Here is a 60,948-nt window from a genome sequence, read left to right on the forward strand (position 1 = left end):
CCCCTGGAGACATAAGCTCAAAAGATAACATAATACAGACAGACATTGCAAAACAACATCAAATTCTCAGGGCTCATTTTTATTATTTATTAAACATAATTTTAAAGTTACAGATTTCCATCCAGGTTTTAAAAGGTATCCTGGTTTTTCAAGATTAACAGTTGGCTCTGTGATGTACAGGATATGCACAATGGATGCAGAACCAGATTCTCCCCTCTCTTTGGCTACATGGAAGCAGAGGGAAGTGAAGACTGCACTTGTAGAGACAAGCCCTAAAACTTCAAGCTTGCAGTCCCCAGAGAAGTGTAAGATGCAGTCCTCATTTGGGTGGGACAGCACATTTTGAAAGTGATTGCATTAGGAACAGGGGAGCACTTGTGTGCAGAAAAAAATGTCCTACCCTCCTTAAGAACAAAAGGAGGAAATACCATCACTCCTTCCTTTGGATGTATTTTGTCAGCATCAGATGGAATTTTGTACAAGTGCATGAATATACCCACAGGCGCACATCCATAAACACGTACAGGCATTTAAGATTAAAGTTACTCCATACTCTGGACTAATCACAATATCACAATACCATTTGCTCCACTGATCAGGAAGATGGAGCAGAAGGGAAGAAGGATAAGGATGAAGAACAGAGATCCTAGCAAATAAATTGTCCAAAAGGGACAGCTTTTTGATACTTTATTCCGTCTTTTTCCTCACTAACTTGTGAGAAACATGAACCCTTCAGCCTCCTCTGTTTTGGAAGAAGTAAACAAGTGTTTTGTTTCTCACTTGCCTTAGCACTGCCGTTTAATGGCAGTCCAGAGGCTAATTACACTTCTTATCTCTGAAAAATGATTAATGCCTTTTGACTTTCTCACCAAAGAAAAAAATCTTAAGTCATTGGTCATCTCATGTTTTCGTACTGTGACTAGTATTCATAACATTTGCTAATCTGTTACATGGGCCAAAATGGCCGTATTCATCCCACTGACAGTGGTGATGTATTCAGAAGAGTGGGCACATTGCAGATGGGACACTGAATCATTTGTATCAATCCAAAACACAGATGGTGATATTGACCAGAAAACGCATTACTCACTTAGAGGTAACTTAGACTCTGATGCCAGAGTGCAGTAGCCAAGATTCCCTGCTCCTAACACAAGCCACACAGGAGCCCTCTTGTCTACCTTTTCTTTAGGTTCATGATGTCTTCATCTGGGCTATCAGTGATCTATCTGCAATAGGAAGGATGGAGTGTGACCCCATCTCAGGCTAGTGTTGAGACTGGGAAATGGGAGGGGGCTGGGTCTTCCTCAGGATGTGGAGGAAACTGAGTCAGATCTTCCACTTCCCAGACAAGTGCATTCCCCCCCAGGTCACCAGGACAACATGGCCACTGCCTTTCCGTCTTCCCTAAGTAGTTCATTGCTATTCCTTGCTTAAGCTGAAGTGCTCAGACCGCTTCTAGCAAATCAAGCCCTTCCGAAGATAAGCCCGGAACTGATTCATTTAGCGAAAAACATCATGTGTAGCAATGCCACGAGAGGCACCCATGTAAGCTTTTGAGTCTAAGCACCTACGCAGCCGCAGGCATTAATTGCCCAGGGAAATTTTGTTCCTTAAACTGAACTTGTAAAGAAACATAGGTGCCTGAATTGTAAGTCTGGTCAGTAATCTCTCTGATTTTGTCCATGTGCTGTGCAAAAGCATAAGCCTGAGCACACACTGAAGTCCAGCCTCAGACATGACTTTAAGGCAACCTTTGGAGAATGCTACAGGAGAATATGGGAAACTATGAGCAAAATGCATCTGCAATGTGAATATTAACACACAAACTTTTCTTTTCACTGATCAAATCTAGGGTAAGAGCTTCTGCCATGCTCCAGCTTGTTGTAAGTATCAATGCAGAGGCAATGCCTCCACCATTAATGCTAGTAGCTGGTTCACCTCTCACAGAAAGCTAAAAGTTTAGTATCTTTGCCAGCGGCATGGACAGTTGGATTGAGTGCATTCTCATCAAGTTTGCCAACAACACCAAACTGTTTGGTGCAGTTGACACACTGGAGGGAAGGGATGCCATCCAGAGGGACCTCGACGTGCTTGAGATGTAAGCACATGTGAATCTCATGAAGTTCAACAAGGCCAAGTGCCATGGTCCTGCACCTGGGTCAGGGCAATCCCAAGTACAGGCTGGGCAGAGAAAGGATTGAGAGCAGCCCTGAGAAGAAGCACTTGGAGTGTTGATTGATGAGAAGCTCAATATGACCCAACAGTGGGAGCTTGTACCCCAGAAAGCCAACTGTGTGCTGGGCTGCACCAAAAGGAGCGTGACCAGCAGGTCAAAGGAGGTGATCCTGCCCCTCTACTCTGCTCTTGTGAGACCCCGCTTGCAGTACTGCATTCAGCTCTGGGGCTCTCAACACAAGAGGGACATGGACCTACTTGAGTGAGTCCAGGGGAGGGCCATGAAAATGCTCAGAGGGCTGGAGCACCTCTCCTGTGAAGACAGGCTGAGAGAGCTGGGCTTGTTCAGCATGGAGAAGACTCGGGGGAGACCTTCTGATACCTAAAAGGGGCTGACATGAAATCAGGAGAGGGACTTTTTACAAGGGCATGTAGTGATAGATCGAGGTTGGAATGGCTTTAAACTGAAAGAGAGTAGATTTAGATCAGATTCAGGAAAAAATTCTTCACTAGGAGAGCAGTGAGACACTGGCACAGGCTGCTCAGAGAAGCTGTCACTGCTCCATCCCTGGAAATATTCAAAGCCAGGTTGGATGGGGCTTTGAGCGTCCTGATCTAGTGGAAGGTGTTCCTGCCCATGGCAGGGGAGTTGGAACTAGAAGATCTTTAAGATTCCTTCAAAACCAAGCCAAACCATTCTATGATTGTATGATTCTAGGAATATAAGTTCTCCTGGATATTTTTCAATATCATTAGATAATATTTTCTCATGGAAAACTGTTCTTCAGTCCATTATTAATCAGAACAAAGTAGACCATGAGCAAGTTTTCAATTTTCTTTAAAGAAGACCTGGAAATCAAATTGCTAGCAAATTTACAGTTCCATTGAAAATTAAATAGTTTCTTTTGTGACTGTTTAGCAAAAATGCTGCCGGGGATCCTTGTTATTTTTTAATGACTCAGGGCTTGCAGAACATTATATTCTTAACAAGAAGACAATTTAGTGTAGAGAACATTGTCTCATGGTGTTTTATCCTCTTCCGCAGGGTAATTAAACATATTTTACTGTCTTAGACATAGAAACCTTTCCCAGATAATGTACTAAAAGCAAAGGATTTTGCCTGTATACCACTGAAGTCAACAGTTTTGTCATTGGCTTCACCAAGAGAAAGACTGGAAACAGAATGAAAATGTTTAACAGTAATTCTGTGGAGGGTGTATATTTAGAAGCCATTTAATTTCCATGAGGTCTTTACTTCCTTATATCCTTGCCATGCACAGTGCTTTTTAGGTCCACCATCAGAAGAAATCTAGTGAACAGGTGCGAACTATATGCCATATGCCGAATTTTTAACTCTAAACCAGAATGCACTGTTCCCAAAGAGCAATAAAAATGTCTGCATCCCAAGGGCATTTTATGCTTGCATTTGGAAAATATTCCTCTCTTCACAGCTTCTACCCAGCCAAAAAAATAATGCGTGAGTATAGCCAACAACTTGGAGTAGAAAGGAGCTGTTTATTTCCTTGCTGTGGTCCAAGGTGTTTTCAGGATTGCTGAATGTAGTTTCCTGTTTTTTAGACAGTTCTTAAAAGTGGACCTTTGGGGAAGCGAATTATTCTGAGGGTTCCACTAACTTCAGAGTAATGTCATTGATCTCCCTAAATTAGTCTTGGTTTACACCACTGTGGCTCAGTTTCTTTTGTATTATATGAAACAACATGAAGTAACTTAATACATGTTCAATTAGGGACATATCAAGTACTGCGGATATCCAATAATGGGAACAACTTCTGTTTTATGAAGTCTTTGGAGTGATCACCGTAACTGCAGATGACATTTAAGACAGAATCTGGTGTCCAAACATATGCCTTCACCTATTGTTATCCCTATTTCATGATATGAAAGCAGCATTTATTGCCAGCCATGTCTGCCCCTTTTGCCTTATTGCTGCACAACTTTCAGTAGGCTATTGGCAGGTTCTTGGAAGCCAAGCAATTTATAGACTCATAGAATCATAGAATAGTTAGAGTTGGAAAGGACCTTAAGATTGTCTAGTTCCAACTCCCCTGCCATGGGCAGGGACACCTCACACTAAACCATGTCATCCAAGGCTTTGTCCAACCCAAATTTGAACATCACCAGGAATGGAACATTCACAACTTCCCTGGGCAACCCATTCCAGTGCCTCACCACCCTCTCAGTAAAGAATTTCTTCCTTATATCCAATCTAAACTTCCCCTGTTTAAGTTTGAACCCGTTACCCCTTGTCCTGTCACTACAGTCCCTGATGAAGAGTCTCTCCCCAGCATCCTTGTAGGCCCCCTTCAGATACAGGAAGGCTGCTCTGAGGTCTCCACGCAGCCTTCTCTTCTCCCGCCTGAACAGCCCCAACTTTCTCAGCCTGTCTGCATGCACGAGGTGCTCCAGTCCCCTGATCATCCTCGTGGCCTCCTCTGGACTTGTTCCAACAGTTCCATGTCCTTTTTATGTTGAGGACACCAGAACTGCACACCATACTCCAAGTGAGGTCTCACGAGAGCAGAGAGGCAGGATCATGGCTTTCTGGGCAGGCTCTTTATTGATAACCCACTAATTTATTGATAGTCTGTTAGGCGCTTCTACAGAGTATCATTCTCAAAATACATCTCAGCAAATTTAAGGAGTTCTGGTACTTTGCAGAGCACAAATCCCTGAGCTGAATCAGAGACAAATTTGAACGCGTCACCATATTGCAATGTTTTAAATAACGCTTTTCCTGCAGGTGAGTACACAGTTTGAAATAATCCTAAATTACTAAGTGATATTTATACACATAATTGATATTCTGTTCTCTTCAAATGTAACACAGAGTTATTACATCCTTTTCCATTTTGTTTATATGATCATTTTATTACCCCACAACACAGAAGTGCCTTTGGTCTGAGGTTTCTGCTGGTGGAGAAAAAAATAAAACTTGGTTTCCATACAAAAGCAGCTCACACACAGGACTAGGAACAGACATGACAGGTTTTTCAGGTTCTGTGCAATTCAGGGCTCAGTATAGCTCCAGCTGGGCATTAGGAAGCCTCTTCATGATATTTTTCCACACAGGTGCTTTATCTGTAGTACCACATACCTACTGTCAGGCTTGGTTAGTTACAAAGCCAGGATGAAATTCTTGCAGACTTGGCACTATAACAGGACTATAGCCCATCTTTCTCTGTCAACTTGTTCCTGAATTATATTTGGAATTCTTACGGCATCGATACTGCCCAAAGTTCACATAACTTCAGCCATAGCGTGGCCTAATCATTAACAATGACAGTTACAGTAAACACAGTCTAAATATAGTTCAGTAGATTAAATTAACCAAATTATGTTTAACAATGATCAGGTTTAAATCTCACCAGGCCCAGGGGAACCCCTGTTCTGTAAGCTTTACCAGTGAATTAGCTTGATTCCTGTATTTGGGTCAGTCACCCATGTCTTTATCTAAAAAACTATTCACAGAAATCTGTTTATTTGCTAGGTCAACATTTATCTTGGAATGTAAATATTTTAAGACCAACAGGGACTGCTAATAGGTTGTAGTATTTTTAAAAATACTAAAATCCAATGAAAGATGTTCTTGAAAAATGTTGGCTTCAGGATGTGTGAATTCATGCATAATTCAAGTTTTACATTTCCTGAAGGATTTCCTAGTGTTTACAGAATCATAGAATCATCTAGGCTGGAAAAGACTTTTAAGATCATCAAGTCAAATCATTCCCCCAGGACTGCCAAGTCCACCAAAGGCCTTGTCTACACAGTTTTTCCACTTCCAGGAATGGTGATTCCACTACTTCCCTGGGAAGCCTGTTCCAATGCCTGATCACCCTTTCAATGATCAACCCACCCCCAAGCACACACAGTCCTGAGGCCGGAGTCTCCCAGACCCAGCGCTCACCAGGACGGTTGCTTTCCTGCAGCCAGCTCATAGAATCATAGAATGGTTTGGTTTGGAAGGAACCTTAAAGGTTATCTAGTTCCAATCAGTCAGGTTATCAGATAACAAAGAACTACAGAGCAAAAACTCATCAAATGACAGTGGTTTTAACTATTTTTAATACTGCGTCGCTTCCTTCTGTTAATACTCAATATCCAGTGGACATCTGAGGACAGCGCTGTCCCTTCCACAGGCTTGCTTCTTCTGCTTCCTCAGCTAACTTGTGCAAGCTCAGCACCCACAACCCTGAGGACCTGAGACTGTCCTATTGACAGAACCAGTGACAGAGTGCAGAATGGACCTCGAAAATGCATGATCAAAAGATGGTGTTGGGTATTTTTCATGTTCATTACTTTTCTTAAGAAAAAGGCATAAACCTTACATGCATACACAGTTGTTCCATTGTTTTACTAATACTGTTTTATTATTACCAGCAGTGCTTAATATTCTGCAATATTAAGCAATATTCTTCAATAATGTTCTGTGATATTATTAGTATTCTCAATATCATTCTAATGATTTCTCGTCACACTATTATGGATCAATCCTGATGAAGTAGAAAGCAATTATGTTACTGAGGAAAAAGTAAAAAAATCAGAAAAAGTGGTTCATGAATTATATTAATACCATATTTGTATAAGGGAATGACTGTTTTATTTTTCTTATTTTACTAATCTGCGATTAAAACAAAAAAAATAGTCTGCACATCACATATTGTGAGGAAATGATAGGACTTCCTGTTCTCTCACATCTGGAACATTAGCAAGCTTAACCTCCAAAAAAATAGAGGCTAAATAATTTACCACACTGTTTATTTCAAAGACCTCCTTCCAGAATTAAAGGAAATCTATTTGCATGTTTCTAAAGGCATTGTTCCTTCAGTCTGTGATGTTCATCAGGTTTGCTGCTTTTGTTTTTGTAATCTAAATAAATATAGTTCAATGGTTTGGAACTCCATGGCTATCCCAGTGGATTCCTCTATATCTATTGTGTAAGGCAGAACTAGGGGAAGCAAAGGATGACTAATTTTACGAACATGAGATGATTGAAGCAAGTGGAAATCTCGACATTCTGATACAATCTGCCACATTTTAAGACTCTTATAAAGCATAATGATCCAAGAGTTCCTGAATCTCTGAGAGCTGACTTCGTATTTTCCATTTTCATTGATTATCTCTACAATTTTGACCCATTAGTTGGTTAGATATCGCTAGAAATTTGGTGGAACACCTCTCATTTACTTGTGGTAGATACATGCACACAGGCACCTACCAAACAACAGCTACTGGGTGTAAATTGACACCTAGCTTGCAATAATATGTTCATAAAATCATAGCCTAAGTGAGAAACAAGTGTTGAGGTAAAGTAAAAATCATTCAGAAACAGTGGTTGAAGAGTGAAAGCGAAGGGAAATGCAACATAGTGTGCTGACAGAAGGAGTTAAATGCAAATAGATTTAATTTTTCATATACTATATTTTTAAAATGATTTTAAGATTGAAAAGAATCTGCAAAGCAATTGCAGCTTAACTAAAGTAAGCTGTACCAAATAATGTCTAGTCCTTACTTGTCAATGGGTTTCACAGTAAAGCAAACATCTGAGAAGGTTTGTACCTTGAGCAGAGCTTTATAGGAATGAGATTTTCTATTTGGTGAAAAATTATACAAAATGTGTTTAAAACTAAGCATGGGATTTAAAAATTTCCTCTTATTTCTTGTCAATGAGCATGTTTTTGTATTTCCTACCAAAATGGCATTAAAATTGGTTTATACTTGCTGAATGTCGCCACTTTAGCAAAATACAGGAAAAGGTAATTGGGTTGATGCAAGATGGATGTGGCCCAAAGGCACCACCTGTTCTTCCACTGAAATCAAGGTGACTGGGCACGATCACACAGTGCATAATGCAGGAGTGAGCCCAAGACTATACAGGCAAAACCATGGAAGACAATGCATAACTGAAAACAGCTATACAACAGCTGGACATTTTTTTAAGCCTGTCCCTTACACTGCCTACAGTCGAGAGATAAATTGGTTGTATTTTAGCCAACTATAAGACACACATCTAAAATTACTAGCCAAATCACCTTCAGAAGAGCCTTTCCTTCTACTAATTGTAGAACTAGCTTAGGCTAAATGTCTAAATTATAGAATTTCCACTTTTAAGACAGTTAAACTTGGAAGAGAGAAATATTCAATTATTATATGTTTTATTATTGACTGAGATGGCCACAATCTTTTTGTGCACAATAGCTGTTGATGTTTATATGTGTAGCTGCTGCCACTGAGAAAACCTCAGAGTTTCATAATACCACTGAAGACCAAATTCTTCTGGGGATCTCTAGAAAATATCTACAGTTCATGGCCATCCCAACACTATCTCCTGAAAGCCATGTCCAGAAGACAACGTACATAGATATCTTGGGGAACTCTTTCTCACAATGTTGCTTAATGCAACATTTGTAATCATGAGATTTATTCCCAGTTAAAAGCGTAAAATGTAGTAGCATTTGGCCCCTTTGAACACCATGAATAGCTGACTTAAAATTTGGTCAAAGCCATCACCACAGAATAGACATTGTATTTCAGCTTATAGAGGAAAGGTTTGGAACACAAAGGGCAAAGTTTGAATTGTCCTTAAAGCTGCGTATAAGGCCAGTGCAAAGTGACTGAGGAGAAGGGTGGGACATTTCCATTTCCTTGAGTAAGCCCATGATTTAGTCACTGAACTTTGGACGCTGAGAAGCTATGAGACTTACGAGCACAAAAGTGGCAGCAGGAATAGTTAAGATGGGAAGTGATTAAGGCACGAACAATATAAGGCTGGAAAGTACTGCAACAGACCATTGGGAAATAGCAATTACAGTGTCAGCACTGAACTGCCAAATGCGTTTTCTACTGACTGAAGTGGGACCCAGGATTTCTCTGTTGTAAAGCACAGCATTGCTAAAAATGAAATATTTGTCTCAATTAGTAAATAAAATCTAAATAAAGTGGTGTTGCCTCTCACCTTCTCAATGGACACATTTGTGCTTTAGGTGGTCATGGACAGCAGCTCATCAGTGCTAGATGAGAACCAGCAGACCAGGTTCCTCAAGGTAATTTTCTTAGTACATGGTGAAGTGTTGCCCAAATGGTGAATACAAAACAAGACAGTGCGCCTTCAGCAACATGTTCCAAGAAGAAGAAACATACTGAAAATTCAGTGGCAAATCAACACAATATTTTTCATAAAAAAGGAATCACTCAAGGGGACCTTTCTCAAGACCGAAGTTTGTGCAATCTGAAACTTGGAAAGACATTTTGACCAGACTGAGCAATCTGCTGACCTTTCAGAGACATGCTCTTGGTAAATTCATGTGTACCAAAGGTACTGGAGCTGATTTACTATGAAGCAAGGCAATGACTGTTCAAGGAACGCCTCAGTTTCATGAAGAATGCAAATTTGCAATTTTTACAGGACCCTGAAAAAGCTACACAGCAATCTCATATTGTACAATCCTAAAGTTCTTTCTTATAATGCCGTTAAAAACATGCCATAGGCACAAATTAGCATCACAGATGCTAAAATACTGCCAGCATTCAGTCACCAAAATTGTTCTAGGCAAAATGTTAAGTTCAACATATGCTTAGAGGGAATGCTGGGGATGGAGGTGTCTCCATGTCATGGGTCTCCAGTAGCATCAAAAGTTGTTTCATGGAGACAGACGCATGCTCTATAATAAAGGCATTTGGAGAAAACTTTCTTTTCCCCTGTAAATGGAATTTATGTTGTATTTTCTTACTGAAAGATTATCTTTAAGCCATTGTTCACACTCTGGCATTCACCATTTCAGTATTTTCTTTAATGTTTTCATCTCAATAAAAATATTCTCAGTTCTCAGATGTAGCTACATGCATTCACAGAGAATTTACCACCACTTGAAAATGCTTTCCTGTTATTCAGTTGTCTCTAAATAAAAACTTTGCGGGTAAAAGCAGGTATCTTTAGAACCGATATCATGGCCATATCTCTTACAGTAAGTCCAAATAGTTCCATCATTGGATATTTCATGAAGCCATGTACTTTTTCTTCTGACTTCTCACGTCACCTTATTACATCAAATTGATGGGAAGCAGTCCCTGTGTTCACTTCAGTGCAAGATCTGTGATTCAATTCAACCCTGATGTTGCAGCCTATGCAGGATTGAAATGTTTTTACTGCCTGCAGCAGCACTGCCTCCCATGTAAATTCCTGTTTCATCCAGTTCACACAGGTAATATCTCACCCGTGGGAACTGGGAGGGTTCTGAGCTGCTGCTCCCAAACCCCCAGTTTCTGCTTGGGAGAGTGCTGGGGCTGCCCTGTCTCCCTCCCCATCACGATGTGGCTCCCACGGGAATGCAGCCAACCTAAGCCAGCTGGACAGGGCCCGCATCACTTCCCTGACAGATCCAAGATATAAGGCACATAAACAGGCAGCACAGCCCTTATTCTGCTAGCAGTTACCCAGACATTAAGCAATCTCTGAACTTCTATTGTGTAGGGATTGTATCTTGATGGGTAGAAGAACAAAGAAATGTGTCAAAACACACAGGAGTATTTCTCCCAATGCTCACATTTTTCTGAATGTTAATTAAATAAGCTCAGGTCGCTTTCCCTGATTGTTTATACTTGAACTTTTCATCAGCTTAATATTCCATAAACCTGACTACACATGCTGCTCATTCATGGATTTTTAAAATGGGTGCATTTTGTTTCAAGATGCAAATGTTAGTATAATACAGTACTAACAGATCTCTCAGCATGAATAAACAGGAATCTGTGTTTATGCATGATACAGAGAATTGTATAGGGAGTTCTCATTAAAACAGTAAACTAAGCCCAATTTAATTACAGCTTGAAAGCCAAGGGGAAGTATGTTACTATCTTATCCTGCAGGACAGAAAGTAATTTAAAAGAACAGTGCCATGCTAGTGATAACATAAACAGAACTCCAAAATCAGACCAGGCAGTAGCATTTGGCATGCTTCATACCTGTAGATATCTTATTTATTTCCAGTGATGGTGTTCTGACTTGGCTACTTATAAAAGAAAGATAAGTCAGTTTTTAAAAGCTGTCTTAAAGCACACTCCATGTGTCTGCACCATATAATACTGGAAAACAAACTGAACTCTGTAAAATACGTATTTTTACTGTGAGACAGTTTATACATGTTCTAGATTAATGCTCTGCAATGAAACAGAAAGCACATGTAAAGACAACTACATTTTCTTTCTTACAACAAGGAATTAGGAGCAAGGAATAAGCTTTCTGTTTCCTTGCCTGATGACAACAGGCTATAAACCAAAATATTAAGAAATTGGGCCAAAAATAAATCTGAGCACCAGGATGTAGAACTCGTAATAATGAACACTGCTGATGCTGTGAAAGGCAGCAGTTTGGACACATGTTTGGTTTGCTCTGTTTTTCTAAATGATCTTGTCTTTTGAAGGTGGTTCCACCATCTGTAGACATATCAAGGATGAGGGGGTCATTAAGAGTAGCCAACATGGTTTTACCAAGGAGAAGTCATGTTTGACCAACCTCATAGCCTTCTATGAGGAAGTAACTAGGTGGATAGATGATGGTAAAGCGGTAGATGTGGATTTCATTGATTTCAGTAAGGTATTTGATACTGTCTTCCACAGCATCCTCATAGATAATCTAAGGAAGTGTGGGCTCGATGATCAGGTAGTGAGGTGGATCAAGAACTGGTTGAAAGGAAGAAGGCAGAGTCAATGGGGCAGAATCTAGCTGGAGGTCTGTGACTAGTGGAGTCCCCCAGGGGTCGGTGCTGGGACCAGTGCTGTTTAATATTTTCATCAACGACCTGGATGAGGGAACTGACTGTACCCTCAGCAACTTCACTGATGACACTAAGCTGGGAGGAGTGGCTGACACACCAGAAGGCTGTGCTGCCATTCAGCGAGACCTGGATAGACTGGAAAGTTGGGTGGAGAGAAACTTGATGAAATTCAACAAGTCCTGCATCTGGGCAGGAACAACCCCATGAACCAGTACAGGTTGGGGGTTGACCTGCTGGAAAGTAGTGAAGGGGAAAGGGACCTGGGGGTCCTGGTGGATGAGAGGATGACCATGAGCCAACACTGTGCCCTGGTGGCCAAGAAGGCCAATGGCATCCTAGGGTGCATTAGAAGGGGAGTGGTCAGTAGGTCGAGAGAGGTTCTCCTTCCCCTCTACTCTGCCTTGGTGAGGCCACATCTGGAATATTGTGTCCAGTTCTGGGCCCCTCAGTTCAAGAAGGACAGGGAACTGCTGGAGAGAGTCCAGCGCAGAGCCACAAAGATGATTAAGGGAGTGGAACATCTCCCTTATGAGGAGAGGCTGAGGGAGCTGGGTCTCTTTAGCTTGGAGAAGAGGAGACTGAGGGGTGACCTCATTAATGTTTACAAATATGCAAAGGGTGAGTGTCAGGATAATGGAGCTAGGCTTTTCTCAGTGATGTCCAGTGATAGGACAAGGGGTAATGGGTGTAAACTGGAGCATAAGAGGTTCCATGTGAACATCAGGAAAAACTTCTTTACTGTGAGAGTGACAGAGCACTGGAACAGGTTGCCCAGGGGGGTTGTGGAGTCTCCTATGTTGGAGATATTCAAGGCCCGGCTGGACAAGTTCCTGTGTGATGTACTCTAGGTTACCCTGCTCTTGCAGGGGGGTTGGACTAGATGAGTTTTTGAGGTCCCTTCCAACCCTTGGGATTCTGTGATTCTGTGATTCTATGATCACAGTTGGTGTTCCTTGCTGTTTAGCAGCAATACAAATTCACAGCCTAAGCAAAACCCCCTGCTAACTTTTAAAGCTAGATGTACAGTAAGCTGTTCCTGTAAGTGGAAATGATGCACTATATTATTAGACTACTAGGTATCAGGCTTCTCCTATTAATATATTCTCACCCAAAAGAAGAACTCTTTTCTGGTTGAGTTGAGCTGATATATCTCCAGTAAAAATACACATAATTTGCAAAGTAGGTATCTTTGCAGTTAGCATATATTAATAGTTTTGAGACCAGAACAGCCTGTGGTGCTGTCTACATTTGCACAATATCATTGTGGTTAGCAGAACCACTCTATAAATAAGCTTTGGGTTCCATGTTCTCAGCTTTTTCAGCCCCGGGAGGCTGAAAATTAAAGCCTGCAAATCACAGGGAAGTGCACTAGTCAGCCAGCATGGGGGAAGAAGTAGGATACTGTGGTTTTTACTGGCACACAACACGATAATCTAACTGTTCCCACCTCACTGAAAATTTTAAAAAGACCTGTTTTTATCAAAAGTATATAGAAACAAAAAATGGCTCAGCAGAAAAAAAAAAAAGCACCCAGAATACACATTGACCCAACACCCAAGAAGCCTATGAGTACGGTAGTTTATCAAACCTCACATAAACCAAACTTCAGATGTGGACAGCGTCACACAACCACATGAAAAAAATTACACACATTTTTACATTCCACAAAATGAAACTGTAACCCCACCACTAAAAATAAGAGTTCCCTTTACACGAGTGCAGAGGAACCAGAAACCACAACAGCCACCCCTAAGGCTGACACTTTGTTCTCCTGGCAGGGGCTGAATCTTTCTATTAAGTCCCTGGAGTTAACAATGATTAATAACCATGCCGCAGGTCAGTACTTGGCCAGTCCCATCAAACAATATTTACTTCTCTCTTATCTGGTCATAAATTGTTAAATGTGGTCTCCTGGCATACCCAAAACAATTACCTGCACGTCATAAAAGCGTGTGGTTCATTGCTAGAGGCATAAAAGAGCTTCTATTATGTTTTTAAATTTGTGCTGGTAGATGGAGTTGGTAGACAGAGAGGCTGCCTCTCCTGAATGAATGGACTGAGTCCTCAATCTGTAATTCTGATCTGGTGAATGGAATGAAAATGCTTAACCAACTGCACGGACAGATGTGAGCATAGCTGTTATCTAACCTGGCCTGCTCTCAGAGCTCGTCAAAAAACCACCAGTATCCCTTAGTGGTGAGAACTGTGACTAGCAAGGGCATTACTCTTTGATACACCACTAAATCCAAAGTTCATCTGCCAGACTATTAACATCAGTGAGCACGCTCAAGCACATTTTAATGCAAAACCACCTAATGTTATTTTTCCTTTCTCTTAGTATCCAAAATCAGAATGCAGGGATCAGTGTTTCTCTTGGAACACCAGACCCCACTGCTGCCTTATGCCCAGCAAGCAACAGGGCTCCAGTTTCTCCTTTAGTTACCATACGTGTGCCCCCAGTTCTCCTCAGTTCAGACTGCAGAGGAGCTGTGCAGGAACAGTGATGCTAACTGATGTGCTGGCAGAGCTGACACCCTGCATTGAAAGTTATTGTGAATATATGAAACTTTATGCAATTATTTGAACAGCTTATTTTCACTATCAACTCTTTAACCATCAATAGAGAAAAAATACTGTTTCAGTAGTTAACCTCAATTACTGCATTATACAACAAATAAACCTCAAACTTCTTCTTTCACAGGGTGTCTTTACCTTACGGATTTCTACTTCAGTATCTTTCAAATCCCTCTCACAAAGAAATCAGACCAAACAAATCCGTCTCACATAGCGAAAAATAGGGGTAGGTGCTCTCAGCCTTTTCAATTTCTTCATTCAACTTCTCCGTTCTTCAGTCTTTCAAAAGACAGAACCACCCTGATTTCCACCTGCAAAAGGGCAGCCCCAGAATGTAAACAATTTGTGTGTGCTGAATCTCTTATTGCTTTCCCTGAACTTGAGTTGACATGAAGTATCTGGCTGAGCAGACTCGAAAGGCCAAGCCCCCTTCTCTCTGCCAGGCACGCTGAGATAAAAACACAGATAACATTCGTTGTTCGTGTAAGTTCTGCACCTGGGAAACCTAAAACCTGGGCAGCACTCAGATTCTTTTGGACCCTTTGAGTAAAAGCCAGCAGACCCAGAGCACACAAGAAGCAAAATTCTTCTCCATCCAGTGTTCTGTAAATTCATGCTACAGAGGTTATTAGTGGAGATTTGTATAATGTCCAAAGGGAAAAGACAATGCTGCTTTAATATAAGGCTTTTTGCCCTCCCTACCTTTCATTTTTACCCATTCTCTACCACTTCAGCTTGAGTTGTGCAGCTTACATGCTTTTGCCACTGCATCTGCTTTATTGCAGCTGTCAGGACATGCATGCCCAAAGCACAAACACTGCCAGGGCAGATAAGAGAGAGCGAGTTTATCAGTGGGAAGGATGGTGTAGCCATTACTGTACCCTTCTGATTCTTTATTTGTTAGTCACAGTTTGCAGATATTACAGGAAAAATAACCTTGCAACATCTTCAAACATTGCACACAGCTGAGGCATGTGGCATTTCTCTGCAAACATAGGAATGTTTGGCTAGTTTTCCCCACTGCCCAACGGACTCGTACAGAGCACTTAACTAGCAACAAAAGATTCCAGCTGTTGAGAACATACTAATCACAAAACCATGCTTCTGTTAATCAGGTCAGGCTTCAGCTCTGTTCCTGAATTTCTATAGATTTTTGCTCTCTGCCCAATCCTTGGTAAACTCCGGGTAAATGCTCATATTGCCTATTGTTAATCTTCCTTGCTTACATGATGATAGCTTGGTTTTGATCAGTGCCTGAACAAAACCAACTTTTCTGGATGGGTTATGAGATAATGTGGAATTTATGAGGCATCTCTCTCCAGATTATATTGCCTTCAGCTATGTTCTGTCAGAGACACTCTGAAACACTCTCAACACATGCCCTTTCATGTCTCTGGATGGAACAAAACAGAAAGAAGAGACATTTTTTCTCACAGGGCTGTCTTAAAATGGTATCTTTAAAAGTATCAGGATAATCTGTATCTTACAAGCGACAGGCAAAGGTGAGCCTTTTGTTCTCCTGACACCTATCAGAGGGACAGTTAGACTACACAGCCCTTGTGTTGCAACTGCATTCTCTTCTCTTTTGACAGATCCTTGCCAGCCAGCCTGTCACAGGAGGTCTTCCCAGGCAGATCGAGCATTTGCAGTAAAATACATCCTGGTCAATCTGCAGAATGCCTGGCCCTAAAGGTTGCACTGCTATTTCTACTGATAACAGTTCTGGTCAGGCTTGTGCTTCAGCCTATGCACTCACTGTGGGTAGCAACGGACCCTTCTGTGTCTCTTTACACCTCAGCTTTCCCCCCCAGCATTACCAAAGATCATCACAGGCAACAAGACAATGGTGAAACCAGTCATCTGCTTCCTAACAATGGAATGGGCAGGCTGTGAGCTAGGAAAAGAGTGGTGGTTTTACAACCTGACCCATACCACTCACCTGATCTACTGCAAATCAAGGACTGGGAAAAACATATCTCCACTGGAGCAAGAGAAGAAACAGTATACAAGCTGATATGTTGCTCTTTCATCAGACTTTGTGTTTATCCCAGGGTTCAGTCCTTACCTGTATTTTCAAACTCACCATAAAGATACAGGTTGCATCCATCTTATCACACACAACAGGCAGAATCTATTTAAACGAGCTTTCACATTCCTCATAGCTTTCCCTATCAAACGTGCCGAACTGTACTTTCCTTAGTACAAATCAGTTCAAGAAGCAAAGGCTATACCAACGAGACGGTAATTAGATGACTAAAAAGATTTAACACACTCTCTCTGAGAATTTGGGTACTCATACTATGTCAGCAGGATGTGGGCTATAAAATTGAGAGAAAAGGAGAGCTTGCCGGAAAGTTTTGATTTGTCATGATACAGCTGGAAGTTATGTATGCAGTATTGTGCAGCACACACTAACAGGTTTTTAATGGCACACTGGTTATGTATAAAGACAAATGTGTTCCCTGATATGCTTCACAGGATTAATAAACATGAGCCTGACAAAAATGTGTTTTATTTCCCACACAATGAAATGGTAATGAGTCACACAGATAAAGACAACATACTACAAAAAAGCACAGATCTCTTGCCAGAAGTTATATATGGAGTAAAACAAACCCTTGGTCTATCTGCTCTCAGTGTTCAGATGATCATACTGGTACTTTCTTATTCATGTCAGAAGGTCCTCAAGAGCTGTCTTCTCCTGTTTTTGCTTCTCTTTCACTAACAACTTTGAAGTAAACTAGAAAGCCTACAATGAAATGAGTTAAACAAACCTAAAGTACTTGGTTAAGGCACCAAAATAAACCTGGAGCTGTTGAAATGGAAAACAGAATGAGTCATAATCCAAGAAATGCCTTAGGCTTGCCACCCTCTCAGTACAATATATAAATATTATCTATTAAACCTGATATTCAAAGCTTCAGAGTGCCCAGCATATGTCTTAGTCACCAACATGAAAACAAACTGTAGATACATATGCCCTTTTACTTTGGGGATAGAGATATGTTTTCGGGGTACTTCCTTAGAAAGGCCCCAGGAACCTTCACAGAGCATCACCCAGGCCAGCATAAGCAGGATTTTTAAGGAACCAGAGCTCAGGTCAAGGGAAAACTGCCTCAAAGGGCAAGACAGGGCTAAATCTCAAGAGTGGCCCAGAATTCAGAGTACTGCCTGGGTTGTTTTACCATATATAGCCTGGATACAGCCATCGAGTACTTTGATATTCATGTGTCTGATTCTGCCCTTATTCCCAAAGGTTCAGCTCAAAAAGTTGGAGCTCTGACTTATATCAGCTGTAGGACTAACAGGTTTCTTGATGGACAATGGGTGTCTTTGCATAGAATTCTTTGTCAAAGAGGAAAAGAAGAAAGCCATAGAAGGAAAAGTGATAAATAGCATAAATGAAGGAACATGTTCATAAACACACACACACACTAAAAAAATAAACAAAACTCAGCTATAAATGAAGCAGCCTAGAGGAAACAAAAGGGGCAGACCTTCAGTTGGCATAAACAGAAGCAGGGGTGGCCAAGCGTTTATTCTGATTAATCTTAAAGCAATAATGCCTGAAAGAGCCCATATCAAAAAACTAAATGCACTGTTTGCAATACAAGGAAAAAAAAAGAAAAAAAAAAGGCAATTTTGAGCTGTTTTCACATACACATGACAAAAAGAAGGGAAGTGAAAATCTATCTGTAAATTACCTTACTCACTGTGTGCCTGCCAGGAATTTTATATGCAGCTGTAGACATCTAACTATCAGAAAGACCGATGGGGAAAATGGAAAGAGTCCAGAAAACAGCAAAAATGATCAGAGAGCTGGAGAGACTGATACGTAGTGAATGACTAAAATAGAACTGGATTTTTAAGACCTTGGCTCTATGACAATTAAAGAGATACAGCAATCTACGGTTTGAAAGGCATGAATACAAAAGAAAAAGGGACTTCTACGGCAAAAGAGGAAGGGCAACTAAATAAGAAAAGAAAAATGCATTCTGGATTTCAAAAATACACTGAGTAATCTCCCAAGGATGGAATGCGCAAAAGATCTGCTAGCCTAGGACTAACAATGTTTTTTTCTCCTAGACCTGTCTACAGATGGCCTGTTAAAAATTTCTAATTCCTGTTCTTATTAGTTCATCTTTGCAATTCAACATTCATTGTACTAAGATAGCATAGCTAGCATTTCATTCAGGGATCATTTAGCTCTGGTCAAAACAGTTGCAGAGAACAAGCTGATCCCCAACCTTATCACCATTCTCTGCTATGTCTCCGACCACCACTGCTCCACAAGCATGAACATTGAAGGAAATTTTAAGATGCAAGCATCACACACATATAACTTCTTTCATCATTTGTTGAACCCTCTGGGTGCTACTGACTCATTTAGGCAAGAGTTTCCTTATACCATCTGGATTTAACAGAAAGGTACGTGACATACAGAAAGTGAAAGAGCACACAGCCTTGGGAGAGAGGAGCCTGGAAGGAAAAACCCCCAGAAGTAGCCAAGAGAAGGTTAAACACAGCTTGCTAGACTTTGACTGTGGATTTTGTACATCCTGTCTGGAAAGTAAGTTTGCATTCTATCTGCTCCTATCTCCTTTATTTGAATAAGCTGGATAGAGCAGAACACTGTAATAGATATACATTTGTACATATAATGAACATATATGTATATCTATTGTATATACATGTGTCATAATACATGGAAGAGTTGCATGGTCACCGCAGGGGCAGGTCAACTCGTACTAGAGAAACGTTACATGAAGGAGCAATGTAATCCAAGTGCACCTTCAAGAGTGGGAATGACTACATTTATTTACCTCAAAATAGCTAGCAAAAAATATCAATTGCTCACATGGGCATTTGCCTTCCATTCTCTCCTCATCTCTCTTCTCAGTGGGGTTTTCAAAGTACATATGTTTTAACAGTATGCCCTTTGAAAAAGTATTCTCCAAACTCTGCTTTTGCAGAGCAGAATCCATTTTCAGAAAGGAATGTTTTTACTGAAAAATTACTTAATATACCTGGAGAGGCCAAAACTCAACCAAGTTATCAGACTATAAAAAGATAAATAAAGTATAAATAAAAGGAAAAAGCCCCAAACAATAGTGTTTGTGAAGCTCTCCTTAAGCAAGTAAAAGTCAGACCCTTATGAACCCTAAGTGTAGAAATAGGTGATGCCTTGGAAAGGAAAAACTTGTCAGTCTGTACGCAGCTGATCTATGTATATTTCTGGCTTTCCAACAAGCCATTCTAAAACTATATGATAAACAAGAATGGAAAATATTTTTTTTTATATTTTAGCAAAAAAAAATATTTGCTGTTTCTTCACGGTTTGAATAATTTATTGCTGAGAATGTCCTAAATTCCTTGAAGAATTTCTGGCTCATCAACATATTGCGAACAGTCCAAAAATGCAGTGCACTCTTAGGATAAGTAGTTTATCAGATTGTAAGAATTTCTGTAAAAGAACTGCACAAGAGAATGACCTTATTCAAGCATAGCATGCTCAGTCTTCCCCTTCCATATCTAGAGCACGAAAAGAGCCAAAACCTGTGAGAAGATCAAAGAGATTTCAACATAGAAAGCTGTTACATAGCAAGTTGCAGAAATCATCTGGAAAGCTTAGTGGTAATAAACCCCTGAAGCGTGGTTTAGAAATGCAAACTAAACCATGCTATTCTAAATCAAGTGACCATCACATTTAAAATCCAGATTCCAGAGGGATGGCTTTTACAAACAGATCTGAGATGTATTTGGTCCAGCTGCTGAATGGATAGGAATCTGCATCTTCAGAAAAAACTACCAGGGCTTTTTTATAAATTGAGGCAGTTTGTGGCAGCTACTGAAGAGTTGGAGGCTTTGATTTTCATTGTTTTTTTAGTCATCTACTAATGACAGCACTCTGCTTCACGCCGCCAGTTGTCACCTGCTTCCCACTGGACAATGGCACCCTGCAAAGCAACACTTCATCAACTGAAGTATAAAACACCATTAGCAGAATCCCAATTAAACCAGAGAATTTATCAATTGCCAGAGAATATGGTGTGATCCAAGCTGATGAGCAGGACCCTCTACCACCGACAGCTATGTCAATCACAGAATGTTTGCAACAGAGAGTGGCCAAACACAGTTACTGTTTTTATAATGATTTTTCATAAGAATCTGGTTTAACCATTGGATGTTTATGGAGAAATCATCTGGTCCCTCCTGCAGATCCCACCAGCATCACAGCTATTTCCATATCTCCTCCATTATTTCCGTTTTCCTTTTCCATGCCAGTGGGCGAACAGCATAAGATCTGGAACTCTGATCCACATTCAGGTTCTGCTTTCACACTACACCAAACTTTAATGCCTTACTTTGCTCTGCTTATATAAATCATAGAATCATAGAATGATTAGGATAATCTAGTTCCACCCACCCCCACCCCCCCCCCCCGCCATGGACAGGGGTGCCTCACACTAGACCATGTTGCCCAAGGCTCTGTCCAACCTGGCCTTGAACACTGCCAGGGATAAAGCATTTATCGCTTCTTTGGGCAACCTGTTCCAGTGCCTCACCATCCTCATAGTAAAGAACCTTCAAATATCTCACCCGAACTTCCCCTGTTTAAGTCTTAAACACTTGGGTTACCACATTTTAACAAGCTACAACCAGTCAACCCAACAGTAGCAGCTGGCTGATTGACCACTGTGCTCCAAGGTCAAAGCAGATGTTCTTCCTCTTTCCCCAGCTCTGGCAGGCCCAGAGCATAAACAGGCTCCTGAGTTGCCACCCGGCGCTGAGCAGCTCTCTATACCCTAAATCCCTTTCCCAACCTTTCACAATGTGCAGCTGGCCCACTTAGCAGGAACCTGTCTTAAATACTTTCTCAAGCCCCATTAGAGTTCTTTATAATCTTTAACAACCTCTAACATCACAGAAAGTGTTGATTACAACAGTCCCTGTACTGCTGTAAACATTGAAGTACATATCACATATGCAGTCAGCCCCCAAATCCTACCCTGGGACCTTTTTCACTAGATCATTACTTACTTCAGCATTCAAATCCGAGTCTGACTGAGTTATTGTGAGTTTTACCCTCTAACATACACTGACATATTAATAAAAGCTCTGTTGATACATCCCATAAACTGCAGTGAGAAGCAAAAACTGGAAAAAATGAAAAGAGACAAGAATGAATTATGAAAACACACTGAGGACATTTTCAGACTTCTACTGATGAGAGAACAGAAAAAAGAAGTATCTAAAAATGTCCAAGCCCAGCCCCTTTGCTATTCCCCATGCTTTCCATCTGCTCACAAGGAATTGTATTCCCGTTTCTAGTATTAAACAGCAAATTCCCTCAGTCCCTCACTGGAGACCATTTGAGCACTAACTGGTAAATCATCAAAACAGTAACTCAGGAGACCTCATGGGAGGACTTTCTTTCCTCCTTTCTCATTAGAAATCAGAGGCTATGCTGAAAGCTGCTATAAATATCTCTATCACCACTAACCTGGCTTGGCTAAAAGAGATACAGATTATTTTTGCAACCAGTTTTTGATCCAATCACGTTTATCATGTTCTCTCTACTCTGACTCTCAAAGCAGCCTTCACCCTGACACATACAAAACCAGCCTTCATAGAAGCTTTTGGCTTAAGTTCAGCAGAGTTGGATACAACTGGGCAAAATAAATATAAATATTCAGTTATAGCTTACATTTATTTACATTGACTGATCACTGAAAGCTGTGAATTTTACACTCCACAGGGCAGAAAAGCAACTACAAGAAAAGCAACTGAGAGCAAGGGAGTTTCCATACACGGAGAAAGGATCTAATCATCCTGCTGCATAGAACAAGAGTCACTGCACCAGTGGTGACAAACTAGGACAGATACATTATGATGCACCCACTTTTTCCAAAAGCCTCCCATCAGGTTTTCTTATCCACGCTCTTCAAACAAGTAATTTCGTTTTTCTTATACACATATGGCTACATAAGGACAACATGTTGGAGTTTGCACTTTGTACCTTTCTATATGTGTCAGATCTGAATATGCAACCTGCCCACTGTGAAAACAAGAAAAATCAGAATTCTAAACCGTATCTTTAATCTGCAAGATCATTCAGGTTGTCATAGAATCATTAGGGTTGGAAAGGACCTCTGGAGTTCATCTAATCCAACCCCGCTTCCAAGGCAGGGCCACCTAGAGCAGGTTACACAGGAACACATCCTGGTGGGTTTTGAATGTTGTCAGAGAGGGAGACTCCACAACCCCCTGGGCTGCTTGTTCCAGTGTTCTGGCACCCTCAACATAAAGAAGTTCTTCGTTATGTTGAGGTGAAACTTTTACTTCATTTTAGCTCATCTTGCATATCCCTAAACTCAGTTCATTACATCTGCTTCCTTCATATAGATTTACATGCAGGGGAGCATTTATCAGGAAGAGAATTGGGAAAAGGGGTTGTAACCCCTCCACTAACACTGCCTGGTTCACTTCTTGAGATCTCAGCTGCACAGCTGCCTCTCACTTCCACCATCCTCTGCGTGCCCAGGTGAAATCTGCAGCCACCATTTTTATACCTCACTCCTAATATACACAAATACTTAAAGCCCATCTGATCTTCTGGTACCCCATAGTCTATCTGCGAAATGGTAGGAACAAAAATTCCCCAGGTATGTCATACAGATATAAGGGTAAAATAAAATGCTGTGAATTCATTAAGATTTTCAATACTGATCTTGAAAAGAAAATAACATTTGAAGTAGAGATCTGTTAAAACTCCAGCGAAATTAGCAGAGAAATGAATAGGATTCCTTGTCCTTTACATCTTTGAAAATGTAAAGTGCTATTTATATGATAATCACAAAATGATATTTTCAGATAAAGTTGCAATTATTTTTTAAAAGGGAAATGGGGGGAGAGGGGAGAGAGAGCTGAACACTTCCCAGGTGAACTAAGATAGATGAGGCCCAACTGGCAATTATCTATGGCCTTGTTGCAAAGACTGGGGAGCTTTCTCAAATGCAAAGTATATTGTGACAGCTTTTGCCAAAAGAATATAGCTGACATGCCTGCCATAGTTGGGAAAGACAGTTTCTACGTGCATATAAAGCACTCCAAAATGTTCAAAGATTAAACAGGAACATCCTTACATCCTTATAAAACAAATTTTGAATTGACTCCACATTACTTAATAAACATATACATTGAGTCTAAATGTAATGAATTTAACCCATTCTTCACCATGGACAAACATGAAAACTTCTTTTGCTGAGAACTTTCCTCTCCAAAAATCTGTGTGTGGGCTGTTTCCTGCAATATCCCATCTATTCGCCCACCTATATCATTCATCCCTGGGCCTACATTTCTGATTACACAGCTTTTGAGAGACTACTTGTTCAGTGTTTGTACACTCTGTACCACATTAAGTTTTGATAGACTATTTTAATGCAAGCAAGTTGTGATAATAAACAATTCACCCTTCCACTTACTAAAATACAGCAGCAAAATGTTTAATGCTTAGAAAATGAAGATAGATTATAGCTCTTCAGTAGCTGATGGTACTTTCAAGCACAAGTTTAGCACCATAAAGAACTACACCTGAGTCAAAGTGTGGAACACATATATACGCATGCATTTCATGTCACATGATGTAACCCTTTGGCAGTTACCTATACAGAGATTTAAGAAAAACAAATAAATAAAATCTGTCCTAGAATCCTAGAATGGTTTGGGTTGGAAGGGACCTTAAAGATCATCCAGTTCCAACCCCTCTGCCATGGGCAGGGACACCTTCCACTAGACCAGGTTGCTCAAAGCCCCATCCAGGCTGGCCTTGAACACTGCCAGGATTGGAGCAGCAACAGATTCTCTGGGCAACCTGTTCCAGTGTCTCAAATGGATGTTACAGAACATTATATAAGATTGGAGAAGATTTCCATGCTATTTGTGATCATTGCTCTCTACTCTCACTTTTGTCCTTCAAACTGAGCCTGGCAGTCTTATGGAGCGAAACTGGAAAAATCCCACTTACTGAATATTGTATATGCCCACTTGCTTTCTGTACAGTTGCCAGAAAATTAAGGGATAAGAGCTTGACACCACTCAGGCTTTGCCATCAACCTCATTTAATAATTCATACACAAATAATTTCCAAAACAACTACCAGAATTATTGAAAACAGAATATTTTAGGGGGTTCTTAATAAATAACATGCCATGTCATACACAGCCTTGAGCTTTTATTGCTTTGAAGCAGGTTTTTCATGAAAATCATTATTTTTTCAGGACCAATTGCAGCACCGCTTTATTTCAAATCCTCAGAGATTAGAAAGGAAAACTTAATTTTCCATGGTGCTGCCTTGATAGGCATTGATATTTATCAGCTATTGCAATAATAGATTTCAAAAAACAGATGGACATGAACAAAAGAAGTGCTGTTTCTGACACTGCCAGGCCACTCTCCAGTGGCAGACTGTGATTTGAGCGATCTCGCAAGAAGAGCCATCCATTAGCTTTTAGCAAAGCTGGAGCTGAGTAAGTGGAGCTGTGACTTGCTGCTCCAGCTGTTTGGTAGACTAAGATGCAGCAGGAGTGGTTGGGAAATCATAGAATCATAGAATACCAGGTTGGAAGGGATCTCAAGGATCACGTGGTCCAACCTTTCTGAGCAAAACATGACCTAGACTGGATGTCCCCGCACCCTGTCCAGCCAGATTACAAGTGTCCAGTGTTGGGAAAGAGCTGTTCAAAAGCAGCTCCCTGGTTGTACACATGCACCCTGATCGATGCCTCTAGTGAGGGGGAAGGTAGAAAGAAGTTGATATAAACCACCATGGTCAGAGTTCAGTAGCCAAGGGGCTAGTTTGGGATTCTCTGTTTGTTGTTCCTACCTTGCTTTTTAGCAGAACCAAACCCAAATTTCTGTGCCTGACCCAAGTAACTACCAGAAGGCACCTGATTGCCTTTGGGCTTCACTCAGCTCCCCATATGGATAGACTGAAAAACAAGAGTTGCTGAACAGAAGCACCCTGAAACCTGGCTCTGGACCTCAGGTCTGTCAATTGGCCTTTTTATTCCTCCCACCCATGGGACAATGAGGAATTGGTGGGGGGAAAGGTGGAAGGGAGAGCAGAAATGCAGCTCGTAAGTATGCCTTGAGTCATCAAGCTGTTTCTTTGCTTGCATTTGAACCTATTGTAAACTTGTGTTTGCAGCCTTTTATATTTAATGAGCCACAGCTACAGTGCTGGTTCCAAACCATTTATGTGACACCAGTACCACTAAACTCATCAGCATGGGAGAAAAAGGCATCAACACGAGTTACACATAGATGAGAAGCTTTTCTGCAGAAGTTATCCGGTCAAGAACAATGCAGTGCGGTCCAGAGCATTGTATTAGGTGATTTCCTATGCAAACCTTGCGTAGTTATTTTTATATCACTTTCCTGTGAGCTTCTCAAAGTTTAAAGCTATCCTTAATTTAATGCAGTGATGAAAATGAGGGAAAGTTACCAGTAGTAGCTTCCTTTTAATTTAACAATGGATCATTGATGAGTAATACCACTTCTCTGAGTGACAGGTGATCATGGCATTGAATGCAGCACGAATTTACTCCTGACAGCTTATCAGTTCATGGTGTATATCGAGATTATCAAATACTTTCAGCAGTCATTACAGCAATTTGTTCACTTTTATATAGATCATTCTTAGGTTTAAAACATATTCTTAAATAAAAAAGAGGAAATAATTTGAAGCTAAAACCCAAGGAGGGCACGACAATACCTTGTAATGACGGGTGCAGTGTTTTATCACAGCAACAATTAAGCAGCTTAGGGAGGGAGCATGGTACAAATAATTTTGGAGTGTGTCAGGCTGGTAGGGCTGGATGTGGGAAACTTGATGGGCAGCGGCAGCACACCTTTCTTCCCCCTTTCTTTTCATTTATCCCGTTACAACTGCAGAGAAGGCAGCAGATATGACCCCATACGGCCTAATACACATCCGTCTCTACTTTTTCCCCCATCTGCCTGTTGTTGCATCGCCACAAACGCTTGCTCCTACAAATTTCAGTCATGCGTGAGGCCGCGGCGAGGGCAGCGCAGGGTCTGCTGGCCGGGGATCTGCGCTGAACGGGGAAGCCGAGCACGTCCGGCGGCTCTCAACGGCCGGAGGTCCCGACCCATAGAGCGGCCGCCGAGCCGAGGGGCGGCTGCGCTGCGAGCACAGATCCCCCCGCTTCCCGCTCCTGGGGAACCTCTCGCTCATGCTCCCGGCCCCGGCGCGGCCCGTCCCGCGGGGCGTGTCCCGGGCAGCCCCGCTCCGCCCCAGCCCGGCGGGGCAGCGGGAGCCGCGGCAGCGGCCGGGGAAGGGCAGGGCCGGGCCGGGAGCCGCGGAGCGGCGGGCAGCGCCATGGGGCTGGAGACGGAGAAGGTGGACACCCGCATCTTCATGGACGACGACAACTTCCCGCGGAGCGGCGGCCCCGCGCTGTCGGAGGCGGAGAAGGGCGCGGAGGACGAGCTGGACCGCGACCCCCACGGGATGAACGCCCACCTCCAGGTGCGCGCCCGCGGGGACCCGGCCCGGAGCGGCGGGGCGGGACGGGCCGGGCCGGGCCTGGCCTGGCCGGGAAGGGCCGGGGCGGCGGGCAGGGTGCCCCCAGCCTCCCCTAGCCCCAGCTCCGCGTAACGGCCCGGCTGCTCTCGTTCCAGCTGGGCTTCGAGGACGTGATCGCGGAGCCAGAGCTAACGCACTCCTTCGACAAAGTCTGGATCTGCAGCCACGCTCTCTTTGAGCTCAGCAAGTACGTGATCTACAAGCTCCTGACCCTGGTCCTTGCCATACCCCTGGCCCTGGTTGTGGGGATCGTCTTCGCGGCGCTCAGCTGCCTGCACATCTGGTGAGTGCGTTCTGTTGCTCGTGGTGCGTAGGCTCTGCAGGCAGCCCAGCAGCATTACTCCTCAGTGTTGATCGCCGCGTTTACAGCCGTTAGTCAGATCTGCTTACGTTATCTGCTTTGGTTTTAAAGGGAGAGAAATGAAAACAGTGTTGTCACTGTGATTCAGTTCCCTGCTGTGCTTTTGGTCTGTCATGTCTGTGTAAGCTCTTTGGGGCAGAGAGCCTTCTTTACTCTTCGAATGGCATCTACACATTGCATTCCAGCCTCAGCTGGCTTCTGGACTAATAATAGCGATTGCTTGTTCTTTTAAAACTGAAGTACAGAAGTTGTTAAAACATGTTTATTTGAAATGAAAGACTTGGGCAGAAGCGTTACTGTCACCTTCACAGTATGGTTACCTCTTCCATTTTTTCCCTCACAGACTAAAGTAAGCTTTTGAGAGCCCAACTCACTCTTTCTATGCTACTACCACAAAATCTACTGTCACCGCCTTGCATCTGGTACATGGCCATCTCTAGGTGCAGTGCCCCAAAGCACTTCCACATAAGCAAAGCCCTGCTGAGCACAGGAAAGCTGCTTCTGGCCATGGCCCAGGTTCACAGGCAAATATACTGGTACTCCAAGTCACAGAAAACCTGATATGATTGAAACAGAATATACTGACAAAATATCAGAGATACCTGGAGACAAGAAAGGCAGACGATCATGGAGAAGGAAGAAGGGCAGGGAAAATAGTGACATTAAGGAAAGAGCTGCAAATCCAGCAGGCTGCAGAGGAAGGGATGAATGCAGATTATCAACGTCATTCCTGCAAACAAGGATTTTCCATATACATGGGTTTTGGGCAAAGTCTCATTTGGCTTGGGTAACACTGGAACCATCAAGAAGTTTTGAAGGAAAACAAAATACAATCCAGAAACTAGGAAAAAAATCTCAAGGCAATAGGAATACATTGGTTATCTGAGCCCTTGGTTGCAATCTCGAAGGTGCAGATTTCTGTTTTCAAAAGTGGAATGGAAGTTTGGGTTGATGACATTGCCATGAGCCACTTCAAAAACCAATTGACTCAAATTTAGGGACATCGAGTTGGCATCTCATCCAGAAGAGTTGCAATGAAATTTAGAGCTGCCGACATGCTACTTCTCTGGTCCCTAAATTATGAGCACTGTATAGTGTGCCTAGACTTTCAAGTCTGGAGCTGTCACTGTGCTGTGAGTACTGTGTGACTGCAGAAAGGTACGATGAGCATATCGACTTCCAGTAGTGAGATATCTATGGAAGAATTAATCAATGCCAGACTTATTAAGACTGTAATAAGTTTTTGTGCTTCAGTATGATCTTGTATCTGGATTTTACAGCCTGTATGTGTGCACACGTGTTTCAGTGGGCCAGGACTCTGGGGTCAGTTTCTATTTATGCAAGTTGTCCCTAGTGACTCTCTCAAGAACTGTGGGTTCTCAGTATATCTGAAATAGGACTGTCCGCATGTGGCACTTCATTTGAAAAGTTTTCCTTGGACTTCCTGTGAACACACTTGCTGCCCAAGCAACTACTTTTCTTTCTCTATGTTCACTGTCACTACAGATCTTTCATTTTGATCTTCCTTATGCCTGGGATGGGTGTGAAAGCATCACATAAATTGGTAGCATTACCTGCCCCCCCTTGGAACTCATCCAGTGCTGCCATCCAGAGCCAGCACTGCCTCATTTTCCTGCAACCACAAATAGGATTTGTTCCAATACAGAGGTGGAAAACACTGAGACTAAGTTAGTTTCTCTGCAGCTTTCCATGTTCATGACTTCTTGGTGTAAGGAGCTCAAAGTCTCTGCATTTGAAAGGGTAGCATAGGAGCAGTGCAGGTGTAGGAACCCAAAACACATGGTACTGGCACCCATGTAGCCCCATTGTGTCTGAAAAAAATAGTAACTCCTTGTTTTGTGGGTGAGAGGAAGGGATTTCCATTATAACTCTGTCTACAGCTGTTGAAATGTCATGGGAAAACCCTGGGCACACCCTCCCACATGGCTGCCTGTAGGAGGTCTCATCAGAGTCACTGTGCCTCATTTTCAGCATCCCAACCAATGAGATGATGATGTTATCTATCTTAGGGGAGCCCTTCCTGAGGCTAAATTCAAACGCGTTGCGGCAACTTTTGGAGCTGCTCAGGCACAAAGCCCTGTTAATTGTCACACATGTCATTGCGGTTTTGTCAGGATGCTAAAATCCACAGAAATCTGACTCAACATTCCTCGTGCATCAAGGGCACCTCATGAATTGCCCCTCTCAGGCCTGATAGTAAATGTTGCCTTTCACCAGCAAAAACGTTGTTAAAGAAGGAAGCAAATGTGTGAGACTTCATGGAAAGCAGAAAGAAAGCTGAGTAAGACATATATAATAATTTACTTTAACTTACATTTTTATCTATAAAGATGGAACATATCCTTTTCCTGTTCTCAAACTGGCTGCTTGAGTCAGAATCCAGCATTGTACTACCTGATAAAAGATAATGATGGGCTGAAACTGTGTCAGCTAGCAGGTTGGTGACCTATATACAAGCCTGTTCAAGGAAAGGTACTTCTCCACATTTCTTCTCCTTTACTGATGACTGTCATTCTCACCACAGACTATAAATGGCAGAATTTGTCACACTGAGTTTTAACATCTTTCTGTGAATATTAGGAAGCTTTTAAAGATTTCCTTAGATTGAGGCTGTTACTGATTTTTGATCATGAGCAGAACACTACTGGTTTTCCAAGCAGCACATGCAAACTCATTATTATTTATTATAGATCAGGGACTTATCCTTGATGTTCCAAGCCACATGTTTGCCACCTCTTGGAAATTAACACTTGAATATCGTATATGCTTTTCTGTAGTCCTGTCTGAATAGTCTTCCAGTATGTTGCATATGTGTGCTAAGAATGGTTCATTTGTGGATCCTTAACTCAAGTCTTGGATCTGAGATGGGGTCTAAAGCACAAGGAGTGGGGCAGCAATATGCTCTTGTCATCAGCTGGAGCAGCAGGCGCTCAGAGCTCCTGTTGGCTTGAGCTTCCATTCACAGTGCTCAGATGCGGCCAGGGACTTACATGCAAAGTAAATATGGACTTGTATCATCCCTCACTTCTTTCTCCACAACTCCATTTATATAACTTATTGTTATCATACTCAACCCCAAAACATTGTTCTCATAGTCAACCCCACCACCATCTCCCTGATGGCTGTCTGAAATCAAAAGAAATTGCAGTACAGCTATGCCATGAAGACCCACCCTATGATCTGGTGTTGCCTTGAAGCCACTTCTTTCACATCCGGTATATATCCCTTGGAGATTAGCAGAAAAAAAGTAATGTGAACAAAAGTGAAAAGGGTTGATGGGTATAATTTTGTAGGTGTCATGTCTTGAACAGAAAGAAAAGAAAATAGGATATATGGAAAAACTGGGGTAATTTGCACTTTTCAGTTCAACAGTTCCCAAAAGAAGGGATTCCTTCTACTCAGTGAAAGGATGGGTATTTTATGATATTTATACATAGCAAGATTCAATGAGAGGTCATATAGGCAGTTGAAATATCTGATCTATGCTTCAGCTTAGATGCCATATTCAACAGAGCTTTGATTTTCTTCCCAATGCTGCATTATGTGGTGGCATTGCTAGTGTCAATATTGCAGTCAACATTGATATCCTTGGGATATGCCAACTTCCACTGTTAGACGTCACTTAAGCAAGCTGTTACTATCCCTGTGAATACAAGTGCAGATTGGGGTAAACTCACAGCATTGTGAGTAACGAATATATATGTTAATGTTTACTTGACAGGTCACAAAAACAAATACATAGCTTCTAGTGGTCATTGGTTATTTATGTTTCAAAGTGTGCCTGGTCATTCCACAGAAGGCACATCGCACCCTCTGATGATGTGGAATGCAGAACAGGATGCATACTTATACACATGTAGATACCTATATAGCCACACTCATATGTTTTTAAAGTCAGAAAATACCTTTTACTGCTCTCTATGTGTAAAGGGTTTCCTTCTCTGAGGAAAGGTGTGTGAGTAATTGTTATTTAGTTAGGCTAACCTTTATTTTAAAATTGAAAGTTGTTTACATTAACTAGCTTTGTTTGCTAGCATGTCTCACATATCCTCCTCCTGAACTAGTCTACATTGTTTGTCACATGCATTTACCGTAAAATTGGCAATGTTTATAAAACATTACCAAAACATCTAATATTTATTGTATTTAACATTATCAAAAGCCACTGAGTTCTGGTACTGTCTGAACGATCTCTGCAGCGGTTGCCGGTGGTATGATCACTGCTTTTCCAGCCCTTCCTAATGGCATCCTGATGATTCACTGCATCTTTCTGTGAAACTTCTGCATACTGTGGTATTTGTTTAGCTTATGTTTTGTGTGATCCTGTCAGCACAAGATCCACTGGATATGTCAGCTTTTCTGCTCCTCTCCAGTTCAGTTAGCTTTAAAAAAAACGAAAGCCAAATTTGTTTTAGATGGCAGGAAAGGAGCGGTGACATAGCCTTTATAAACTAACCAAAATGGAAAAGGGATGAAGTCAACACGAGCTGAGGAGTCATTTCTGGTGTTTTCCCTGTGTTGCTTGGAGAAATATCTTTTTTTTATTCTAATAGCTGAAGCCCTACTTTTATTCTCTAGAAATTATCTATTCTATATGCAGTGATACTATAGGTAGGTTGTAAAGCGCATAATTTACAGGGGTCAGTTTAAAACCGGAGACACATTATTCCAGCAGCTCTCACAGTTCTACGTAGTGTGTCTTTTACTAGCTGTTTCAGCAGAGACAAAAGAACAGAAGGTTGTAGAAAAACTATTCTTGTTTAAATCCATCTGGGTTAGTTTAGAGTGCAGCATAGACATACTAGTATATGGCTTGCATTGTTTGATAAAAGCTGAGAATCTGGTTAGATAAACACTGAAAATAAATAATTTATTTTGACTTTTACGTTTCTAAGCTCCAACTTTTTAAAAATGTGCCAGTTTGGCTTTGGTTTTATTGTTTGTTTGTTGGTTGGGTTTTTACTTTGTTATTCTGAGCAGTACTCATTGGAAATACACAATACCTGTATATTTTTTCCATACCTATGATGAAATAGTAAATTAAATATCTCCTGTCATCCAGCCAAAGTCAATGAGAGTTCTACAATGGGCATATGTGGATGCAAGACTTGAATCTTATATTTTGAATGCAGCAGGAAACTAGAACAGAGTTTATTATCTTTATCAAGAGAATCTATAGCTTCTTCTACCTAATTTAGGAAATAAATGTGTTATATATGGCACAGAATTTTTTTAAACCTTGCTCTAGTACCACTTCACTATGACATAAGTTATTTATGCATTTAATTTGTCTGCACCCAAGTAAGAACATCCAGCTTAATGAAATGACACAGGGCTTTGGCCAGTAAATGATTAAGAAAGGAGAGTAACTTAAAATAGTGTCATCAGTTATCAAGTATCCATAAGTTATTACATATTCACTGACCCTTCTGAGGTGCCCATATGTGCGCTTCTGCCTTGCCTCTGTTGTTAGTATGCCTGGCTTAAGCTACCACTGATGACTTTGCTTTGGAACTGGGACACGGGGAGCATCCCCAGATGCTTACCAGGGCTCAGGACATGAAAGCACAATACTTTCAAGTATGCGCCCTGAGCAAATGAAAAGATCTTTCCCCTGATGAGGAGTTGACCTCATTCTAGGTTAGTTCCATACCCACAAATGAAAACCTTTACAGGATCCTCAAGATCCCATTTTTGTGAGGTTTGGCATATCTCTGTACCACAGCAATCCAATGTAACCAGATATTGCTTTACTCTTCCTGTTTTATTGTAGCAAGTTGTAACAGCCAAGTTAGGCTATAGGAGTGAGACAAGAATGGTTGATGTGCTTATGCATTTGGGTGGGTTGAAGAGACAAATACAAGAAACACCAGAAGAGAGAGCAGAGCAAGAACAGATTGTAAAGAGCGCTGTTCCCAGTCAATCAAACTGGAGAGAACATGGTGTTTCTGCCAAGCCCAAAGACCCACATTCAGATACAATCACAGGGCAAATGAATCCCTAGGGCATGACTCTGCTCTTCAGCCACATCAGGGTGGCAGCAAGGTTGCCACATATCACATACACCAGCCCTTCCAGCATCAGGGAGAGGATAGCAAAAGTTCACTTCAGTAACAGGCATGTCCACAAATTAGCGTAGCATTGCCAATTAGGAAGCAGAGACACGATGACAGGAAAGCTGGCATCTCCTGTCCCTTGGGTTGCACATGAGTGATCCTGGCTAGAGGACCACATGCATCACGGTGCATCTGCATGTGCAGGTGTAAGGCTGTGAGTAAACGAAATGGATGGAGAATGAGTGCAAGAGTGTAAAACTAACTTGTTTAGAGATTTAGAGTTAGAAAATCACTTCCTCTTCCGTAAGTTCTCATACTTGTGCTTGGTTATTCTGATTTCCCCATGCTGTAACAGAAACAATCATTAAATCTTCCATTGTCTCTTTTACAGGATTGTGGTGCCTTTCGTGAAAACGTGTCTCATGGTCTTGCCTTCAATGCAAACCATATGGAAGAGCCTGACAGATGTTTTCATTGTACCATTCTTTCAGAGCATAGGCCGGTGCTTTGCCATGGTTAATATACGCCTGGACCAAGAGTAAACATCAAGGGTGCAACACTGCTGTAATTGTAGCTGGTTTTATACCTCTTTGCTAACCTAACATACAAGCACTTACCATTCATTCCAAACTGATAAATTACAATGGCTGGTTTAAGCGGGAACATGCTATTTTTCCTAAAACTCATTTATTATCAGGGAGATCGGTTAAAGAATAAGTACGCAGTTTTCGTCACTCACTATTTTAACAATAGAGCAATCATGGAGTATGTTGGCAACACTTTATTTTAATGGTACATTAGTTGCTAGATGACAGGAGAATTCTTGTGAAGGTTTAACAGCCACCACAGTGATAATGATTTGCATTATTACTATAAAAATTCAATGAGTAGGCTGTGGTACCTTAGGCAAAAGTGATCTCTAAGGGTTCACACTGACTTTAGTGCAGTTCCACCACTCACTATGCAGAATGATAAACCCAGTCCTTTATTGTCAGCAGTTAAAATGAACGTGACCCATTGCATAAACATACAGGAAGAGGAACTGTTGTGTAATTCTCCTGCACCAGAGGGAAAAGCTCCCTAGAAGTTTATCCCTTAAAATAAGGTGTTAGCTAATGATCTGGGGCATCAACTAATCTGTATATTTATTTTATGAGAGGTTAACTTTGCTGTATATTTTGTACCTTTGTAAATGGCACTTGAGAGTTTTCTTTGAAGCACTATTTCTATAGTATTTTAATTCTAACCAACTTATTAGGAAGCAGGAGTGAGACACTGCAAAAAATTACTTTAGATAACTAAAATTTCTGTTTCTAAATTATGTAGATTTTTAAGTGCTGCCGTGCAATTCCCTAGTGTCATTATTATATATGATTGTGTGTAAAAGCAAAGATTATAAGTGTTTTCATAAAAGACCTTGCAAAAGAGTTGGAAATATGTTTATGAGAAATGGTTTTTTATTAAAAATGGGTGTAGTAAATGCAACCCTGCCTATTTCTGTGTATTATCTGTGTGAACATTGTGATATTTAAAATTAAAGATACTATGCTGGCACTTTAACTAAGTAGCAAGCTCTTATAGAAGGCAAGTGAGGGTAATTGGTATCCTTATCTAATTTTCCTCACCTATTGACTTGATTCCCTATGTTGCCTATTTACTACTTCAAAGACTAACTGCTAAAAAAAGCCCTTCCTTCTGCACTTACTATGACTTTGTAAACCAGAATAACAGAATGTATGCAGAGGTACATGAAAATTACATTAGCCTTGTGATGGGCTTATGCTGCTGTTTTCTTTAAATACAGATGGTAAGTTGCAATTGCAAAATGTTTGTATGAGTCAGAATGTTATTTCCTAAAGTGATGTCACAGATTTCATAAAAAAAAGCTATATAATAAAATAATAAAATGTCAGCTTTTTCCCATTTTAAACTTCTTTTTTTTTTTTTCATATTTCTCAGCTTTTTAAAAAGCTGTTTCGATAAATAGTGAACAGCATGGAATACTATGCAGTTCTTCCAAAATATGGGAAAGGGTAAAGGATGAGCATCAATACCGTTCCATTGTTATCAACTGCATTTAACGTATTTATAGTAGAAAATGGTGTATCTCTGTTTTATTAAGCCCACACAGAACGGTTGCGTGCTCTAAAACACGTGTCTCTGCAAAATCTTGGCTACATTAAAAAAAATGCTTAATTCTTTCTATGGGCACATGCTTCCTTTACAGGTGAGCTGCAGAACTTCCCTTTTCTTGCTTTTTGGCCTACAGAAGCTAGCTGACCCTGTATATTCTTTGTACACTAAGAACATCCTTGTGCGTTAAAAATATTCTTGCCATTTGTGTCATTTAGAGAGGGATTCATACGGCTTTTGAAAACTGGATCTTAATGATTACTGCCCATGGAAACTTGTCTGGAATTTTTTTATTCTACAAGAAGTTAGCTTGTCGTTCAGCTGTGTTCTGCGAGGTACCTTTCTTATGTTAAGAATGGAAGTACCTCTTTTGAAAATAAAAACTGGTCAGGCTAGGCTTGAACTCTTTTGAGATTTATGTTCTTTTACAACGTCCAAGAATTTCTACAAAGATATTTTGCATGGAAAAAAATATCCCCTTGGTGAATTCCTTAAAAACAAAAAAGGAAAAATAAATCAGTCAGTACTAGTTCTTGTGTCTAAAAGGAGCCCTATAAAAGCTTTGAGGGAACTCAAGTCTGGATCCAGACTTTGAGAATGAGGCCATTCCCCAGAGAAAAATATATCAGTTTAGGTCATGAGCTCCTGGATATATGCATTCTTAAGTAGCTTACTGAAATCGTCTGGCTATACCACAGACAAATCTTGGTCTTACTGTGATTTAGCCATGTCATTAATTAGTTCTTTTCACCATTTCTCTAGCTGTTACAAGACTCAAGCAAGCCTGTAATCAAGTAATTAAACCTGTTATTTTCTTACATGATTTATAGCAGTATCTTTCTCTGGATAAGTGCTAATTCTAAGTGCTCTAACTGTAAGAGTTACCAAATGTACTGTTAGGCTTATAGTAAAATATAAGATGCTTGGCAAATACACTTCATCCATGAAAGGAGTTAAAGAAAGCATGAATATATACAGACTCTCCAGTGCTTCGATGTAAACCTGCCTCAGACAGCCTTGGCTGGCCAGTATGCTCTGGATTTTATGGATTTGACAGTTCTGACAGACATCCCAAAGCCCTGCCACAGCTGATACTGTCAATAGCTTACAGCATTGTTGGACAACAGGGACTGAATGGGCACTGGCATTGAACATCTTCAATGTAGTGTAGGTTCCTGGAGTTCTTTTGCAGTGCATTTGATATGTAGACAGATCATCCCAGCTGATCCCTTAACAGCAACTTGCACATGAGGATTTAGCCAAGAAGGGAATATAGGAACTTAGTCTCTTTGTCTGCAACAAATATCGAAAAATTTACACCTGATTCAGGTCATCTACTTTGATACATCTTCTTCTCCTCTGTGGAACAGGGAAAATGTTTTGGCTCTGAACAAGAGTAGACTTTCTGTCATCATGGTAGAGTTAAGGAGGATAAAAGCCTGCCTCTTGCTGCTGATGACCTTAGGTTTATCATCATGAGCTGGAGATTCAGGTCTGTCATGCAAAGTATTTCAGCACCCTGTTTTTCATGAAGAGCACAGCTAACAAACAGAACTAACCCCAAATTTGTGTTTATGGACTTCTTCTTCCGTCAGTTCACAAAGAAATTTAACCTGCTTTCTTATGAGAGCTATTTCCTAAAATCATTCTAATCTGACTATAGAACTTTTATATTTGTGTCTTATCTTTCCCTACTCGTTCATTATACACATTGGAGCAGATTTTTAATAGAAACTTTGACATGTTGGTATATGAGGAGCTTTTTCCCACCTATCCAAAAAGCTCACTTATGCATACACTGACTGAAAAGTTCAGAACTTCCCTGCAGCTCTGGGACCTCAGACCACACACTCATTTTCAGTGGAACCCAAAGTTCAAGGCCATATTTTTACAGGGTGTGATCGTTCCCCCACCTGCAGAGATAAAACTGCTGCTGTTAAGCTGTGTTAACTCTCTTTTATAAATATATGGAAAAATACATGTGTTTTGTTTCTTTTTACAAAAATAAAAACGCAAATGGAACAAGGTCAAAACACCAGACGTTCTGCCAGTGTAGTTTGTTATCACACTGTGCTCATGAAAACTAGAGCTGAAGACCTCCAATGAATATACTGAACCAGCAGTTACGCATTAAAAAACAAGGTGCTTTCTTCATGCAAGTGTTTACAACCAAGGGGAGAATTAATAAAGGCTAATTTTAGCCTGGTGACACTAATTTTCCTAAGCTTATTGCAACAAAATGTCTTCTGTAGAAGCAATTCAGAGGAGCTAAGATAGGTTCCTGCTGTGAATCATCCTCCAGCAAAGACACGCTGCACTGATCAATGCAAAATGTTGGGCTTGACTTGGCTCCTTACCTCTTCTACACAAAAAGTTGTATTTGGTGCAGAAATAGGCAAGGCCTATGGAAGCAACTAGAACTTCATGTAAGTAGTGGGGCAGGTGCTGTTCTACACACTTCTCTCACAACTTCAGGCCAGGGGTGAGTGTCACCTGTGTTAGGTGTTCGGTTTCTGTTGTCTGGCTCCCCCCTCCAACTGCAAGTGGGTGAAAGAAGGACCCCTCCACAAGGCACTGAATCAGATACTGCTTCAGACACTTGAATGCAATGAGATGTAGACTCACACTTTGATTTCAGACTTTCAGGAAAGCATGTCTGGTTTTGCCAGCTGCCTCAATTTAATAAGTACTGCTTTTTCACCCCATGTACCTGCCTCACCTTGCTTTTTACTTTACACTGTCAGAGCTATCACAGTGCTACAACTGTAAGCTCTGTTGGCCATGAAATGTTTAGACAGCAAAGCTTGTTGACAAAAAATCCCATCACAGCTGGGGAATTGGGGTTGTTTAGTCTGAAAAGAAGGCTCAGGGGGTCTTTATCGCTCTCTATAACTACCTGAATGGAGGATGGAGAGAGGAAGTGGCTGATCTCCCAAATAACAAGCAGTAAGACAAGAGGTAACGGCCTCAAACTGCACCAGGAGAGGTTTAGACTGTATACTAGGAAAAATATCTTCAACAGGAGGGTGATGAGGCATTGGAACAGGCTTCCCAGGGTAGTGGGAATCACCATCCCTGGAAGTGTTCAAAAACCTTGCAGATGAGGCCCTCAGTGGCATAGTTTAATGGATTTGATCTTAAAGATCTTTTCCAACCTAAATGATTCTACGATTCTATGATCATACTTAAGCCTCAAGGAGTGGGTATTTAAGTCCCATTAATAAGACTAGTTCTCACAGTCTGATATTTCTTTAAGATGTATGAACAGTTAATAATGTGCTAGAACTGGCAGAATGGTTCAGAAAAGTGTCGACATGGACCAGTGTTCATGGTCCATCTCAGTATTTATCAGGGAATTCGATACTGAAAAGAGTTGAGAAAACGTGTCTTGATTTGCACAATGTCTGGCAGGATTAAAGCTTTCAATCTATTTACCACTCCAGCCAAGGCAATTACTAGCTATCTTGATCAAGACCTACAGGGACTAGCTCTAATAAAAGATGTACACACCTACCAAAGGACTGGGAGTCAGGCGTTTACATCCAAAACTCTAATCCCTGCCCAGCTGCCACCCAAATGGGAACATGTCTAAACTGAGAAGGCACCTCCCTTTCACATAACATTCCCTCAGTACCTACAGTTTTACTTCAGTCATGCCCAGAACCGCCCTTGTTTGGGCAACTCGCTTGCATCTAAGCCCAGTCAAAAACCCAGACTGAGCTTAGACGCAAGCAAAGAGAATGCCTTGGACCCCTTAAAATACACCCACTGCACATCAGAAGAATAAGGTGCTTCCCAGAATAAGCTTTCCCAGGAGTAAGACAAATATGTTAACACACCTCAGAAAGGGAAAAATTTATTTTGGGTCTATCAAGTGTTGGGTTACTTCTAGCCCTCAGGCTGTTGCGAAATGTTTTATGGCAGCAGTGCTTGCTTCCATGTAAAAGGAAATCACTCCTAGCTAGAGGTTGTGAGAAGGAAGGAATGTGAAGGGATCTCACCATTTCTTCTGGTATAACTCCTTTGATACAGGGAACAAACAGGCCAAATAACAAATGCACACATAAAAGTGCAGCCCTATACCTAGTGGTAGTGAGGGGCACCCATCTCAGCAGAAAAGTCCTGATCCAGTGACTTATAATTTAAAATACAGAAATCCTCCAGAGACTGGAGACAGGATGACCACTGCCTGCACATAATGGAATGAGCGAAACAGTGGCCTGCATGTTAAACCCGTCCCAATGCTTGCTACCATGAAGCAGGTGATGACAGTAGCATCGTTGATAACAGCTCACTATCAGCAGTTCTGGCAGCTCAGGCTTTCATCCAGCAAAACATCCAAAAATGCACATAAAACAAGGCAGTTAAGCAGTTGAAGAGAAGACACTCAAAAATATACAATGATCTTCCTCTTCTAAGCTTCAGGTTCTTAAATGCTCTGCATAAGGCAGGCTGCTTGCTGACATCTTCTGGGGTCTGACACCCTCGCTGCTGTTGAAACTGTACATAAAGAATACGGTTTCCCAGGACTGATTCTGATCTCGTTTTCATTGGAATATATCAGAAGTATTGCTAATACCATAACAGGAATAATTACACAAGCTTGGAAAAAAAATGGGGGGGAGGAGTACGGAGTGGAAGGAGCGGGAGAGGGAGTGTTTGATACCACACAAAGACACTCAGTGAGCAGTCATGCACATCCAGTTCAGTTTCATGACTCATTTTCTGACAGTTTTTTGAGGAATTTTGTCCAATCGGGGTTTTTTTTCCTTTTTTTTTTTTTTCTTGCACTGTTTCCTACCCTTACCAAAACCTTTCCTCTCCTCAGAATGGAAAGAACAGCTCATAATTTGCACACACTTTGCTCCATGTTTAGAGCAAGTTCTCAATTAAGGTAAATCAGAAGTTTGAAAGTTCAGTTAAAGCGAGACATTGGAGCTACAAGAACCCGTTAAAATTAGGCATGACATGCCTGAGGCTGGTGTGATGGAGGAAGAAAGGCAGTGAGATGGCCAGCCGGGGTAGTAGGTAGTCCTGTTCAACAGTTGACCCGGCTTCAAAAGCCACAGCAAAGCTCAAGGACGAGACAGTTTGGGTGGCATTTTCAAGGCCAGCCTGTGTGTCTACAATCCCTGTCAATTTTAGGCCACCCCTGGATAATCCATTCACAGTAGCTAAGAAGAGGAACAGAGCCTTCGCACTTTCAGAAGATTCCTGCAAGCCTTTACCAGGTCCTTTCCTGCTGAGCTATGCTCTTCTTCTGTACGCAATGGGAGCATCTTGCAGAACTCCTGCACACATCCACGCTGAGCCCCTGGCTGTTAAATTTGTTTGCATTTCCCATACAGCAGTGCTGGAGGCAATGGGCCACAGTTCTATGCCTGTCCATCTCTGCAGAAGTCACTTCCTCACTCTTACAACTTAGTAGTACCCATGTCATTTTCTCTGCAGGCTGTTGTCTTGGTATTCAAGCTGAGGTGAGCACTGCTAAGGTTCACTAGATGTGATGGCTCATCTGAGTTCGTATGCAGCCTATTCTGGAATCTGCCTCACAAAGTTTATAAATTCCACCAGCTTCCAATATTCTTCTGGCCGCAGCAGTGTTGCGTGATTCAGAAACTGCTTTTAAAGGGGACTGTGGTTCTGCAGAAACTGTTAAAGGGCCAATTCAGCATTTCAAATTAACAAATATATCTCATTTTTTAGTCACATTAAGATAAGCAAGTAATAGTGAACGATGGATCAGAATCTTCTGATTCATGTGTGGGATACTGACTAATTGCAAAACATTCCTAGGTATAGAAACAAACAACTGTCTTGTGGGGTTTTTCTCAGATGGGTTGAAAAACTGCAGAAACTAAATCTTTCAATACACCCATTTGACTGTGTACACACTCAAATGCTCAGACAGATGAAAATACTTTAATGATGGCCTAAGTGAATTATTGCATCAATAAAAAAAAGGTACGTTTAAAAATTACAACTAACTTGGAAAATTGGAAAACATCCACCCAAAGCATTTGTTCTAAAGTTTATGAGCAATATAAACTCTTCAAGAAAGTTCATTGCTAACTCATGACCATATCAGTAATACATGCCCATGTGGACTGCATTTTCAACAGGTGCAGTTATTTACATCTGTGGAGCCTACATCCATCTTAGCCACTGGCTTTTTCGAGGTCATTTCTGTGTTGAATTGCCAAAGCCAAATACACCACAATTAAGAATTTTCTACTTCTGTTGCTGCAGTTCTTTGCTCAGTGGCATAACACTAAGGTCACTGTTTTTCTTTTAATGTTATAAATCTTTCACCATGGTCCCATTTCCTAACAGAAAACTGATGGCTGCAAACACCAAAAGAAAAAAGAAAACTAGGGCAAAATATAATTCATAGTTTATAGATGTATAGTGCCAACCTGAACCATCTTGAATACAATGATGAATCCTTATAGCTTTTACACCAACATAATGCCCCTGAGTTTACAAAGGATCTCAAGAACAGAGTGTAGCAAAACGTCAGTGTCCCACCACTCCTCTTTAAATCTTAATCCCAGTGGTTAATGCTCATGGCAGATATGCATGGGTCAGTCTCCTCCCGGGAAAAAATATAGCACAGCTAAAGTGCAGAACTGTTAAATATTTGCATAGTTTTGAAATGAACCAGTTGGGAAAAAATCTCTTTTTCTTTATCCCAAGGATGTCCAAGTTTCCATAATTGTTCCCGGGGCAGCGATGACTATATGTAAACTACTGTCAATGCAGGGAGGGGGGGCGGGGGAGCCCTACAAACGCCTCGCTCGCTCTGGACGTGGAATACCACTGAAGTTTTCCATCCCCTCATTGCTTCCTCGTCTCCATCTCCTCTCTGCCCCCTCTCCCGGTCCTGTCCGTGCCGGTGTCCGTGCCCGCGTCCGTGTCTTGTCCCTGTGCCCGCTCGACGTGACCCAAGCATCCGGGACGGGTCCGCCCGCTCCCAGGTTGCCGGGGCAGGGCTGCTTTCCCCTCCCACCCCCGGCGGCTCCCCGCCGCCTTGCGATATGCCGGGCCCTACCGCGGCTTGTCATCCACCCCAGGCAGAGGCAGGGAGCAGCCCCTGGCCGGTAGCCAGCCGTCTCCCTGGCAGCTACCTCCCCCTGGCCGGCCGCTCCGCGGAGCGGGATCCTCCTGCCTCCGGTCCTACAAGTTATAGCGCAGAGAAACCCGCGGCAGAGCAGCCAGCCAGCCCGGGACAGCATGTCCGGTACCAAATACGTAGACTCGGAGGTAGGATCGCCGAGGGGGGACGGAGCCGCGACACTGCCAGCTGCCCGCCGCGGAGTACCTGCAGCGTCTCGGCCCCGCTGAGCTCCCCGCAAGCTGCAGCTCCCGCAGCGGGGCGCGGGAACCCCGCGGCCGGTGCCCAGCGGGGAGGGAGGACAACCGGGCACCTGCGGGCAGGGACAGCGGGGCAGGGGGACCCGAGGGGGTCGCCCACGCGGCCGGCCGAGGGCGCCGTGGCGGCGGCCGTACGGTGAGGGCGATGTATGAGGGGTGCTACGACGAGGGCGCCGGGGTGAAGAGGGAGCGGTGACGGCCGTGCTGGCAGGGCACTATAGTGAGGACAGTATAGTGAGGGCAGTAGAGTGAGGGCAGTATAATGAGGACAGTAGAGTGAGGGCACTATAGTGAGGACAGTATAGTGAGGGCAGTATAGTGAGGGCGGTATAGTGAGGACAGTATAGTGAGGGCGGTATAGTGAGGACAGTATAGTGAGGGCAGTAGAGTGAGGGCAGTATAATGAGGACAGTAGAGTGAGGGCACTATAGTGAGGACAGTATAGTGAGGGCAGTATAGTGAGGGCGGTATAGTGAGGACAGTATAGTGAGGGCAGTATAGTGAGGACAGTATAGTGAGGACAGTACAGTGAGGGCAGTATAGTGAGGGCAGTACAGTGAGGGCAGTATAGTGAGGGCGGTATAGTGAGGGCAGTATAGTGAGGACAGTACAGTGAGGGCAGTAGAGTGAGGGCACTATAGTGAGGACAGTATAGTGAGGGCAGTATAGTGAGGGCGGTATAGTGAGGACAGTATAGTGAGGGCGGTATAGTGAGGACAGTATAGTGAGGGCAGTACAGTGAGGGCAGTATAGTGAGGGCAGTACAGTGAGGGCGGTATAGTGAGGACAGTATAGTGAGGGCAGTACAGTGAGGGCAGTATAGTGAGAGCAGTATAGTGAGGACAGTACGGTGAGGGCAGTATAGTGAGGGCAGTACAGTGAGGGCAGTACAGTGAGGGCAGTATAGTGAGGGCAGTACAGTGAGGGCAGTACAGTGAGGGCGCCGGGGTGGAGGTGGGCTGATAAGGTCACCGTGCTTCGGTCCGCGCTGCGAGGGCAGCGTGGGGAGGGTCCTTTGCGGGGACCCCCGGCCGCTCCCCGCACTGCCCGTTGGTGGCCGCGGCTGCTCCCTCCCCGCTCGGTGCCGGCCGCGCTCCGCGCTGGGGCGGTGCCGCGGGGAGCGGAGCGGGACCGGGTGCGGGACGCGGGGCCGGGGCCGCCTGGCGGCGGGAGCAGGAGGCAGCGCCGCGCTGGTACCGCGGGGGTGTGGTGTGCGCCCCGCGGCCGCGGTTATATAGCCGGGCGAGAGCCGCCCCGCAGCGACGATCCCGCCGCTCCCGCACCCCGCGGCACCCGGGGACACCTCCCGCAGCCCGCCCTCCGGCGTGGCCCTGCCCTGCCCTGCCCTGCCCGGCCCTCCTGGGCTCTTCTCGGCTGTCCCCTCCCGCTCGCTCTCCCTCTCCCTCTCCGCAGGGCTTTCTATACACGGCGCCCGTCAGGGAGCAGGGCAACATCTACAAGCCCAACAACAAGATGATGGCAGATGAGCTGAGCGAAAAGGCAGTGCACGACGTGCACACCAAAGAGATCGACCTGGTCAACCGAGACCCCAAGCACCTCAACGACGATGTGGTCAAGGTGAGGGGGGCGAGGGGGGAATGGGCGATGCGGGGCACAGTACGAGGGCACTGACGGGGCTACAGCAGTCAGCGAACCGCTTCCCTTCACCTGCTGCGTGCGGGGAAGCCGGGGAGGGTGTGCCGGGGGGTGTCGTATGTTTTTTCTGTAAAGTAAAGGATTAAGGCACAGGAGGAGGCGGGCAGCGGGCCAGGGCAGCCCGCTGGAGCTGCTTGCAGCGCGGCAGGGTCGCATCCTCTCGCGGGCTGTCGCCGGGAACCAGTCTCCGAGAGCTGCGTGCCCGCAGGTCGGCTCTGCAGCCGGGATGTCCCGCCCGGGACCGGTGGAAAATAAGTTGTGACTTTATGGAGCAGCAGTAGAGGGATTTTCCTTCCCCCGCGGGCACGTATAGAGGCAGGGAGGTGGCACCAGCCCAGTGCAGCCCGAGCTGCTGCGCTGCTGGGCACGGCCTGCGGGACAGATCACACTTCCTGAGCCAAGGGGGTGCAAGATCGGAGGTACCGGTGGTCGTTCGGAATGTGTCCTTGGTTTGTTGTGTTTTCCTTGGTGTTTTTCTTTCCCTCAAGAAATGATAACTGGAAGCAAGCTAAGCAAAATCTGACGGTGCCCTTGTCTAAGACATTTTGGGGTCTTAAATCAGAGTTTGAAATCTCAAATCAGAGTTCCACTGTTTTGACAAATCAGGGTTGATGGAGGTTTTTGCTTGAAGTCACTTTGGTCAGAAAAAACAGATAGCTGTGTTTTCCCTTAGCAGAGAAATTTTATGCTATGCGTGTGAAAACTGTGGATGCTGTCATCTGAGTTTGTCAAAACCTAGGAAAAAACAGGAGCTGCCCAGTCACAGTGGGTGACTAACTGGCTTATTTAGTGTCCAGCAGTCAGTGTGTGCAGTTCATGATGTTTGTGAGCCAGGAAGACCTATTATTGAAAGAGAGAAATATTGCATTGTTTCCAGAGAATCAAAAGGTTGTATTCTAGTTCCTGAACATATGTCAGTAAAATGATCCATGCTATGTACAGACAATATAGCAAGGTCCCGAGAAACCTCAAATTCCACTGACTTCAACACAATTTCAAGGTGCTGAATATGACTAACTATCGTGCTGATAGTGATGAAGAATTATCCCTCAGAGCAGGCTGTATCTTTAAGGAGCCATTGTCAGCTTCGTGATTGAGAAAGAAAAGGCATAAAGTTTTTATTTGTTTAGAAAAAAATCAGCTGTGTACCAGTGGTCCAAAACTTCCATTAAAATGGTTGATTTTAGAAAGGAGCAAGCCGTTCTTTTGTCTTCTACCCATGGAGGAGCAGCTGAGGAGACAGGGAATGCAAGAGCTGAAGAATGAGACTGCATTATGGCTTACTGCATACAGCAACAGAAGAAGTCCCCAAAGCAACCAAACCTTCTGAGGATGAGTCATAGCCCCCAAGCAAGTCAGAATCCGGGTGTCCACAAGCTGAACTAGGGAAAGAAAGATCCTGCTGGGAAAAGTGGGAGACCACTGACGGAAAAAACTCCTAATGGACTTAAAAGAAGCTGAAATGTACAAAGCCCATTCTGCCCTCTCTGCCTCCCACAGGGGCAATGATTAAGAAAGTTTGTGATGTCCAATCATCCACAAGAAAGTTGAAAAACAAGAATTACAAGAATGGAAAACCCAAGCTTTTCAGTTTGTTATTTTGAAATAATCATGGACCAGCATATTAATTGAAAAACATCCAGAATACGAGTACTGCCTCAGTGTCAGCAAGTGAGCTCCTGGTGGTGCACATACTTGCATCAAGACACAATAATATACCCAAATGAATTTGATGTTAACCAGACAGGATCCATTTTGCATCATAAAAGCAGCAGTGTTTGTAAAAAATGTGAGCATTGTAAAACAACACCTTTCTGTCTTGCTGCAAGGATAAATAAGAATTGCTTTTATTTTTATAAGTGTTTCATGGTCCAACGTGAAAAGTAGAGAGGAATTTTGGCACAAATTGAGTTTGTTTGGACACCACTTTCAAGTTCAGCCTATTAGACACAGCAATAAAGTTCAGACCCAGTGCCTGGGGGACAGGCTCTGACTGGGGTGAAGATACACGGATTCAGTTCCTGCCTCAGACATCAGTATGTGGTCCCTTTTTGTCACACATCTGCCTTTCTTACTTCAGCTGTAAATCATCCAGGCAGAGTGTAAAAAATACACTTGTGTAACAGGAGTCCCCAGTCTGAGTTGACTACTGAAAGTCAGAGAAAAAAAACCTGTTCAGGAGTGTTGTAAAGCCAGAAATCTGGTTCAGGCTTAGCTCAGTTTTATTTAGAGCTGTTGCATTTTTCTAGATTCAGAACCTTCTGCTTTTTACCCAGCGTTTAATGCATTTCTTGCCACTTGACTATGAGGCACAATAGCATGGAAACTGGGGACAAACCAGTCAGCCATGAAATAGAAATGATGAGACAGAGAACGAGGAATCTGCTCCGTAAGCAGCTCTCTAAAAGGCCTCAGTGTTGTCTGCATTCAAATACTTCCCATAGCACATTTTAAAAATAACCCTTGCTTGTGAGAAGCAGGAGACATGTTGCCTTGATGTGCAACACAAAGCATCTGCATAGCTTCCTCGCAGCAGATACACAGTACAGGCAGCAATAGGGTGGGGATCCAGGCAAGAACTAGACACATGGAGCAGCTTCATACCATATTGGTGACCTTGACTTTGCTTTCAGTTTATCTTCCAGTCAGCTACCAAGTGGAAGCTACGTGCTGGGAGGTTTATGGAAAAGTGGGCAAAACAGCAGGATTTCTGTTCAGAGAGAGATGGAAGTGAGGCCTGACTGAGCCTGAGGTCCGCAGGCAGTGGAGTTGGCAGCTCTGTGCTGGAGGAAGCACAATCTAGTAAAATCACCAGAATTTCCTTCCTGTTCCAATTCCTTCAGTGGGGAGCGGAAAGGAAGGGGTTTCTTCCTCATACAACTGCCCTCGTGCGTCACCTTGTCAGGGAGAACGTGCAACAGTGCTCCCATTCCTTGAGGTGCATGCTTGTGAAGATGGCTGGTCATACAGGAGGCAAAGAGGGAATCTAGCGAGGGAGAAACAGCCTCTGTGCATTTGGGACCTCTCCAGGAACCATTCTGGTGATTATACAGCTATTCTGCCTCACAGTTGTTTCTATTTCGTATGTCCTTCACTGGACAATTCTACTTTTGTACCTGTGTACCACAGGTTTTGTAGCTGTGTGATGGGGCGCAACAAACAGGACAGAAAGCTGATAGGTTTTTTCTCTCATTCATTCATTCCCCAGTGACCCAGGACTCATATGAAGGTGTCTAAAGCTCCTGTTTCCCAGCACAATATTTGTGTTTTCCAGAGTACAGCTAAATTACAGCCTTCCAACTCTTTGGAGTTCAAAGTTTCTCAAAGTATCTGTGGTCAAGTCTGCGCTAAGTTTACTGAATTTGGAAGAAGCAGAGGAAGGAGCTAGTTCTCCTGCAGCTTGCGCCTCTCAGTACTTCCTTGCCTCTTGCTCAGAATGGGGATGGACTCTTGCAGCACACCCTGCAAAGTCCACTCCTTTAGGACAAGTGTAGATCAAACAAAGTCACATCTGCAGCCAAGGGATGGTTTTTTCCTGGGATGGTGTGCCAGGAGGAAAGGCCTGTGTCTGGTCTACCATCCTGAACATAATTACTGTTTTGTTTTAAAGTGGTGTCTCTCTGCTGTTTGTTGCATAGGAGTCCTTTTCTCTCTGGGAAATAAAAATCCAGCACTTGGCTACAAATATAAGGATGTAGAGCTTTTGTACCAAGCTTTAAACAGTGATGTATTTGTGCCGTCTATTTAAAGCTAATGGAGTTAAGGGCAATGCAATTCACTGCAAGCAAAAGCCTGGAATTTTTGTCAGATGTTGACAAATACCACAACACCCTTATGTAGGCATTAGGGAGGAAATAATTACTCAGCCATTTTAAAGCCATTTACAGTTTCTGCCACTTTTAAATAAAAAGAGAGGCTTTTTTAAAATTAGTTTGCCATTTTACTGAATCCATCATAATTATGGTCCATCCCTGTTGCTCTGGGCATGCTGTAAGACACACATAGAGATGACTAGGCAGAACACCTCCTGCCTCCACACCTCCTGGAAGGAAAAGCAGCACTGTGCACTGCTTTTTATGAATGGGAGGACTGTCACTCTGATGTGACAACAGGTGTCAGCCTGAAGGAAGAGGGTTCTGCTCTTCAATATGGTAAAATAAGAGAAAAGCAGAGCTCAGTCGAATGCTTTTTCTGAAACAAGGAATTATGTGAAATTGAATGCAGACCCCTTTTCTTTGTTTTCAGGTATGGTTAAAAGTCATGAAAAAACAGGTGAACATGTGAGTTTAAATTCATCAATATAGATATACAAATAATATTAAATATCTTGATACATGCACATATATATGTATATATACCCATATATGAATATATACATATATAAATATACAGTTTTAAAAACGTATAAATGTATAAATATGTTCCAATCCAAGCTCGTAATCTAGGCTCTAGCTGTTGGCAGTGATGGAAGCTAGATGCCTCTGGAGGCAGACTCCTGTCACAGAATTCAGACCTAACCGTAGGACGGGATGAGGGATCCTATCAAAGGGTGTGTTTCTCCCCATTGATGATACATGTAGCTATGTAGCTCAGACACAACACCTTACTTTTACATAACTGCACATAAATGAAATTACTCTGAAAGTTTGCATGGGGTTTAGATTTAAAAGGCAAGAATATCTGAATGTTTGACTTTGCTATCCACGTATGCAATTCTGTTTCAAATATTTCTTCCAAAGCTAGTCTCAGAGTGAGAGATTGAAAACTCAAATCATTATGAATGCCAGTTTATATGAGGACTGAGCGAGGTTTGAGAGTTCTGTAAAACAGTTTTCCTGCACATTAATTAGGAGTTTCCAGACATGGAATTTCTGAGTGTCCATAAGATTACAGATAATAATGGCATCTGTTCTAACAAAAGCGTCTTTCTCAAAAAAAAATTTGCATTTAAGGTCATAGTATTATTAAAGCCTTATGTGTTGCCTTCTTGCTTAGCATGATGAACATGACTCATAACTCCATAGGAAAATGTTGATTTGATGGCCGTGGGGACAGAGCCAACAATTCAGCATGGATGTTCCTTTTGTTAGACTTTATTGGGCACTATCTCAGATTCACAGGAGACAAATAGTTTTTGTTTCAAATAAATTCAACAGAATTTAAAATTCAATTTTAATTCATTTCAGAATTTTCAGCCTACTATATGGATAGAAATTGCCATCTTTTGTTGCAGAGAGTGTGGATGTCTGAAACAAACAAGCAAACAAAAATTGAAATCCAAAACTCTCCGGGGGAAAGAGGGATACATGTGTATAGTAGAGTGGTCTGCCCATGGGGTCCCCAATAAGAATGTGATCTTTGCTGTGTTTTAGGCAACAGAGAGACAAAATACAAATGAACTTGGATAATTCTCTAAAACTTGTGATCTCCGAAAAGCTGAAGAGGCATATAGTTCTAAACCAAGATAAGTTTGTATTTATTTTCCACAGCTCTCAAATACCTTTGTGATAAACAGACAGTGGGATGGAATCTACATCAGTAAATGAGGGGTTTTTAGCTTTCTGATCCAGAACTACCATCTGTCTTTTCCAGGCAAATGATAGTAATAAAAACCATCTTGGACTAAAAAGGACTTGTTATTGTGAAGATGAAAGAGAAGTTATGCCATTTAATTTTGATTGATTGATTTTTTTTGGGGGGGAAAAGGTTTAGCTCTGTTAGTTCCTTTATATTTTACTTGCAGATTTCTTATGAAAATGTCTTTGAATAGTTTCAAAACAAACTTTAAATTTTACGCAGTATCATCCTTGTCAGAAAAGTCATTTGGTTAGTATTCTAAAGGACAAATAGTTTCAGTACTGTTATCCCCACTCTAATGAGCACATTAATTGATAAACCTTGCACCTGATTTTATTCAAGATAGTCAAGGAGCTGTGCTAGAGGTGTTAGTGGGGCTGTACAACAATGGGGGTTTGTCCACAGTCTTCTCTTTATCAGGCCCATGTACTTTATTTTCAAATAAATGAGAACTGATAAATTCAGCTTCATAGATAAGAAGCAAAAAGATGCTCTCACAGCCAAAGGTGAAAGCGCCACATTCCCTCTCCAAATTCCTGCTGTGCTGAATTTATACTCAGTTCCAAAGAAATCTAAAGGAGTCTCATAGACAGATTGCAACACTTCCCGTCAACTTTGAAATCCCCTCTAGAATTCAAACAAATGCTATAAAAAAAAAACCAACCCAAAAACCCCCAGCAGTTTTCCTTCAAGATCAGGTTAATATCTCCTGTTGACCTCAGCCATAAAGTCTCCTGTTGTTTCATGAAGTCCAAGTTCATATGTCTCTGTTCTAGTGCTGTTTATGACAAGACCAGATACGTAGACTAATGATATCTTGCTTTTTATTAATACTTGAGAAACAGTTACCAGTTAGCTGGTAACAGTTTCTGTTAAGAGACAGTTATTTAAGCAGTATTTACGGATTAGTAACTTGAGATCTTCCCTAACAAAGACAACCTTCTAAAAGGAGAAATGCAGAGGCAAATATTTTTTTAAAGGAACAGAGAGGCAGCTGGGCATCACTGCACATTCACTGTCAGCAGTAAGTGTATTCAGGTAGAAATGAGGAAAGAGGTGAGAACAAGATATACAGATTGGCTAAAAAGAATTGTAGCAGTGCAGATGGATGTGTTTATATACTGTCATGGTTTAAACTCAGTCAGCCACGCAGTTTCTCTCTCACTCCCCCCCTTTCCTCCCCCCCACTCCCAGAGGGATGGGGAGGAGAATCAAAAGAATGTAACTCCCATGGGTTGAAATAAGAACAGTCCAGTAACTAAGGTATAACACAAATCAGTACTGCTACCACCAATAATAATAATGATAAGGGAAATAACAAGGGAAGAGAATACAACCGCTCACCAACCGCAGACCGATACACAGCCCTACCAAGCAGTGATCTAACCCTTCCGGGTAACTGCCCCCAGTTCTACATCCTGGGCATGACATCCTGTGGTATGGAATACCTCTTTGGTTAGTTTGGGTCAGGTGTCCTCTCTCTGCTTCCTCCTGGCTTCCCCTCCTCCCTGGCAGACCATGAGACTCAGAAGGTCCTTGGTCAGAGTAAACATTACTGAGCAACAACTGAAAACATCAGTGTTATCAGCGCTGTTCCCAGGCCAAAAGTTAAAACCACAGCACTGCACCACCTACTAAGAAGGAAAAAAATGACTGGTACTGCTGAACCCAGGACATATGCCTAGTTAAGAGCCTGCTCTCCTTAGACTGCCTTAAAAATGATAAAGAGAAGAAAGCATCTAAAGCATTCTCCTAAGGTGCCTGTCTGTCTAACACACTATTAAAGAGTCTAAGATCATTAGATTTCTATTTCCTGTTAGTGCCTAAATTTAGGAGGGATGAAGCTAGGGCAAATTCTAAAGAGTTCTACTTAGTAGCAGTTTATTACCTTAACAGCAGGTCTGTAAACCGGCACTGAGAGCAATATAATGTAAAATATTACATTTACATATAAAATACTTATAAAATAAAATACTGAAATATAACCTAAAATCTCTTTAGAGGGTACCTTTACTTTTATTAACGTTTATGGACGCTGGCTACCACCAGACCCCACTGGAATCAATAAAAATTTCCCTTTATCTTTAGTGTAGTCAAAACTTCACCCTGGTGTTCGTGTTGATGAATATACATCTTTGAACATAACAGATGGACAGAAGTGCGTTGATGTACATGCACACAGACATATCAGAGTCCTTTGCTAAAATAGTTGTATCAAACAAGGAACTGTAGAACATAAATAGTAAAGCAAAGAAAGCTTCTGAAGAGTTCCTCGTTGGGAAAGCTGCAATAACCTCCCATCAGGCCAGTATCCAGGGAGGAAAACAACCACTTTATTTTCTGACTGCTTACTCCAACGACATCAGTGTATTTTCCAAGGAACTGGCTGACACGACATCCCCACCTGCACAGGAAGTTTCGCTGTGTTTCAGAGGAGTGCAGATGTCTCCTTGAAGCTGCTAGTCTTTCCTTCTGTTGGGCTATATTGAGACAGGACAGACAAGTGCTTCAGGAAGAGATCTCTGCAGAATGGCTGGTTGCTACAATGCTGACCCATTGGCATCGGTTGCGTTTTTCTCTCGAGTACTTCCGCAGATTTTGATGATCCTGGCCATGTGATTAAACAAAGCCCATCCCCACGTCTTTTCTGGTATGCAATCAATAGTTCAGCATGGGCAGGGAGCAGCAGGTTGTTCTCTCAGTAATTAATAACAAAGTATTTTTTGGCTATTTTCATTGATTTTCAGGTTGTGAAATGGTGATCTGCAGTCACAACTTTCTTTAAATCATGTAATTCAAAATTTTTTGTAGTCCGTTTGAATATTTGTTATGCGTGCGGTAAGGATCACTTTTGACCGAACTGGTTTTCTTCTCTGGCTGGAAGAGTGTAGTCCTTCAAGTCTACTTTCCAACATGAATATCACTGTTTCACCTCTCCTATGAAGACATGTTGGGAGAGTTTGGCTTGTTCAGCCTGGAGAAGAGAAAGCTCAGGAAAGACCTTAAAGGAGCTTCCAGTGCCTAAAGTGCCTACGAGAAAGCTGGAGAGGGACTTTTTACAAGAGCATGTAGTGATAGGACAAGGGGGAATGGCTGTAAACTAGAAGAGGGTAGACTGAGATTAGATTTTAGGAGGAAGTTCTTCCCTGTGAGGGTGATGAGGCCCTGGCACAGGTTTCCCAGAGAAGCTGGAAGAAGAAGGATGGGAAGAACACTTCCCATCACTGGAAGTGTTCAAGGCCAGGTTGAATGGTGCTTTGAGAAACCTGGTCTAGTGGAATGTGTCCCTGCCCATGTCAGATTGCTTCAAACCCAAACCATTCCAGGATTCTATGAGGTCATGATGCCTTCTATGCACTTTCCCTCAGGTTCAGTAGAAACAACATTATACACTTTTCCATCATTTTCTGATAAACTGTGGCAGTAGTCAGGAAGACACCATCAGTGAATGTGGAAACATATTTCAAAGGATCAAAGAAACATTTAGATGTTTAGCTGTTGTCACTGATTTAACAGAATGGATGTGAGCTTATTGCCTAAGGTCTTTCATGCTGCTGTGATGCTTTTGTTCTCCAAGCACTGTAACTGGCAATTTTTAAGTTCCAGATGGTATGTAGAAGTGCAGAAACTAATAATGATCTCATACAATGCATTTTCTTATTTTTAATAACACACACCGTGGCCTACTCCAAAGCTATTAGTGCTCCACCTGTTCTGAATGCCACCTCGCAAATGTGACTCATGCCTTTGAATGGCTTGTCAGTTTGGGATCTTGTATACATTTTCTTCTGTTGAATGTTTCTTTAAAGGACATTGAAGGCATCAGGAAATTTTACAAATTGCATTTATCACAGCATAAAAAAAAAAAAAGATCATGTCTGCTTTGTTTCCATGTGTCTGTTTCAAGTCTCATAGGGCCACAGTATAATATGGTGAAAAGTATTATACTTACAGTCAGGGAACAAACTGATTAAAAACAGCATGGGCTACGCAGTACAGACATTTTCCATACTCTGTGCTAAAAATGTAAAGAAAACTAGGTTGAGACTCTTTCTTACATAAATATACATTCATACTTGACTATAGCTCTGGTCTGACAGAGCAGATTGACATCAGTCAGGCAGTTCACATTTTTCAGGTTGCAGGCATATTTAAGTGGTTTGCCTGATTGGAGGTGTTAGCGGTCAATCAAGAGAGATCCAGTAAGGACCTGAGCATCCTTTCACTGACTCCAAAAGATACTGATGGCACTAAAAAATGCTGGCATCCTCAACACTTGTTTGGGTTCCTCCTCGGTGGAGTAGCGGTGGCATCCGTCTATGCAAATTGCATGCTGTGAGCACAGTAGCAATGCACAGCTGCCACACACGAAGATTTTAATAATGGTAGTTACAATCACAGAAATCTACATTAGGTCGAAGTGTCCCAAAAATGCTGATGGCTTTAATAATATTTTTCTGATAGACCCAGCACTGTATTTTTTCTATGTAATAGACATTACATACCTCAAAAAGCAAACTTTTGAGGAGAAGCACAGCTAGGCAATTTGAGGTTGGCATTTAGCACACCTTTCCAGCCTGCCAGGTTTTGATACATAGGGACTAAAGTGGCAAGGTCAACTCTTTTCATATATAAGGCATATATTCTTGAGTCAGCTGGGTTTGTTGGGTTCTTTTTAAGCAAAAACAGTAACTTCGCACTGTTAAGATTTTAATTAATAATTTTTTCTTGAAACAGACTTTTGAAAAAAAGGAAAACAAATTCCCCATACCATTTCCCTTTCTTGTAAATAAATCTCTTTGAGAATCAAAGCAGGTTCCTTAATTTCCTGATAAGAGTTTAATAAACATATGCAGAGCAAAAGAAGCTGCAGTAATTCTCATAGCAGAATCAGACAAAGGCTTCAAGCAATGTAGAAACTGGCTTTACTGAACTGAATAGTAGGAAACAAAGAATAGCTGAAGTCAGGAAGCGTATTGTAGGCATGGAACAGAAGTTGATAGTGTTTAATAGTGTTTGGCTGAAACAGAAGGTTGTAGTGAGTTATTAGCATCCTTTAGAGGGTCAAAACAAATTTCCTTTACTTCTCTCCTTGTTGCAAGTGAACGTTCCTGTATTTTCATTAGCTTGGCAAATAACTCTGTATGATTTCACAGCACAGCTTTGGAGGAACAAACTGAATGCTGAACATGCAGTCTACTGAACTAGACCTGTATCTAACCTGAGCATGCCTTTGTGTAGAATAAACAGAGTTCTTCACAGATCTACATGCACATGATGCTTTGGCAAAAGTGGCCTCAAGAGCAATACCCTAAAAAAGGTACCTTATCCTTGCAAGCCAGTTAGATTCATTTCCAGAAATTAGAGTGTCTTTCTTCCCTAGGATCATATTTCTGGCCACTTCTCTTTCTCCTGTCAGTCCTATTTTTACTTCACTTAGTTCAGTTGGACTCCCATTATCAGTCTGATGACATTCACCGTCACTGAGTGCTGCTGACCTAAAAAACAGAGGAAAGTAATAGGAGGGAGCGAGGAGTGAGTAATCTGAGTGATGTAAATGTAATCCATAGCAAGGCAAAATGCATCCAGTCACCTATTGCTCCTGCTGCCTGTGGAGGACTGATCCCTAGGAGTTAAAAACAGGATCTTTCATGGGAGTGGCTCAGTGCAGGAAGAACCTGAGTGATATCTCAGTTCCTGCAGTATAAGGACTTATCTGTACAGCCTGAACAGTGAAATAAAGAGTGTTTCCCAGCCAGTGAACGTGTACGTGATGTGTTAGCAGCTGAGAAGAAAAACCCAAATTACCTCAATTCCTTGCCTATCTTTATTTAGACTGCACACTGCTGCAGCTAACTCTGAGTTTGGACAGCAGAAGTTCGCATTCTAGTCGTACCTGAACTCTCTTGACTTCTATGTAATTTCATGGCATTCTTATGGCTTTCAGGGAGAAAACAGCTTCATTTTAACACTATTCAGCTGAGAGTTTTTAGAGCTGCCAGGATGTTTTTCTGTCTTTCCACGTCCAAGTTCTGTTTGGCATCACCTCTCTTATTCATACTGGAGCAATGTAGAACATGGGACTTGAGGAATAATGAAACGGGAAAGATTACGGTAGTGAGACATCAGATATATTTCCTACAGGACCACGTATTCAGCTTCTGTGCATTGGTAGAAACATTCTGAGAGCTGTTGAAATTGCTCCAAGAAAGTAACCTCTTGACAATTATTGGTGGCATGAATACACGCCATTATCATCTCACAGAGAAACTAATTCTTGAATACTTTTAGGACAACTGTGTATGACCTGAGCTGGGAAATCCTGGCCAAAGATATATCATAAATGTTCTAATATTAGCATCATCTCCTGGAATGAGGACAGGGCTGTCCATCTGGAAATGTTATATGGCATTACTCTTCTGTCAGCTCCCCAGGATTAACTCCACGGACATCTTGGAGCGCACAACAAGCTAAAACATTAGTTACTGAGAGTCACGATTACGGAAAGTTTCCTATTTGATTTGAAAACCAACGAGTTTATTGGCTTCCATTTTTCAATAAAACATTCATTACAATGAATTATTTTAAAAGGAATCAAATTATGTGCCAGTTCTAAGGAACTGACATTAACCTATGGCGTCTTTTTGCATGCCAAAAATATGCTTTGCTGATAAGAAGAGGTCCCACTTAGCTAGATTAAAGATGTAAGGGCTGATGGAGCTCAGGGCTAGCTTGCCTTCCTGCTGAGATTTAATATTTCCCTTGTCAGCCAGGTGAAAAAATACAAGATGGACTACACAACTGAACTGAATAAAAAGACTTTAAGCTTGGCCTTGAATAACCCTCGATGTACTGAACTGCTGTGTGATGGCTGTGTGCACAAGCTGGATCTGCCAAGGATCACAACATCAACTGGTGGGAAGCATGCAATAAATTGCCAGAAGTTTTAGAATAAGAGAGCTGAACCACATAGTCTTCATGTAGTAGAAGCAACTTTTTTTTGCTGTTATCATCTTGGGGTTTGCCATCATCTGCATATTTTTGTTACCTGATTTCAAGACAAACATTGATGATAAGCCAAGAACACACATTCACTTTGAAAATGAGCTAACATGGGATATGGGCTACAGTGAAAAGTTTGCTTTTGAATAGCTGCAGAAACGGATATGATAAGCATTCTTGCTTGTGTATTCTAGAACGAAAATATACTTGTACGCTCAGTAGAACGAGACTGATTTCAGTGAACAATATACAGAGCTTGAAATCACCTTTTGTCAGAGCAGGAACAGATATCAGATAATTAGCTGCCATCATCAGTAGATATTATTGACTTCTTCATGTATACATCTACAACCTTTTCTTCTTTCTTTCATGATGCAATCCTAAAATTCTGTGATTGATACAAGGGTATCTGATTGTTTCATTTGGTAAAAAGATTACAGTACATCCAGGAAAGCTCCTTGCTCTGTCTTACCAGACTGCATCTAACTTTTAAGGACTGATTCATGTAACTATTTTATGGCCAGTGTACTTTATAAAGGTAATGTTTTGTCAATTGTTTAGTCCCCAAACATGAACTTTTATATCTAATAACCCTACAATGAATATAGAGCATACTGTTGCCTGTGGTGCCTTCCCCAGAATTAGTTATTTCCACCAGAGCTTCAATCTCGCTCCCACTGAAATTACAGACCCCAAATAATCTCAGATTTCCTGTCTTCACTGAGCAATGAATGTAGTGTACATTTTATACTCTCTTTAGGCACTGATTTAAAGGAAGCTGTTTTCTAAGTTTTGTACCAAGAATTCACGTGCATGACCTACAGAAGTAGAGGCTATTACATACATGTAGAACTACTGCAGAAGAAAATGGTGATTCAAACTCTTTTTTCATTTTCTCATTTTGTAATTATCATTTAAAATTATGCTGTTCAGCTTCAGAAAGTCCAGACAGACCTTTGGCTCTGCACGCCTTTACAGACAAGTGTGCAGTGATGAGGTGTGTTCCTTGGGTACTCTGCCAATGCAGTCTGCCATTGGTTTCTGTGGAGATAGAATTTCAATCCAAATGCTACCATTAGGTGTGATGGTGACGATGATGATGAACTCCCATCCCAAAGTATCGTAGATCACTTTCAGATCACTAGAGCCTAGTTTAATCTAGTAGATAAAGAGGAGGTTTGTAGTTTGTGTTATATGATGTCTAAAGAGAAGCAATGGCAGAGAGTGATGTTTAGGCCCAGTAATCTGTTGAATTGAGCCAGCTTGATGTTAGGCATTCAAGGCATTTCATACAACAGCTGATACAGAAATTTCCTCCCAAGGACTTCCAAGCCCTTCAAGTAAATTTTGCCTAGACAGTGCAGTTTTGCTTTGGAATTTTATGTTTAAGAAACCGGGAAGTCCAGTGGTTTTATAGTAATTTTCCCTTCGTCGGTATCTTTTGGTTGGAGGTGATTAAAGATTCAACAGGAGAGAGGAAGGAATTCTTTCCAATTATTATGGATACTTTAGATTGAAAGAAGTGATTGTGAGCCTTTTCCCACATATAAGCAATGCTTAATCTGAGCATATATATGTGTTCACCTCCTTCCAGCATGCTGAGGTATTGCAGCTCAAGTTTCTGAGACCACTAGCCAGTATCATGCTTACCAAGCTTCTGTAAATCTTCACTTACAGCAGCATTAACCTCTAACTTTGGAATGCAGTCCCAGGAATGTAATTTCTTTTTTTCCTTTCACCTGATTTAGACAGTCGTTTAGTTTCTTGCAGAGGAATAGTATTGTGATGTGCTCTTTCCTGTTGAATGCAGTACCTATACAATTAGTTATGCTAGCTAAATTAAATATCCTGTATTGTGGGTTATATCAAACACGTTTGTGTGACATGGAGCTGAACTATCATCACAATTCTGTTAATTTTCTAATAGAAATGTTATGACAATTAAGTTTCCTGAATTTCAACAGAGAGCAGTAAAATAAGCCTGTTGGAATGCAATGTTTCCTTAGGTGACATTTTGAACTATTTATGAATAGTCAAAACTATGAAATATATGTGGAAAAGTGTGTTCCTTATAAATATTAATATGTTAGCCTGGCCACGTCTTTCATGAGCAGGGTGTTATGACATAAACAAGATAGGTTAGAAAAAAACCCAGCTATAACGTGAAGAGCCTTCTTATGTTTAGGAAGATGGAAGAGCTCCCCAGCCCTTTCAGATTAAGGAGCACCTCCACCTGATGCAGTTCTAAATCCAGCATTTTATTTTTCAGTCTACTAAGAACTTTCTATACCTGTTTTAAAGTATATATTTAAATAGCTAGCCTCACTGTCAAAATTCAGCAATTGCTATACAAAGAAGGATGTGAAAATTTAGACAAATAAAACATTTTATTATGTTTTAGTTCATTAGTTTACTTTTTACATGCTTGAGGTGTGTAAAAAGTCAAAGCAGTGACTGCATTTACTCCATTCGTAAAGATGTGAAACAGTTAAGTTAGGTAAATGAAAGCATAATGCTTCTGTTCACCTGGTTTTTCCCTTAGGTAGACTTTAAGGGCACTGTACACCCTTAGGACTGTAGGAGATGAGGAAAATACATGCAGTTTTGTGGACATCTCCACCTAGAAGTTAGATGTCTAATCACTGAGGCTCCCTGGTAATCTCCGGAAAAAGAGAGTTACTCAAAGATTCATGGCTTAAACTGACGTGTTAAGATGGGTTGAATCATGTTGGAATGTAGGAAGTACACGCTTCAGTGTTTTGTTGCATGGGACCATTGTTCTGCAGGAAAGGTTCTTCTGGAATCCACCCTTGATGCAAGCATCTGACTGACCTGACTTTGTGTTCTTTGCTGCAGATTGATTTTGAAGATGTCATTGCTGAGCCAGAGGGAACACACAGCTTTGATGGGATTTGGAAGGCCAGTTTTACCACCTTCACTGTAACAAAATACTGGTTTTATCGTTTACTGTCAGCAATCTTTGGCATTCCTATGGCTCTCGTCTGGGGCATCTACTTTGCCATTTTGTCATTCCTGCACATCTGGGCAGTGGTGCCGTGCATAAGGAGCTACCTGATTGAGATCCAGTGCATTAGCCGCGTCTACTCGATCTGCATCCACACGTTCTGCGACCCAATGTTTGAGGCCATAGGCAAAATGTTCAGCAGCATCCGAGCCACAGTACGGAAAGAGATTTGAGGGACATTTCAAGGAGAGCCATCAGCCTAGGAAGGAGGCGGGGGTTTTGTGTTGTTTGTAGTGTTTTGATGCCAGTTTCGTGTTTCCCAAAGCAACATACAGCAACGGGTGGTGGATATACTGGCCCAAAACAAAGAATCACTTGCTCAGTTTCTTTTTCTACTGTTTATTCTTACTGGACTACTTCTTGCTTCTTTTTTTTTTCTCTCCCTTCAGTCTGTGTTTCAAACTAACCTTAAATGGGTATTCTTCCATGCCAGCTGTATATCATTTTGCTGGCTGTCCAATTCAGAGACTGAAGTGTTGTTGGATGCCTTTCTATCTCACCCTTCATTCCTTGTGAGATAAATCCACAGTGATACTAAAGAACGACAAAAATGCTTTCCAACACTATAAAGCCATTCATTTTATTGTGGCCAA

At 42.0% G+C, this 60,948-nt stretch overlaps 2 protein-coding genes across 2 annotated transcripts; both read left to right on the plus strand.

Annotated features, from left to right (window-relative positions):
* Positions 1–26,943: 26,943 nt before the first annotated feature.
* Positions 26,944–34,130, plus strand: CAV2 (caveolin 2; the record flags this gene model as incomplete). The annotated part of the gene is made up of 3 exons (XM_080616450.1): positions 26,944–27,093; positions 27,246–27,433; positions 33,980–34,130. The coding sequence occupies 3 exons, from the start codon at positions 26,944–26,946 to the stop codon at positions 34,128–34,130; spliced, it is 489 nt and encodes a 162-aa protein (XP_080472576.1).
* Positions 34,131–42,954: 8,824 nt separating this feature from the next.
* CAV1 (caveolin 1) lies at positions 42,955–60,528 on the plus strand (the record flags this gene model as incomplete). The annotated part of the gene is made up of 3 exons (XM_080634748.1): positions 42,955–42,984; positions 44,509–44,673; positions 60,187–60,528. 3 exons carry the CDS (start codon positions 42,955–42,957, stop codon positions 60,526–60,528), a joined length of 537 nt encoding a protein of 178 aa, XP_080490874.1.
* Between the last annotated feature and the right edge of the window lie 420 nt (positions 60,529–60,948).

Source organism: Psittacula echo, assembly GCF_963264785.1.
Source record: "Psittacula echo genome assembly, chromosome: 1".
Lineage (NCBI taxonomy): Eukaryota > Metazoa > Chordata > Aves > Psittaciformes > Psittacidae > Psittacula > Psittacula echo.